Source organism: Salvia splendens, chromosome 9 (assembly GCF_004379255.2).
Source record: "Salvia splendens isolate huo1 chromosome 9, SspV2, whole genome shotgun sequence".
Lineage (NCBI taxonomy): Eukaryota > Viridiplantae > Streptophyta > Magnoliopsida > Lamiales > Lamiaceae > Salvia > Salvia splendens.
The window spans coordinates 29,413,488-29,485,576 of NC_056040.1; the positions used below are offsets into that span (position 1 = coordinate 29,413,488).

A 72,089-nucleotide genomic window follows, 5' to 3' on the forward strand; every position below is an offset into this window, starting at 1 on the left:
AGCTCGATTCGGCCTCCAGCTGGATAACGATCTTGATAGGGAATATTCGTTCATGCAGAGGATGAGCGACTCATTGATTGCTACGTGCTCTTTCTTCTAGAATAACGATGCTTTTGGATAACAAATTTCTGATCGGTTCGTCCTGGCGTCTTCACAAGCTGGCACGTGTCCCCTTCTAGAACGTCGTCCTGGGTAACAGAATGGTGCGCCGCATCCTTCTCATTTCCTCACATTTTCCTTCTAGAAACCAGCGGTCCCTACTTTAACTGCTTGACCTCGCCCCCTTGATCAACTCTCCTGATTTTTGGCCTTTTTCGCCTTTTGTACGTGCTTGATCAGTTCGGCCTTGCTGCCTTGGACAAGTAGCATTTCTGCACATTTTAACACTTGTTTGCGCGATAAACCGATCAAGTAGTATATTTTTTACCCCCAAAACCGATGCATGAAATGAGCCTTATCAACTCCCCCGCATGGAATCCCAGGAGGATTCACTACACGGGGGGCGTCCTCCGACGCGATTGTGGAGGAGGCTTATGCGGATCAGTTTGCGGAGGACATGGATTGTTGAGGGTGGGATTGTTATTATCATTATGCCAGGTGTTGATGATGGAGTTGTTACACATGATGTTGGGATTACTTTTCTTGGATGCAATTCTCATGGATATGGTCAAAGAGGTATGTTACATTGTTTTGAATTTCTTCTATTTTCTCGACTGTAGTTAGATCATAATTTGCTTGATTAGTTATTGGTGATTGGGAGAAGAATTGCGCGGATCAAGTTATATGGAAAAATAACCGACCGGGTGTATCAGTTTGCAAATGTCGCTGCGACTTGATCAAGGTGCTTCTCTCTCACAAAAATATTTATAACTCCCTAACATGAAACCTACTTTTAACGGTAAAGCAGCAAGTACGGGGTCGATCTCATAGAGAAACTGGTGCGTTGAATACGTGTTTAGTGAACAGGGTTTGGCTGCGGCCACGCTTTAAGTTGGGAGTTTTAATCTACTGGATTAAGCTAGGTGGAATGTAAACTAACTACTTGATAACCGATTGAGGATCGCTTTACAGCGCATCGGATATACGTGCCCTCTTTCTGTTTCGCAGTGGTTCCCCGGCTAACTGCTTGACCATCAACTTGATCAACCCATACTCTTTTTGGCCTTTTCTGCCTTCTGCGACAGCTTGATCAGTTTGGCCTTGCTGCCCTTGGTCAAGCGGCATCCCTGCACAATTAACACTCGCTTTCCGCGTGAAACTGATCAAGTAGCATACTTTTTACCCTTTAAACCGATGCATGAAATAGGCCTTATCAAACTGCTCACACTTTAAATATACTTGTCATCAAGTATAAAGGAAAAGAAAAGAAAAAGAGAATAAGACAGATTTCAGGCATGGTTTCTCGTTTCAAGAAAGTAAAAGAAGAAAAAGAAAGCACAAGACTCAAAACATAGACACATATTCACATAGATGCATAAACCGAATAAACTTCCAACAATCATACCGGAGGTCGAGGTCAATCCATTTGCCAGCCGCTTATGTTTCCACTCTTTCACGTTCACTTGATCAAGGTGTCAGTTTGTTAAGATAGCTCAAATTTAAACCAACTGTTTGATTCACTCAATCACTCATTTCTCACCAGAGATGTTAGGACTGTTCCCTCAGTAATTGCTGCACATTTAATACCTCAAATCAGACTACACAAGATAGTTCCTTAAGGTCTTTGTTTTGGATTGTTACGGGGCTTAGGGTTGTATTGTGTTTAGGCAAGGTCCTAGGGGTTCTAGGTTAAAATTTGAAAATATAAACTGGAAAAAGAAAAATAGAAAAGCACATGAGTCAAGAGACCAAGATCTGAACAACTTTACCGGATCAAGCGGGGTTTCCTTCTTGCCACTTGACAACTCCCTTGGTCAAGCTACGACCTTGCTTTTAACTTTCTGGCTTATCTTTAACTATTGAATTACTGGGTCAGGTTACAACTTTTTCTTGCCCTTTTTTCAACTTTTCTCAACTCTTTCTTTAACACATATTTTTTTTTGAACTGGGCTATTTCACTTGATCAACCTGGCTACCCATTATTTCGGCCCTTCATCACTATCCCCCTTTTCTTTTTGAAACAATCCATCTCTCGACCCCTTTTCCTCATGTGTTTATAAAATGTAAAAATTTGGGTTTATGGTTTCAAAAGACGGGTAAAAGTGTATACGCCTCAATTTGGTTTACTAAGGGGTGCCTTGTTTGATGAGGCGAGTATGTGAAACGAAAGAAAAAGGCTCAAATGGCTAAGTCCTAATGCCTTTAGTCCTTACTACTTGTGCAATTTTCATTTAAATATCAAAAAGCAGCATCTCATATATTTTTTGTAAAAATAGTAGAAAGTGTTCTACTTTGGTTTATAACTCACATTATAGAGAGACTTCACAGAAGGTTTTAAATTGAGCATTTCCATCATACTTACGTCATTCAATCTGATCAAGTTAAGGAATCATGTTTCCATATGTAAACATACTGAATCCTTTTTCTAACTCTTTCCCAAACATTCATATCTTTCATTTACCCAATTCCATGCATATTGTCCTAATTAAATAGACTAACCCTCCCCTCTCCCACTGCTTATTAGCTCGCCCTCGAGCGACATGATGAAGTAGAAAAAGTGTTAGGCAAATGCACAGGTATAACCAAAAACCAAGGAAACTTCTCACACTTAGACCAGACACTGGGCTAAGTGGGAGATAGTGCCAAAATAAAAAACATGTCGAAAACAAGGAAAAACAAGAATAAACCAAGAACATATAGTCAAGAACAAAAAAATCCATAAAATTCTGACACTTAGACCAGTTACCGGGCTAAGTGTGAAATGGATAAAATAAATAAAAAAACATATAATTATAGATCAAAACAAAAAAGAACAGAAATTGTTTGAAACTGAAACGAGTTAGGTAAGATGGTATACTATTTCATCCTGGAAGGCTGAGCAGGGTGGGTAGAGGTGTGCTTGGTCGGAGTAGTGGCATGCCTAGACTGAGGAGAACGTGTAAAGAGAGGTGGTGGGTGCCTTGCGCTTGGTTGTCGCGCCAAGGTGCTTGCTGGGTCACGAACTGCCTCCAGCAGCCTCTCCATCACAGTCCCAATCTGGTTCATCTGAACCAGATGGGCTTGAGAGTTCTCCACAAGCTGCGCCATCTTCTCTTCCATTCACAGCTTCCAATCAGTGTCGCGCTGGGCAGCCTCCTCTGTCTGCTCTACCCTCGGGGTGGCCACTAACGCCAGCTGGGGCCTTTGGTGCTTGCTTGGGCTGGCTGGGCGATCAGCTTGCCTCTGCATTCCTTCAAGTTGGCCCTTTGATTTCTCTCTCTGGCCATGAGTGTAGAAGTGAATCCTCCCCTGTCTGCCTTTCTCTAGCACCTGTATTCTGAAAAAGTAATCAAGGTCAAACGGTTCAGGGGGAAGGCAATGGAGGGGGCGTCTAACACTCTCCTGATTCTCCAGAATCCAGTTCCTCCTCAAGTAAACTCCCAAGAGATTGCACACGTTCAGGTGGCGAGCTGAGTGGGTAGCTATTTGGTTGGTTGAGTAGGCCAACCAGAATCTCAAGTGAACCTTCCTCTGCTCCCTCATACACCACATGAAGTAGAGCTCGACCAGAGTAATCATGGTTATGGTGTTGGCTTGACAGCCAAGGTAGACTTGAGAAGGGCGGAGGGCAAGGTCCGCAATATGGTTCCCCCTGGACTCCGAGGCCTTGAATGCTGGAGCTCGTTCGTGGCTGAGGGCTTTCCAGATTGCCTGTTGATTGAAATCGGCCTTTTTTTTCGGAAGGTCTATGTCTCGCCCGAAACTCGCCATTGACCACCTGGTTGTGTGTATAGAGTCCCATTCGGATAGAGAACTCATTAAGGCTCATTTGTTGTCCGCGGCCAAATACCCTGAACGTGATGCTCCTGGCCTCGAGGTCGGCCTCAATAGTAAACCGAAATGAGGTAAAGAACTCCTTGGCCAAAGCTTCGGGGACGGGAGTGGCATCAATCTCCAACAGCCACTCGAAACCTATTCCGGTGATGTATTCTGTGAACTTCTCCTCGACCCCTATCTTCTCTAGAGTGGGCTGGTGGAGCTTCTTTCCTGATTTCAGCCGCTTCTGCTTGGTGACCCTCTGGTTGACCTCCTCTTGCCACTTTGGATTATCAAATTCCAGCATCCTCTTGAGGAGGTCTGCAGTCAGGACCACAGACTTCTTAGAATAATTCACAGCAGGGGCTGTCTTAGGCCTCCCCATGCTTCTCCTGGACGTCCTGGTCCAGCGCAGCTCGCGCTCTCTGGTCTCACTGCCCTCATCATCATCTCACGGCAGTGGGGCAGCTGGTTGGTCAGCGTCCCGAATGACTATCCCTTGGCTAACAGGGCGTGTTCTCTTTGTGGTCGGCTGGGCAAGTTCCTTTCCTTTCCTCTTCTTCTCCCTCCTGGCATGGCTGTCCTCTATAGCCTCTTCTTCATTGATTAGGTGCCTCATACAGCACGACCTTCGAAATAGTTGCTCCTCCTCCCTCTCTAGGTATGGCTCATCATCGAGCTTCTGTAGGAAGTTCCAGTCGGCCCCCCTGCTTTGAAGTTATATGTCACTGGGGAGGGGCGGATGGACATCCATGTCGTCCTCAATCTCCACCACTTCAATCGGCTGTGGCTCTTGGACATGGGCGCCTCATACGGCACGACCTTCGAAGTAGTTGGAGCCTCCACCACTCGATGGTGACGGGATATTTAAGGCATGGGCGCCTTCTTCTTCCTGTCTGGGGCTAGCTCTACTGGTGTCCTCGACTGCCCGCTCGATGTCTGCCTCCTCCAGCCTCGAGGTAGGGATGGCAGTGACCTCGGCTGGGTGAGCCATAGGCTGCTCAACAACTTCCCCTTTCTCCATAGCATCAAGGTCTTCTGCCGGAACATTATCTTCACTGTAGTTGTCCACTAAATCCATTGGGTTAGATGTGGGCTTGTGGGATTTAGGGGAGGGAGGCGGACTTTGTGTTTTGGGGGGAGATGCTGGGATTTGGGCTTCGGGAGTAGGGACGGTAGGATTTCTAGATCTAGAAAATACTAGGTTTGCTCTGAGATGGGCGAAAGTCGTCGCAGTGTCCGTCCCGATGGGTAAACTGTCGAGGAGCCTCTCTGGTTGATCCGATAACCTTGGATCTACTGTAGGAATGGGGGAAAGCGGAGTAGCGGCACTAGGGTTTACTGGCGGCGCCGCTAGGGCTGGGACGGAGGTCCGCCGTCCGCTGCCGCTGGTTCCGACACCACCTTTCCTTGAGGATGTTACGTGGTCGCTGGCTCCGTTCTTTGTTATTTTGATGGTATTGTGCGCTTGTTCGTTGAAATCGGCGGCGATTTGGGGCTAGGGTTCCTGTGATTTGAGAAAAATTGAGATATAAACTTGGGTACGGTTAATGCGTGAGGAAAAAGTGAAGGACGTTTCAGAATAAACTCTCTTTTATTTGAAATAGAGTCGTTTTGCTTTCCCACGACGCTTCATATATTAGGCGTGCTTTTTCAACTATCATTATCCAAAAGGTGGCTTCCCCTCGACACTTCATCTCTCCTCGACACGTCGGCAGTTAAGCGCGACTCTTCAGTTCCCTGCCTTGATCAAGCCACTGCATTTAGACCAAAAAAATACACCCAGTACCCAACTGATCAAGTGGACAAGTCAATCTAGATGAATACTCAAATAATAATCACTCGACCAGTTTAACTTTCTTTATATTTTATATTTTATATTTTTTTGTTTGTTTAACTTGAATAAGGAAAGACATATTTACACTAAGTTACTAAGGAGTCGACTGAGTGCCCTTGGGATGTCACTGGATCAGTTTATAAATTTCAAAATCCTCTTTTAGCTCGATCAAGCTGACTACCCAAAGGTACCCCGTTACTCCTTTTACCTGCGATCACTGGAGAGTTTCGGGTATGAGTAGTGGAATCTCTTCCACCACGTACACCTCGTTCCCATCTCTATAAGGCTTCACCCGATGGCCATTCACCAAGAAGGAAGACGAGTCAGGGTCGCTTCCTTAGAGTTCGATTGCTCCATTTGCACGTATGACCACAATGGTATAGGGGCCTGCCCACCTTGACCTTAGCTTCCCTGGCATCAGTTTTAGTCTTGACTGGAATAGCACCACCTTCTATCTCACCTTGAGCTCCTTGTTTCGGAGGTTCTTGTCATGCCACATCTTCGTTCTTTCTTTGTACCACATGGCAGAGTCATACGCGTCAAGGCGGAGCTCTTCAAGCTCCTGTAGCTATAACTTCCTCTCTTCAGCGCAGGCCTCAGCATTCAGATTCATCTCCTTGACAACCCAGAAGGCTTGATGCTCAATTCCCACCGCTAAATGGCACATCTTCCCAAATACCAGATGGTAAGGGGACATTCCGATCAGCATTTTGAAGGCGGTCCTATATGCCCAAAGCGCGTCCTCTAGTCGGCGGCTCCAGTCCTTCTCTCGGTTGGACATTTCGGCTTGGCCATTCGTCTGGGGGTGGTAAGGTGTGGACAGTCGGTGGTGGACGCCGTATTTTCTCATCAGAGCTTCAATGGTCCGATTGACGAAATGAGTGCCTTGATCAGAGATGATGGCCCGCGGTACCCCGTACCGGGTAAAGATATTCGACTTTAAGAACTTGGCCACCTCCTTGGACTCACACGTCTTGGTTGCCTTGGCTTCAATCCACTTGGACACGTAGTCCACTGCCACCAGAATATATAAGTTCTCTTCAGATGATGGGAAGGGTCCCATGAAATCCATCCCCCATACGTCGAAGATTTCACATACTATCACGGGGACTTGCAGCATCTCCTTTCTCGCCAAAATCCCTCCAGTCAATTGGCATCGGGGGCTCAGGTAATTTGGCTAATATTGGCCCTGTTAGGCGGTTTTACTGAGGCAGGAATTTTACCCTCATTACCTCGCATGTCACTCAAGGAAGTAGCAATCTGTGACAGCTGTCTTGCTAACATATCCATTGTCGCCTTTTGTTCTTGCTGAGCATCCTGAAGCTTGTGGACTATGTCATTGTTCGACTGTAAGTTGTTCTGCATGTGCTGCTGAGAACTGATGAGTTCGTGCACCATTTCATCAAGATTCCTTGGTGGCTTAGAACTCGGCTGACAGGGGTCGGGTCCTGCATTTTGGTTTGCTCCACTTCCTTGGGTCGGGCGAATATTTCCTTGATCTGGGTAGGTGGTTTGGAAATTCCTTTGGTGCGGTGGCACATAAGAGTTTCCCTGATCGTTTTGATTCTTGTTTTCCCAGTTCGAATGATCTCACTGGTTCCGATTGTTCCAGTTGCCCTGCCCTTCTTGGTTTCTTCCTAACCAGTTACCTTGTCTCTCGGGCTGAGGTGCAAACTGCAAATTCTGTTGTGGTGCTGGCTGGTTCTGTTCGTTGTCAGTCCATCTGAAATTGGGATGGTTCCTCCAGGGTGCATCTCTCTGTCTCCCTGGGTTCCAGCTCCCATCGGGATTCCAACTTCCCATTGCATTGACTTGAGCCTGATAATCTCCTTCCTGGGTCCCGTAATATTGCTGAACTTGATTATCTCCTGGACCAGGAGATTTCTCCTTTCCTTGTGAAGCTAGTGGATTTGTCTTTTCAATAGCGTTCAAAAGAGCTTTCTCGAGCCTGTCGATCCTTGCTTCTACTTTATCATCTTCTTGTTCTCTCATAGCATTTACCGATCCTCTCCTTACTGCATTTCTGGGGTTATCATATGCCTTCTTAGCGTCGATCAACTTCCCCATAATCTCTCTTGCTTCACTACCTTTTTTCCTGGTGAAATTCCCCCCACTCGAGGAATTCATTAAGTCCTTAGACTCAGGGGTCGCCCTTTCGTAAAACAGAGAGTAGGTCTCTGCCTCTATCATTCGGTGATTCGGGCATACATCCAACAGTCCCTTGAATCTTGACCAATACTGACTCAAAGATTCGTCGTAATCCTGCTTACACTCTAATATTTCTTTTTTCAGCGCATTCGTCTTGTTGGACGGGAAGAAATAATCTAAGAATTCCAACTTGAAGTCCCTCCATGTGCGGATAGAATCCGGGGGCAACCTTAATAACCATGTGTTGGCTTCCCCCTTCAAGGCAAATGGAATCGCACGCAAGCGATAATCCTCCTCAGTCGCCTCATTCAGCCTTTTCTGTATGCCACACACTTTACTGAATTCATTCAAAAACTCATACGGACACTCATTCCTTCACCCAGAGAATGTGGGTAGGATGCCGAGCACGTTTGTCTTTATCTCAATGGACCTCTGTCGTGGATTCAACACTATAGCTTGAGCTGGCTCTCCATCTAGATGAGCAGTAAGCGAGCCGATCTCTGGATCTGGATCGATTATGTTCGCCATGTCCCCTGTTTCTTCCTCCTCTGTACTTGTTTCCGAAGATGATTTAGGTTCCTCCCTTTCTGACGAGTTCCAATCCTCTTCACTTTCCGAATCAAACGGAAATGGATCTCCCGTAGATAATCCCGATCTGGTGGTGACCGTAGATGCTATGTTCTTGACTTGCCCAATAAACTGATCGTTCCTCCACTCAGATGAGTTACCACAGTATCCCAGCCGTGAGCCCCTGCTCATAAACTAGAAATAAAAGAAAAGAAAAATTTAAGAACTATGTACGCCAAAATCCTCTAAACACAATCACAAATTACGCCATCCATCCCCGGTAACGGCGCCATTTGAAGGTAGGATTGTTTTATAATGTGGGTGTTCGTGTTGTGAACATGCGATGTGTTATGCTAGGTCGAGATACCAGGTCCTATGAATCCACTAGATCACTTGGTCTAGGAACTCAATGGAACACGGAATACTCTGTCGTTGTCCACACAAAACTCCCCTTCAAAGATCCCTCAACCCGAATACTATAGATTAGTATAGAGAAGCAGGGGTCGATCCCACGAAGATCGACACGTAAGAAAGCGTTTAGAGATTCTTGACAAAGGCGGCTGCTGCCACGCAAACTGGGTTGAGGTATAACTACTACTTGACCTAGACAAGAAATGTAAACACTAGACCTAGGAAACTGTAAACATGCTGAGATCAAACATCTTATAGACTACGGGATATTAAATTCCCTTCCTAGACCGTGCAACAGCTACCTAATAGAACCAGACAGGAGGCATATAACAGTGGGGACCATAATTCTAGGATTAGCAAGTACGGCCGAAGGCTGCAAATAACAAACTGAAACTCTAACTAACAACGACGTGCATTTTTTTAACTGAATCACAAACGAAAATGAAGAAAACAGAGCACGTACCTAGATTCGAACAGAATATAAAAGTTGGGTCGTCGGAAACTTGCAACAAACCGGAAATAACAATGATTTACATATACTAGACGGAATGAAATGAAAACACGAAGGCTAGGCATAAATTTAAACCAACTCTGCTCGGATTCACGTCGGATGCTTAATCCACTCCGGATCCAAGCGATCCGAACCAAACAACAACCTCAATCAACTCCATAACTTCCGATCTAACAGATCTAAACCGATCAACTCCGAATTTAAACGATTCCACTCAACTCACCTACAACACCAAATTCAAACCTCCGATTCAACCAGCAACAAACTCTGATCAACCCGATCTTGCCATTACTCCGCACAGATTCAGTGAACAATTGCGAAACGCATCTAACACAAGTAAACTAACTCAAACTCCAGATAATCAAAGAAATGAAATCAGAAATCAACATCAACGACATGACATAAAATTAAACTTGCATTAAACACAGAAATATTCAGTAAAAACAGAGGGCCGAGCTCCGAACGACGAAGCTCGGTGAAATCCACAAATACGAGAAAATAAAATGGAACTTGTTTCTTCGCCCTCGACAGGACGGTGTCACAACCCAACTGAAATGCGAGAAAGCGAAAAGTGAAAGCAAACCCTCAGAATTTCCCTCTAAAGAACCCAAGTGTGTAAAAGAAAAAATGAGCTTCGAGCCACAGACTGTTAATGAGGCCACCACCGAGAAGGTCCCTCCAGAATGCATGCTTCCTTCTTTATATAGGTGCGGACTTAATCTTCTAGAACCTTCGTAGAAATCTCCATTCTACCCTTCGGCAGTTTCCTCGGACATGTGACTGTCCTCTTCTTTTCCTTGGCCTGGCGAAATTCTTCTACACACCTGGCTTAAAACGTGTGTTAGACTCAGTAAATCCTCGAATTTATCCCCTAGACCTATGCATGAAATTAGCCTTATCAAACCTCCTCAGAGCGTTCCTCTTTCTATTAGATGCTTCGGTCTCAGGATCGATGGGCTCTAAAGGTGGTCCTTTAGAACGCGTTTGCATACAACCTAAACAAGATAACACAAGAATTAGAGAACCCAAAAATAAAAATAAAAATAAAAATAAAGCAAATGAAATCTAGACTAGTAATCTCAATTATTATCACGATATTAAGCTCTAATGACATAAAATTATCCCCGACAAAGACATGACTCGACTTATTTTAACACAAGTGATACCCGCAAGTGTACGAGGCTAGTGTAGCAATTAGCAAGCAAGAGTATCGTACCCACGGAGACAAATTTGTATCAACTTAACTACCACGAACAAATGTCAACTACTATCTAGACAATCTGAAAAAGTTTGGTTTGTTCTAACACTACTGAAAGCATATAAAAAGCAAGTAAACAAATGAAAATAAGTAAACACGAAGTGAAGAGATAATAATTGTAGAACTCAAGGATCCGATGCACAATTCCAAGCTCTTATCCAATCAATTTGCCTTACCTTTTGGTGTCGCTAGAGTTATTAAGTCGATCACAATTATAGATTAAACCCCCTCCCGAGGTGAGAAACCTGTAGATTAGGTGCTAGGATTGAAGTCTCCCTCTAATCCTAAACCCCTAACTCCCAAAAGCACGATAAGATCAAAGACCTCACTCAAAATCTCAACTCTCCCGAGTTTTATTGTATTAAGGTGTGATTTATTCGTATTTCTAGATTAATTATTTCATCTCCCGATTAATCTAATTAATCCTTCACAATCAAATGGTTATCAAGCAATTGAAAGGAATAAACCCAAGAATAATCAAATAAGTACAAGAGCAAGGTAAGAACAAAATCAATTGGATAAAAACTATGAAATCAATACATCATCACCAAGAATTCTACAAAAAGTGTTTAGCTACTCATGTACTTCATAAAAACCATGTTTGAAACAAAAGATTCTATGAAATACATGGAGAAAAGATTAAGATACTCCTATGAGAATGAATCTATGGAATGACAACTTCAATCTTCCTATTGGAAGTCTTCAATATTCAATTCCCTCTCTCAAAGGTGTTCTTTGGGGTGTGTGTGAGTGTTGGAGGCGGTAGGTGTAGAATAATTCTCGTCAACTGCAACCCTAGCCTTTTCTTCTGTTTTTTTTTTCAAAAATCGCGTTTTCTGCTAAAAGGCGCGTCAATTCGAAGTACCCGGCCGGGTGGAATATTTGTGCTTGAAATTCACTCGGCCGGGTGTCGTTTTTCGACCCTTCTCTGACTTTCCAATGTTATTTCCATCACACCCGGCCGGGTGGAATTAATGTGGGTGTAATTCACCCGGCCGGGTGAAGCTGTTTTCTTCACACTGCTTCGTTCAGTCGCATTTTTGCCTCCTTTTCCATTTATTTTTCCTAAAACACTCAACAAACACATAAAACTCCAAACGATAGAATAATTGGCTGGACAAAGACAAATTCGAGTGATAAACTCGGCATTTAGCACTTCAACATACCAATTAAACAGATAAAAACATGAGTTTGTCACATTGCATATCATAAAATTACTTATAAATTATAACTGTATCAAATAATCGAAAGTTTAATTTCAATTATATATGTCACATATTAATATTATAAGTAAGTAATTGGTATACTTAAGATATACTAATATATTCCCCTGATATATTATGTAAAGTATATAATTTTATTACATTACAAAAACAAGTAGTATATTATATAACTATCATTATTGCCAAAATAACAATCGTATGACATGATACAATTATATACCAATAACTAAACTTGATAACAATAATAATAACATAATAGTCAAATATTAACTTAAACAAATAACATGTAAACTTAAATGCAACACACAACTAAAGGTCATTGTACTAATAGGGTGAGTTTGGCCATAATCTGTTACCACGAATAACTATAAGATGATAGTATCATATTTAATATGATTGTTCAACTAATCAATAACTATGATTATGTTTTCAGGTATACGCTTTTGGATTTTGGAGATATGCACAGATGTTGTTGTCATTGTGAAAAGGAAGTTCTGATCTTAGAAATTTCTATTTCAATCGCTTGTAAAAAAGTTAGTATAACATAATTCATGATATTTTTATGTTAGATGTTTATATTTGTATAAAATAATATGTTATCAATAATTGCATCATAAATATAATATCATACGTATTTTAGAGTTGCAGAGAATTTTAATATCATAATATGATAGAGTATATGCAAAATACCTGGCTACTTTTAATACAATACTAAAATAACAGTCTATTAAAGTACATATTGTTTTGTTCCATAAAATATAGTATATCAAAATAGCTTACCTTGATCAAGGGGATTCTTCAAAATATTCCATGTTTTTCCTTGCCAAAATAGTATATTATTGCCAAAATATACTATATTCTTCAAGTAGTATATTATATAACTATCATTATTGCCAAAATAACAATCGTATGACATGATACAATTATATACCAATAACTAAACTTGATAACAATAATAATAACATAATAGTCAAATATTAACTTAAACAAATAACATGTAAACTTATATGCAACACACAACTAAAGGTCATTGTACTAATAGGGTGAGTTTGGCCATAATCTGTTACCACGAATAACTATAAGATGATAGTATCATATTTAATATGATTGTTCAACTAATCAATAACTATGATTATGTTTTCAGGTATACGCTTTTGGATTTTGGAGATATGCACAGATGTTGTTGTCATTGTGAAAAGGAAGTTCTGATCTTAGAAATTTCTATTTCAATCGCTTGTAAAAAAGTTAGTATAACATAATTCATGATATTTTTATGTTAGATGTTTATATTTGTATAAAATAATATGTTATCAATAATTGCATCATAAATATAATATCATACGTATTTTAGAGTTGCAGAGAATTTTAATATCATAATATGATAGAGTATATGCAAAATACCTGGCTACTTTTAATACAATACTAAAATAACAGTCTATTAAAGTACATATTGTTTTGTTCCATAAAATATAGTATATCAAAATAGCTTACCTTGATCAAGGGGATTCTTCAAAATATTCCATGTTTTTCCTTGTATCATTCACGGCAAAAGATACAGTGAAAGATTATTTTTTTATTTATCAATCAAAGAAATATTGTTGCATAGAGTTAAAATATTAAATTATGGACTAATTATGATTTTACCTCGGCCACAGTAACTTTTAGACTAGTGGTGCTGCTTATCAACTCAAACTGCAATTGCATTCCAACTTTCAATGAGCTTTCACTATAGAAATTAGAACTAGTGGTGCTGCTTATCAACTCAAACTGCAATTGCATTCCAACTTTCAATGAGCTTTCACTATAGAAATTAGACCATCCTGTGTAGATTGTAACTCTATCTTCATCTCCATCTTTTATTTTGAAATTCCTATACTGCTACTTCAAGATCTTTGTCACTCACATGTGCCCTCCAAAATTGGATTGGTATGTACTATAATGTTGATTACATTAATTTATCAATTTTGATTGTTCAATTTATAAATAAATTAACACAATCATTATCAAATAGATATATGAAGTAAAAATATAAATTCTTACAAATCTTCTTCAGTTTGATATTGTCATGGTTGATTTGAAAGATGGTGAAGCAATAGATTGTGAAGATGATGCGTTGTCGGTTTCTTGTCCAAATGAAACTATAAAGGAGTGACTAAAACATGGAGTATTAAAATTTTGATTGACAAAGTTGAATTTATTGTAATTACTTACTCGGTTGTTGTTGGAATACTTTAGCACATCCTGTATCATCAAACATTCCTGCTGGGGTTTGTATACTAAAAGATGCTTCGAGCGTACATGCCTTTGTACAGTCAGCTCATGCATATATACAAGAAATGCCACATCCACTTGTTTACCTAATTATGAGAATAAATAATATAGTATAATGGTTTATTATTGAAATATAATAAACAAGTCTAAGGCTTCTTATTAAGAAGGTTAAAGTAGGAGAATACGATGACTTTCATGTGTTCATCAGTAGGGGATTTGACCAGATCTAGTAAGAAGAAAAACGAGTTCACAACCTAGATAGGCCTTGGCTACCTATTGGTATGGTTGCAGTGTTTGTGATAATTCTCTCTTACCTAAGAAGAGATTAGTAACACTGGTGTGGTAAAGCATTGAAAGGATCTAATATGAAATGTATTCTTTATTACTATCTACTGAAAGAATATATTTCTGAAAGTTTAGTATTTTCTAGTCTATGATATTAATATCAATATTGTTTATTCAGTTAGACGTCACTTTGACTTACCAATATGGGAAAGTTTGTACGTAACTCAAACATTATATCTTGGGTGGTAGTAATTGAATAACATGAAGGTATTGGAATATTATTTCATAGAATTCGCGTGCCCAGTGTGGCATGATTAAATCCTCAAGATGTGTTTGAAAAAGGAATTTATTATTCGGAAATCTGCGCAGTTGAAATTTTATTCCACGAATAATAAATAAAGTTTCAAACTAGAAAACTCTTTAGAGAATTAATTTAATTCTAGTCTCGTAGTAGACAAAAGAATTAAATTGATGGATTAAGATAATCTTAAACGCCGAAAATATTGTAAAATAAAATGGACCCAAGTTATTTGTAATTTGGTGATTTAGATGGGAGTGCAATATTATTATATAGTGGAATAAAATAATATTCCATTGATAATATATTAAATCATGGGTCAATTAATTTAATTAGATATTTATCTAATGGGTGAGCCCAACATCTAAGTCATTCCATGGATCCTCATCCTAGCCCAACAAGATATACTACAACACACAACTATCTCCTAACCCTAACCCTAACCCTAACCCTAACCCTAACCCTAGCCACCTTAAATCGGTGCTTCTCTCTCTCCCTCTTGGTCTCGATGCGTGCCTTAGCACGTGGGAGATTAGGGTTTTGGTTTTTGTTCTTGTTCTATCCTAATTCATATGATTAGATCAAGACAATCTTGTGTTTGTGTTGATTTTCCCTAGATATCATATCACTTTTATTTGATTCTTCGAGATCCGCCCACACGGGTGAATAATCAAGGACATGGGAATAGCATGGAAGATTTGTGGTCGATAAATCATGGATCTCCGGGTGGATCAGCAAGCAACGTCAATCCTATGATAGATCAAGAGGTAACAATCGAATCTACATCAAATTTGCTTGTCTATGTGTTTATTTGATGTGTTCATCAATAGATCTAGCTTATTTGCATGAAATTGGAATTAAATGCATAATCACCTAAATAGATCCGTAAGGACCTATTTTTTTCGTGTTTTCCGCTGCGGTAGTTCTAACAATTGGTATTAGAGCCAATTTTAGGCTCTGATTATGTATTTGATTAATTGAATTTTTTGAAAATTATAGTGTATAAACTTGGAATTTTTGAAAATAATGCAATTGCATGTTATATGCTTGGAATATGTGTTGGATCTATGTTTTTTTTATTTTATTTTCGGATCTATGATATGATGTTCTAGATCGATGATTGAATATTGAGATTATTGGATTTAAATCCTAAGATCTATAAAATATTCTAGATCTATGATGAACACCATTAGATCTATATGTTCTAAGTAATATATCCTAGATTATATGTTTGAATGATTATATATATATATATATATATATATATATAGGTCCATGATCAATTGAGATTTTTTTTGCTAATTGAGAAATGAGATGCAACATCAGCCACTCATTTTAATTAAATGAGTGGTCCAGATTTTGCCACACAAAAAATACTTTTAAATTAATTTAATACGAAAGGGTATAATGGTCATTTCGCGGTTTAATTTAGGGTTCTTCAGCGTTATGTGAGATTAGTGTTTGGCGATTTGCGATTTCTCAGAGATCTCTCTGAGGCCATTGATTCCAACGTTTTCTGATTCAATTGAGTCGAAAATTAGAACACAGACGCTTTCAACGATTTCAACGATCTCTGCTTCGACGATTCCTCAGCATATCAATTTTCGACGATTTCTGCTTCGACGGTTTCAACGACCAATTCGACGCAGTTTGGTTGAATCTGAAGTTTTTAGGTTGATTTTATCGACTTTGATTCTGTTTTTATGCTTTATTTGTTGATGCCCAGTCGAATTTGTTCCTAATCATTTTTATTTTTATTTTTTTCATATGTAGCTTCGAGTTCAATTCGTAATCAAAAGGTAAGGTGTTATCTGATGGATTCTTCATCTTATTCCGAGTCGATGTCGACTAATGGTGAAGGTAATTTGGATTGGTTTTCATTAACATGCCTTTTTTGTAATTTGTTGGTGAATTATACTCTGTTGACATAAATCCGCAGTTATTGATATTTGAATTGACTTTCTGTTGACATAAATGCAAATCTACCTGTTAAATATTGTATGTAGATATACGCTTTGTTAACATGCACAATAGTTGTATGCAAAATGCACTCTCCCCTGGCTATAGAGCTTCTGCTGTGGTGTTTGTTGGTGGAGGAAGGTGTTATGGGTAGGGTTGACGGTTCATGATAGGATGTCTAAGATGTTGGTGTTGTTGTGTTAGTGCTGCATATTTTGAGATTTTGATTCTGTTGTGGGTCATTTAAGATATGATAGTTGACATTATGTTCTGATTTGAATTGAAGTTTTATTGATATAAATGCAAATATGTTGACATGATGTCTGTTACATGTTAAATATTTTATTTAGCTGTACTCGTTGTTAACATTTTTTTGACATACGAAAAACCCCTGCTGAAATGCAAAATGCAAAATGCACCCTCCCCTGTCTGAAGAACCCCTGCTGTGGTGTTTATTGTTGGAGGAAGGGGTTATGGCTATGGTTGATAGTCCATGATAGGATGACTGATATGTTGGTGCTGCTTATTTTGACATTTTGATTCTGGATTCAGGTGTTGGTCAGTTAAGATATCGTAGTTCACATTATCTGTTTTAGGTTGTTGACATATTTTCCCATCATGTAGTATGACCTGTTATTCCAATTTGCAAGGCTGAGTTGAGGCCTTATGAAGGTCAAAAATTTTCTTCACTTGAGGAGGGAATTTGCTTCTATGAAAAGTATGCTCAAGAGGCTTGTTTTGATTTTCGAAGATTTTGAAATAGGTCTAGTGGTGGTGTTATTACTTTTCAGTATGTTGTCTGCAACAGACAAGGTTTTCATACAGTTGATCCGTTGGATGTCGACGTAATTATATCTGACGATGTGAACGTATCAGATGACGATGAAGTTACTTCAAAGAAGAAACGCAGACGTGGCACAAAAAGGTGTGGATGTGGAGCAAGGATCAGTTTCAAGTTTTATTCTGATTGTGGTGTTAAATATTATCTTGTGCATCAATTCATTGAGGAACACAATCATGCTATGGTTGACAAAGATCATAAGCGATTTATGAAAGGAAATCGCAGTATGAATGATGTTCATCACAAGTTTATTGAAGATTGCACCAAAGCTAACATCGGTCCTACTTCAACTTTCAACTTATTAAAGGAGTTTTTTGGTGGTTATGATGTTGTTGGGTGTACGTTGAATGATGTTAGGAATTGTTCTCGTGATATTAAAGAGAAACTGAAAGAAGTGGATGTTCAAATGATCCTAAATCAGATGCAAGAGAAGAAGAGAATTTGTGAAGGCTTTTTTTACAAATATCAATTATCACCCGATGATAATAAGTTAGTGAGCTTATTTTGGTCTGATGCAGAGTCTCGAAAACACTACCACATGTTTGGAGATGTTGTAGCATTTGATACAACATATTCGACAAACAGGTAGTTTATTTATTATACTTGGTAATTATGAAAAAATTTGTTGACATTGGTTATTATGAAAATTTTGTTGATGTTTTGTGTTGATCTATTTGTTCAATAGGTATCGTATGGTGTTTGGTCCATTTACCGGGAAAGACAATCACGGGTGTCCTATTGCATTTGGAGCTGGTTTTGTATCCAGTGAGAATTGTGATGCATTCTCATGGCTTTTTACTGTGTTTGTTGAATGCATGGGTGTTGCTCCAAGGATCATAATCACAGACCAAGATTGGGGAATGAGGCTTGCAATTGAGAAGGTATTATCCGATACAAGGCATCGTTTGTGCATGTGGCATATTATGAGCAAGTTGTTCGAGAAAATACCTAAATCTATTTCTAACAGAGAACAGTTTAGTAAGGAGTTTAAGGCTTGTGTTTGGTCAGAATTGTTAGATCCAACATATTATGGACTGGTATTGTTGAAAAATATGGTATGGAAGATCATAAATGGTTTAAGGACATGTTTGCTGTTAGACATATGTGGATCCCAGCCTACTTTAGAGATGTTCCTATGGGTTCTTTAATGAGAACAACATCTTTTTCAGAATCTGAAAATAGTTTTTTTAAGAGGTACTCGAAACCGTTGTTTAATTTTGCTGACTTCACTCTTCAGTATAACAACGCCATTGATGCTCAAAGGAATCAAACTGAAAGGCTTGACTATTATGATTCTGTAATCTCTCCAAAATATGCCACTGATTTAGCATTTGAGAAGCAATTGGCATCTGTATACACGGATAGGATGTTTAGAGTGGTACAAGAATTGATTTCTGAGGCTGATAAGAGTTGTCGGATGATTAGCATGTCCACTTTGGAGAACATCGAGGTCTTTAAAGTTTCTGATGCTAGAAAGAAGACCTTCACAGTTACACATGAGAAAGAGACTGAGTCATTTGATTGTGAGTGTAAACTCTTTGAAAGGTATGGTTACCTATGCAGCCACCTTTTCTTCGTCCTCAGAAACAAAGATGTCAACAATATTCCAGAGAAGTATGTTGATAACCGGTGGCTGAAAAGTGATTTATTGAAGGCAGTTCATGGTCTCACGAGTGATGAAAGTGCGTTGGGCAAAGGTATGTGAACTGTTTCCTATAGATATTTCAGTTGATTTGTCATATGTTGCTCAAACAAGACGCCAACATTCTCTGTATCTAACAAAAAACACTCATGTTTAGAGTATTTCAATTTTGTGTTGACATAAACTGTATAGGCTGTTGACATATTACAGATTTAGTGTACATATAATTTATATAGGATATTGACATGTTATATGTTTGCAGGTTCTAACGAAGATGACAAGCTACAGATTGGGAACAGGTGTCATGGACGTTACTTTGGTCTATATCAACGCGCTTTTAAGAATAAAAATCATCTGATTGCATTGGATAATTTGCTTGCGGGTATTGCTCCTCAAATTTTTACTGATGACACTACTGGATCTTCATCAGTTGATAAAAATGATTCCATCATGAACATATATGGTATTGCTGTACCTGAAGACATAACTGCTCATGCTCCAGATGTGGTTAGTACAAAGGGAGGTGCAAGTGACAAGAAAAGCAGGATTAAGTCGAGCATAGAGAAAGCAATTGAAAAAGCAAGTAAACTTCATAGGCGTTGTGGAAAGTGTCATAAAGTGACTGATCATAATGCCAGGAGTTGTGGCAGAAAGTAGACATAATTGTTCTTTTTTAACAAACATAGTTGTTTTTGAGTTTTTAATATATGCTACAGGTTATTGACATTTTCTTATTAGTAGTTGATATTTAATTTTGGCTATTGATATGAGAATTATTTAGTTGTTGACATTTTATACAGTTTATTGACATTTTTTTATATGTTTTAACATGTGATTTGCTGTCTATTGTCATGTATTATATGACCATAATTCATGTACATGTGCCAAATAGGGGGTAAAATATTTGTTTTTTTTAATTATAAGATTTATTTTTAAGTTGATGACATTTTCTTATTTGTTTTTAACATTTGATTTGTTGTCTATTGAAATGTATTATATGACTACACGCACAAGCGACGTCAACTGTGTTACAAGCCATGTCAACTACATGCACTAGCCATGTCAACTACACGCACTAGCCATGTCAACTACACGCACTAGCTATGTCAACTACACGCACTAGCCATGTCAACTACACGCAAAGCAATGTCAACATTTAACATTAATATCACTTTTTGTTTACTTCTTTCTACAACTAAACAACTTCTTGTACTTGTTGTTTAGCTCAAGCAATTTCTCCATGTTTGCTTCCATCCAATCATGCGCCAGTTGTAACATCGGCGACCTTTGGTTATTGTAAATCGATGAAATCATTGTGTAGCAATACCTTCCTCTGAGTATCTTGGGAATCTTTACACTACGTGCAGAGAAGCCAATATCCCATTTACTGCCCTTTTTGCCAACATAGGTCTCCATGTGCCTCATCAAATAGACACCACAGTCCTTCTTGTTCGTGCTTGTGGCCCATTCTAAATGCAGAAAGTTGAGTGAAGACTTGTTTATATTTTCTGAAATATCTAACATTTTCTTCTCTATGAAGTATGCTTCAAACATATCTTTCTGCAAAATATATAAATAACTAAATCAAACTACACAAACAAAGCATTTTAACATGATGTGGAAATTATGTTAACCAAATGTAGAGAATATGTCAATAACATAGATAAAAGCATACCATTAAACCAATATCAATGTCATACTTCTCGAACGGATCCATATCTTTATGTGGCTTGCTGTTATCTATTATCTCAATGGTGTTTTTCTTCATCCAATATACTACAAGATAGTAATGGAAATTTGCACAAACTGGGAAGAAGACCTGTATGACATGAAAGATAAAATGCCATTAAAGATAAAATTATATCCAAAGAACACCTGTTCATATTCTTACGTAAATGTCATTGTGAGATGTTATTACCAAATCAATTTCTTTCCAGTTGAAATCTGGTCTTCTTTGAATCTCATTATCTATCTGAGAAATGAAATTCTTCCTTGCTTTCGAAGCATCCCAATTATCCGGCCGATTTGTTACATTGAAATTCTGCACTTAACATGTTTGGTTAAGGAGACGTCTGATTCAAACAGTTTAGCTATAATTTAAGATTACTTACACATGGAGATGTAGTCAGAAAAAAGCGTGAAAGTGATGTTGTGGGCCTTTCTTTTTCTCTGTTGTTCAGGTGTGAAGCCCATGCGTTAATTACACCAGCATTAATTTCTTCATGGGGCTTCAGTGACGAAAACAATTCCTTGGTTGCCCAAGCAAAATCATCCTCATAAACGCATGCATCTCTGAAATGAAGTTATACAAACGACACAAGAACAACATTCTTCAATCATGTTAACTGCACAGAAAACTAAAAATATTTTTTAGAGCAATGAAATAATTAAATGATGCATACTTGTCTACTCCTTCTGTTTCTAGTATGTAGTAGTAGACATCTCTTTCATTAGCTTCCAGGTATGTTTTTGTATGTACAGCTCTTATGTCAAGTGGATAGCCTATGAATGGGTCAGAGTGCGTCTCAGTATGAGACTTTTTCACTCTGACTTTTGACACTGGAATCTCCAATAATGGAACAACAATCTGTTATCAGTGCAATAAAATTCATGTTAGTTACAATTAAAATTATGCCAAATATGTATACTAGCCATGTCAGCAAGTAATATAATTATGTCAACTATGGTGCATCTCGTGTCAACATCACATACAAGTCATGTCAACTACATGTACAAGCCATGTCAACTATGTTACATACTATGTCAACAACACATACAACGATGTCAACTACAATTATAAGTCATGTTAAAAACAATTATAAGCCATGTCAACAACAATCAGAAGCCATGTCAACTACACACAGAAACCATGTCAACTACACACAGAAGCCATGTTAATAACAGTTAAAACCAAATGTCAACTTCACTTTCAAGTCATGTCAACTACACAAAAAACATGTCAACAACAATTAAAACCAAATATCAACTTCACTATCAAGCCATATAAAAAACAATTTAGTCATTTTAGTCATAGTTTAGTTATTTTACTTTAACAATATTCTCTTCTTTCTCTTTCCCTTTGTCCTGCTGCTTTTCTTTGTTCGTTTCAACATATGCGTCATCCGTTGGGCCTGCAGCTGGTGGTAAGATAGGAGAGGCTGATTCATTACTGTAATCAACCACTGTGTCCTCTTTTGTTCCTTCTCCTTCTGCTTCTTCAGCAGCCTATTCAATTAGTAATTTATAATTAATATCAATTTAATTTCAATTGATTCTAAATAACAAAAGATAGGATTTTGCTCACCCCTTTAGGATTAGAAACTAGCGAAGTAGGGTTATTTTCTCTATTTCCTTGCTCTGCATACTGCTTGTAAATTAGTTCTACAATGTAAGTATCTAAACTACAGGATTAATCTAATGTCATCTCAGAGAAACATATGTAAAGAAAATGATGTACTTACTTTATCCAAGAAACGTGGCGTTTTGAAAGTTGGAAATTCAGCCAAATCTTCAAGTGCTTCCTTTTCTTTTTGAGCAAGAAGCATTGATTCAAAGATTATTTTCCAATGATCAAAAGTTTCAGGCTTGTCTTCCTCAAACATCTTGGACAATAGTTGACACTTCTCATTCACAGCCTCAATTGTCGTTGTTTGGCTTCCAACTGAAGATCTAGCCATATCACACAACATTCCGAATAAATAGTTAGTTTTGATATGTGGAGGAGCTTCTTTAAGGGTCTTGACAAGATTGATTTTCCAGTGATTCATGTCAAGAATGCTTGTTACTACATTCTTTATGAATTTTTTTGGTATTTGTAGATTATGAGAAGACCCAACTCCACTGTCAGGAGTAATCTGTGGATGAGGTACATGTTCATCCTCCTCCTCTTCCTCCTCATGCTCCTCCTGCTCGTGCTCCTTCTCCTCTTGCTGCTCCTCCCCCTCCCCCTGCTGCTCCTCCTTGTCCAAAACATATCTCTTCTTTATACGTCCTAAACCAAAAACTCCTTCTCTGATCTCTTTATCTTCTCTAGCCTGAAGATGTTCACTTTTCCATCCTTTCATTAACGGAAGTGAGCGAGGAACAGGACGCTTGTCTTGTATAACTCTATCTAAGTAGCAAAGCTGCACATGTTTAAAAATGCATGTCAATTACTAGTGTAGAGTGTCAACTCAATATAGAAGCCACTTAAATAACTAATACAACTTATGTCAGCTATATTACAAGCTATATCAACTACACATATAAGTCATTTCAATAAGTAATGTAATGCAAAATGTAAAACATACCATGAGGAAGGGAAGTGGTCCTGCAAAGGCGTTCTTCTCTGTCTTCGACCAATTATCAATAGCAAACTTGAGCACAGAGATTGTATATGAGCACCAGTTGATATTTCTAACATTATTCAAATCATCAACTATCTCTCCAATCTTAGATTTTATCATTCCACATGTGGAAGGCTCAATCAATGCAGATTCTAATAGGACCAAGAACAATCTCTTGAACTGTGGTCCTCCTTCCTTATCTGCTAACATAAGTTGTTCAACAGCTTTATGGTTCACATTTCCTGGTTTTGTATCGCATTGTTCTGCTAACTCCCTCATGAAAGGTACATTACTTTTCCACTTCTCCCTGCAGTAAGTAATGTCACCTCTTGGAAATCCATACACAAGCTCCACATCCTCTTCCGTGATATGAATTTTTTTGCCATTACAAAGCTTTATCTTACAATTTTCTTCATCAAAGCTCTTCAACAAAGAAAATGCTAATCTACTAGGAATGTATTCAAGTTTGTAATGCAAGACACTCTCGAAACCCATATCCTTCACAGAATTAATTTGTGCCTCATTCAACTGGCTTATTGCATCAACAAAAAACAAAGGCTTCCTTTTCACTAGAAGCCTTTGAGATACCTTTTGAGCATTCTGATTCTGTTTTTCATTCTCTATAATTTTCTTTTGTTTTTTCTCAACATTCATGAACTCTTTCTGAGATACCGAGGTACTCATTTTTTGCTTTGATATTTTCCTTTTTTCTGGTTTAAAATGAAACACAATAAATTTATATCAATAATAAGTTTGGCCATTAAGTATACTCTGTTAATAAATCCAAAATGAAACACAACAAATCTATATCAATACCTCTTTTTGGTTCAATGTACTGCTATTCAAAAAAATCCTTAACTAGGTATTATAGCTATGTATATAGCTATGACAATAGGTATTGTATTAAATTATCCTTACCTATGTTAATATTAACCATATATATAACAATTACATGACAATAGCAAGTACACATATAAGTCAGCCATCGTAACAACCATATATATAACAATGGCAAGCATACCATGTTTTCTACACTATGTCAATAGCAAGTACCCTGTTTTCTACACTATGTCAATAGCATACCCTGTTAATATTAACCATATATATAACAATTACATGACAATAGCAAGTACACATATAAGTCAGCCATCGTAACAGCCATATATATAACAATGGCAAACATACCCTGTTTTCTACACTATGTCAATAGCTATTGAGATACTACTACAAAATGTCAACACCATTATGTCAACAGACATCCTTTAATGTCAATAATTATTGTAATTTAAATATATAGGAGGAGTACTTAACTTGAAGAAGATTTTTCCTCTGTTTCTTTATTTCCAGCTTCCGACCCTTCATCAATTTCCATAGCTAATCAACCCCCCCCCCCCAAAAAAAGCAGAATTCAAACTCATCAGATAACTAAATTATGAAAACCTAAACATAAAATTTTTGAATACTCAAACTTTGTTTTAAAAAAACTAAAATTAAAGCCATACAATTAAAAACGAATGTAATCTTTAACCTGAAAGAGTCGGTTCAGTCGTTTTGGTGTTGACCTCCAAATTGGAAGCCATTTTTCCGGCAACGGGCGACTGCTCAATCGATTCTCTTGTCATTGTTTTAGAAATTATTTTTTAGGCAGGAGATAAAAAGGGCTTATAAATCAAACTAGTTTGATATTGTAGATGAAGGTTTAGGAATTGAATGAATGTCGACTTTGGATTTCTATCGGCATGAAGATTTAAGAGAAGAGAAAGTGGTTGGGAGAGAAATTTTATATAAATCTTCTTTTGAGAGATGGGTTTTCAAGTGACATATGAGAGAAATGGTTTTTAAATTTGATTACAAATCCGTTTAACTCTGTTTTTGAGGAAGGAAGGAAAATGTTTTTTTAATTAAAAAATTTGTTTTTGAATTGTTGTCATTTTATATGATGCCTATTGAAAAGTTGTATACATTTTTGCTATAAATTATTGACATTTATATTCAAGCTTTTGACATGTATTGTATTATAATTATGGTATAACTTATGTCAAATTAAGAAAATAAGAAAAAATAGTTGTATACTTCTTGTTGACATTTAATAAGACAAAATAGTTGCTTACACTTTATTAAAAAATAGTTGTCATTTAATAAGAAAAAATATATGTTAACATTTAATTCAAGTTGTTGACATTTGATAACAAAAAATTGCTGTTGACATTTTAATTCTGGTTGTTGACATTTCATAAGAGAAAAATAGTTGTTGACATTTAATTCTAGTTGTTGACATTTGATATATTTCTGTATAGTGCATGGTTTAAAAATCAGTTTGAGATAATTGTTTAACATATCCATCTAAAAAACATAATAAGATCAAATATCCAAACCACTTTTTGTTCAAAATCAGAATAAAACAGTTGTTTACTTCTTGCTTCTACAGCTAAACCATTCCTTGAACTTTTTCTGTAACTCAGGCAATCTGTGCTTGTTTGCTGTCATCCAGTCGTCAGCGACACGTACCATATCCATACACTTCTTGTTGCTCCTTGATGTAAGCATCGCTTCACAATATCTTCCTCTGAGTATCTGTAAAATCTTTGTGCCACGTGGAGAAAAGCCAATATTCCATTCCCTTCCCTTTCTGCCAAAGTAAGTTTCCATGTGTCTCATCAAATATATACCACTGTCTTCTTTATTGGTGCTTGTGGCCCAATCTAAAGGAACAACTTTGTATGGAGACTTCTTTATATTTTCTGATAGCCCTGATATGTTCTTCTCTTTGAAGTATGCCTAAAACATATCTTTCTGCAAATATATAAACAAAACTAAACTACTTATACAAAGCATTTTGACAAGATGCATAAATTATGTCAACAAAATGTAAACATAATGTCAATTTTATTGAAAAAAGCATACCAGTATTCCAACTTCAATGCTATAGTTTTCCAATGGATCCTTGCCTTTTGGTGGTTTGACACTATCTATTATCTCAATTTTGTTGATCTTCATCCAAAATACAACAAGGTAGTAATAGCCACTTGTAAAAACTGGGAAGAAGACCTGTATAATATGAGAGAAAATATTAGATAAAAGAATTTGACAACACCTGTCCAAATTTATGTTGTTGACATTGTGAGATCTTTGTACAAAAATAAATTTTTTACCAAATCAATTTTTCTCCAATCAAAATCTTGTATTCTACTAGTCTCTTGATCAATTCGTGATATAAAGTTGTTCTTGGATTGTAATGGATTCCAATGAGGCTCCCGATTTGTTATATTCAAATACTGCATTCAACATTTTTTGTGAGTGAAATATGTCATTCAAATAGTTTTTGTATAAATTTAGATTACTCACACATGGGGATGTTGTTAGAAACTGCCGTGGAGGTGACGTTTCTGCCCTTTCATTTTCTCTGAAGTTCAGGTATGTTGCCCATACATCAATTACACCTATACTGATTTCTGTATGGGGTTTCAGAGATGAAAACACTCCTTTGCTTGCCCAAACAAAGCCATTAGTGTAAGCACATGTATCACTGAAATGAAATCATGCAGACAACATTTAAACATCATTCATAAATTATGTCAACTGCATAGAAATTTAGAAGTGATTCAAAGAATTAAATTACACATACTCATTTGTTCCTTCAGTTTCTACTATGTAGTAGTAGATATCTCTTTCATCCAGGTTCAGGGTTGGTTTCATATGCACAGCTCGTATTTCAAATGGTGATCGTAGCACTGGGCTGGGGCGCATTTCAGCATGAGTCCGTCTCTCTCTAGCTTCAGCCAGTGGAATCTCAGAGATAGGAACAGGGTTCTGTTGTCAGTGAATTTAATGTTATTTACCATCACAAATCATGTCAACTATATTATACTAACTATATCAATAACTAATATAATTATGTCAACTACAATAGATATCGTGTAAACTTCACATACAAGTTATGTCAACTACTCTACATGCTCTGTCAACTACATATACAAGTCATTTTTTAAAAAATAATAAGGTTAATTTTACTTATTTTACCTGGTAGACAGTCATTCTTCTCTCTGTGTTTTCAGGAGTTTTTTCTTTTTCCTCATGCATCTTCTCTATCCATTTATATCCTTGTTTTTGCACGTTCCATTCAGGAGGTGTGTCATCCATTGTTTCAAGACCCTCTTGCATCATATATTCAACAATTGAGCATGCAGCTGCATCCTCCCTATCTTCCTGAAACTCCATGCTATACCATGTTAATTACTCCCTCCGTTCCTTGTTAATAGAGGCATTTCTTTTCGGCACGGAGTTTAAGAATAGTGTGTTAAATGGATGGTGAAAAAAGTAAGAGAGAGTAAAGTAAGAGAGATGAAGAGAGAATAAAGTAAAAATAAGAATTACTTTTTGCTAAAAATAGAAATGACTCAATTAACTTGGAACTTCCCAAAATAGAAAAATGACTCTATTAACATGGAACGGAGGGAGTATGTATTTATCAATGTCAAATACGATATCCACAATGTCACTAACTTATATAAAATCTATAAAATTTATATACAAAGCTTCTAGAGTTTAAGATAATCATTATAAATTGTACCTGTTCATTTATGATATCAACAATGATGTTTGTGGCCTTGATTGCTTCTTCATTGTTTCTGATTTCATAGTCATCACATACTTTTGATAATATGTGCAAGGCATCTTGTGTTCTTAACTCTCTATCAGCTTCAACATCTTCTTGAATTTCCAACTCACTTCCCCTGTTCTCAGATCCTATTAGTGATGCCAGTGTGTTGTCATGCTCTGAAACATTGACTTCTTGTTGTTGGAGAGATGGGGATGATGTCCGTGGAGATCCTAGTATGGCTGTCAAGATAGGAGAGTTTGATTCGTTATGGTCATCACAAATCATGTTCTCCTTTCTTTGTTTGTCTTCTTCAACAGATGGTCTGGCCTCTTCAGGATCACCAACTGGTGAGGTCAACTCACTTCCCCTGTTCTCAGATCCTATTAGTGATGCGAGTGTGTTGTCATGCTCTGAAGCATTGACTTCTTGTTGTGGGAGAGATGGGGATGCTGTCCGTGGAGATCCTAGTATGGCTGTCAAGATAGGAGAGTTTGATTCGTTATGGTCATCACAAATCATGTTCTCCTTTCTTTGTTCGTCTTCTTCAACAGACGGTCTGACCTCTTCAGGATCACCAACTGTTGAGGTAGGTAAGTTATCTTTGTTTCTTTGTTCTACAGCCTGTTCAAAAATTAGTTCAACAATGTTACTTTCTAAACTGTAGGAATAATCCAATGTCAACTAAGAGAAACATATATCAACAAAATGATGTATTAATATCATTATAGGTTGTTTATGTACTTACTTTATCAAAGAAATCTTCCAATCTGAAAGTTGGAAATTCATTCAAGTCTTCAATTGTTTCGTTTGCTTTTTCAGCATTCCGTATTGAATCAAACATAGCTTTCCAGTTATCAACAGCGACATCGTTGTTTATATTATATGACTGCGACAAATGGAGAAAAGTGTCACTCACAGAGGCAACTGGAGATTTTTGGCTTCCAATTGCACTTCTAGCAATATCACAAATAAATTCGAATAAATCATTATTCTTGCTCTGTGATGAAGCTTCTTTGAGGACTCTCACAAGGTTGGTCCTGCCATCACTTATCTACTTGATGTATTTTACTAAATTGGCCACCATATGTGATGGGAGTATGTTCTGAGAAGAAGATCCAACTCCACTTTCATTTACATCAACATTTTTTTCTTCATTCCCTTGCTGCTGCTCCTCCTGTATGAAATCTTTTGGGAGTAGGTTCTGGGAAGACCCAACTGCACAGTCATCAGGAATCTGTTGTTGAGGCATCTGCTCGTCCACCTCAACCTCCTGCTTCTCTTCCTCGTGCGGCTCCAGAGTACGGACATATCTCTTCTTTATACGTCCTAAACCAAAAACTCCTTCACTTGTCTCTCTATCTTCTCTAGCCTGTAGATGCTCACTTTTCCATCCTTTCATTAATGGAAATGTGCGAGGAACAGGACGCGTGTCTTGTGTAACTCTGTCTAAGTAGTAGAGCTGCATGTGTTAAAAAATTCATGTCAATTACTGGTGTGTAGTGTCAACTGAATACACAAGCCGCTTAAATAACTAATGTCAACTATAGTACAAGCTATATCAACTACACATACAAGTCATTTCAATAAGTAATGTAATGCAAAATGTAAAACATACCATGAGGAAGGGAAGTGGTCCTGCAAAGGCGTTTTTCTCTGTCTTCGACCAATTATCAATAGCAAACTTGAGCACAGAGATTGTATATGAGCACCAGTTGATATTTCTAACATTATCCAAATCATCAACTATATCTCCAATCTTAGATTTTATCATTCCACATGTTGAAGGCTCAATCAATGCAGATTCTAATAGGACCAAGAACAATCTCTTGAACTGTGGTCCTCCTTCCTTATCTGCTAACATAAGTTGTTCAACAGCTTTATGGTTCACATTTCCTGGTTTTGTATCGCATTGTTCTGCTAACTCCCTCATGAAAGGTGCATTACTTTTCCACTTCTCTCTATAGTAAGTAATGTTACCTCTTGGAAATCCATACACAAGCTCCACATCCTCTTCCGTGATATGAATTTTTTTCCCATTATAAAGCTTTATCTTACACTTTTCTTCATCAAAGCTCTTCAACAAAGAAAATGCTAATCTACTAGGAATGTATTCAATTTTGTAATGCAAGACACTCTCAAAACCAATCTCCTTCACAGAATTAATCTGTGCCTCATTCAATTGGCTTATTGCTTCAACAAAAAACAAAGGCTTCATTTTCACTAGAAGCCTTTGAGATACATTTTCAGCATTCTCACTCTGTTTTTCATTCTCTATGCTTTTCTTTTGTTTTTTCTCAATATTCATTAACTCTTTCTGTGATACCGAGGTACGCCTTTTGCGCTTTGATATTTTTCTGTTTTCTGGTTTAAAATGAATCACAATTAATCTATATCAATAATAAGTTCAAACATTAAGTATACTCTGTTAATGAATCTATGTCAATACCTATGTCAATAGCCATGTTAAACAAATCATACTCTGTTCAAATAAGCATATACTCTGTTTTATAGCTATGTCAATAGCTATTGTATGAAATGAAACACAATAAATCTATATCAATAACTCTTTCTAGTTTACTCTACAGTCATCCTAACAGCTATTTAAACAAGCATATACTGTTATTATAGCTATGTCAGTAGTTATTGTATGAAATGTCAATAATCTTAAGAATTTAACCAAATTCCTAACTGGTAGGAGGTGATGCTTCCAAAAAAATCAGCACAAATCAAATTCATAAGAAAACAAATCCAGATTTAATTTAATAAACTAAAATCGAAGCAATATATTTCAAATTTGAATCAATTGGTAAACCTGAAGAAGTCGGAACCACCGCGGAAGAAGACGGAACCACCGCGGAAAAAGGCGGAACCACCACTGATGTGGAACACCGATTTCCTTCAATTGGCGCTTCAATCGATTCAGCTACGGTCGGCGCTTCAACCGATTCAGCTACAATCGGCGCTTCAACCGATTTTCTTCGAATTTCATCTTCAATCGTCATTGTAGAAATGTATGTTTGAAGGAAGTTCAGCAAATTTGTGTTTGCACAGAGAAACCGAGTGTTTTAGAGAGTTTTGGAAAATGATTTGAAATAGAATTTTTTTGCACCATTTGATTACTGAAATGACAGTTATACCCCCGTGTTGACATAATGTAATAGCTGTTGACATTTAGTTAATCTTGTGGATTAGTGGCTGATATTGCATCTCATTTCTCAATTTAGGTAAATAATCTCAACCTAACAGGACCCTATATATATATATATATATATATATATATATAGGGGTGCGTTATAATGATACCGTAATAACCCTAAAACTAAATCTGGACCACACATTTTTAAAATCACGTGGTTTAGATTCAAACTTAGATTTACTTCATAAAAAAAAAGCGCGGGGGTAAATATGTCATTTCGCTCATGATAAAATTTACGTATCCAAATTTCGCTCATTTAATTTCTGAATTTCGCTCATTTTATCAGTCAGTCAAAAGTATCATTTTATCAACTCAGAGTATCATTCTATCCGGCAAAACTATCATTCTATGCAATAAACCTAACATATATCAATTTATCATTTTATCATTTTATCAGTCAGTCAAAAGTATCATTTTATCAACTCAGAGTATCATTCTATCCGGCAAAACTATCATTCTATGCAATAAACCTAACATATATCATTTTAACATTTTACGTGATATTTGGCGAAATTCAGAAATTAAATGAGGGAAATGACATATTTACCCCCTCGCTTTTTTTTTATGAAGTAAATCTAAGTTTGAATCTCAACCACAAGATTAGAAAATATGTGTGGTTCAGATTTGGTTATAGGGTTATTACGTGATTTAGGGGTTATCATATGATCACAACTCTCTCTCTCTCTCTCTATATATATATATATATATATATATAGATATATATAGGGATGTGATCATATGATAACCCATATTTATGGTGATAACCTAATAACCTATCGTTTTATGGGTCAAAAATATCCTTTTTACTAAAAATGATATTTATACACTATAAAATGATATTTTTTCAGCATGCATAGAATGATACTTTTAATCCATAAAATGATATTCTATTTTATAAAATGATATATTTCGTCCATAGAATGATAGATTATTAGGTTATCACCATAAATATGGGTTATCATATGATCACATCCCTATATATATCTATATCTATATATATATATATAGAGAGAGAGAGAGTTGTGATCATATGATAACCCCTAAATCACGTAATAACCCTATAACCAAATCTGAACCACACATATTTTCTAATCTTGTGGTTGAGATTCAAACTTAGATTTACTTCATAAAAAAAGCGCGAGGGTAAATATGTCATTTCCCTCATTTAATTTCTAAATTTCGCCAAATATCACGTAAAATGATAAAATGATATATGTTAGGTTTATTGCATAGAATGATAGTTTTGCCGGATAGAATGATACTCTGAGTTAATAAAATGATACTTTTGACTGACTGATAAAATGATATATGTTAGGTTTATTGCATAGAATGATAGTTTTGCCGGATAGAATGATACTCTGAGTTGATAAAATGATATTTTTGACTGACTGATAAAATGATAAAATGATATATGTTAGGTTTATTGCATAGAATGATTGTTTTGCCGGATAGAATGATACTCTTAGTTGATAAAATGATACTTTTGACTGACTGATAAAATGATATATGTTAGGTTTATTGCATAGAATGATAGTTTTGCCGGATAGAATGATACTCTGAGTTGATAAAATGATACTTTTGACTAACTGATAAAATGATAAGATGATATATGTTAGGTTTATTGCATAGAATGATAGTTTTGCCGGATAGAATGATACTCTGAGTTGATAAAATGATACTTTTGACTAACTGATAAAATGATAAGATGATATATGTTAGGTTTATTGCATAGAATGATAGTTTTGCCGGATAGAATGATACTCTGAGTTGATAAAATGATACTTTTGACTAACTGATAAAATGATATATGTTAGGTTTATTGCATAGAATGATAGTTTTGCCGGATAGAATGATACTCTGAGCTGATAAAATGATAATTTTGACTGACTGTGATAAAATGATAAAATGATATATGTTAGGTTTATTGCATAGAATGATAGTTTTATGAAGGAAAACTAAGTTTGAATCTAGACCACGTGATTTTAAAAATGTGTGGTCCAGATTTAGTTATAGGGTTATTACGGAAATTGGGGTTATCATTATAATGCACCCCTATATATATAATGCACCCCTATATATATATATATATATAAACTACACATTTTTTGTACTTTTAGTAAAACAAATTAAAATTGTATATTAATTTCACCTGATTAGAGTTTATATTTAAACTAGAGTCTCTCACCCCCTTAAAAAGTCTTGTAATGAGGGAGGGTTATCCACTCTTATTTAAATGAGATGAGATTATTACCAAGTCAATGTGAGACAAGATATAAGATATTTAACACGCCCTCGCATGTATGAGCTGGAATGACATATCAGACTTTCATCACGTGGATAGGCAAGACAAAAGATAAAGAGATAAAATCCATCATCGACTTAGTCTCGCTCTGATATCATATAAGAGGGGGGGATTATCCACTCTAATATAGACGAGATAGGATTATCACCAAATCGAGTGGGACTAATATTTAACTAAACCTAAACCTAAACCTAAACTAGGTTAAATGTATAGGTTTTCATTTTAACCAAAACTAAACTAGCTTAAGTTAGTATACATTTCCACAGGAGTGCTGGTAGAATGGTATGTTTATTAAATTAGTGCCCATCAATTAAATAATTATATTATATATTCCTTGTACATATTCATTGAGCTCTTCCTATAATTGACAATCAAGATAGCTTTTGTCAGGAAATGTCCCTTTATTTATTATTCTTTAGGAAAAGAGTCAGCAAATTTTCTGAGACACTACTATGTTTTATGCTTTACTAATCCAAAGATCCGATTCCTTTGTATAGATTATATTCCCTTTTCGATAAACGATGAAATTACTGAACTCGACTACAACTTTAGAAATTTGATGTTAAAAGGGCTTATATACATCAGACAGAAAACATGAATTTAAGTTACTAATAGTGATTATTTTAACCTATGACTAAGCACTTATTAAAAATGCTACTCCACAATTCTATGTCTAAACTAGTAAACGTCACTCAGTTAGTGAAAATCCCTATATCTAAAAAGGGAAATTGTTGACTCTGCGCTATTAGGTAAAATCCTTGTTTATATGTCGATGGGATTTATAGTCACATTTCCAACTTATAATATATACCAAAAATGTATTCTCTGTCCCATTAAAAATAGAACGTTTTCTTTTTTATGTTTTCTCATTAGAAATGAAACATTTCCTAAAATGAAAACAACATCATGTCTACTTTTTTAATTCTCTTACTTTACTCTCTATTCATTAACTCATAAAACCATACTACATAAAATCTCATGCCGAAAACCAAATATTTCATATTTATTGGGACGGACGGAGTACTGTTTTATGATCTATATATTGAGCTATATAAGTAATATACACGAAGTCACATTTCAAAGTGCCATATTGAATTATCATAAGATCTTTCAATCTTAAAGAAAACGATAGGATGATTATTCCCATCATTACTCTATCTTCATGATTGTATTACTTTGAAAAAAATACTCCATTACATTAAATTGATTGAAGTCCCAATTATGTAAAAAACCACTCGTTTATCGTACTTAATTTAACCACCATGAATCTTACCTTTACCAACCTTGGCATAGCATGGTACGTAGTGTTAAGGCAAAAATATTTTAAAGTCCAGAGCCTTTGCCCTAGCGACAAAGAGCTTAGACATTATTGCATGAGGTGCCGAATTCGAGCTCCTCTTAATATCAGTTGTAATTTCCTCCTATCTATAGTATAGGGGTTAATTTAAAAAAAGCAAAAATATTTTAAAAGTAATAAAAAAAAATTTAACTGTTGTTAATTAAAAATTTTAAGAAATTCTTTTTTCATGAATAGCTTAAGTTTTTTAATGAATTAATTTTTTTCAGTTCCAAGATGAGTTTTTTTTTTATTATTTGGTTAAATTGAATTTTATAAAATACTTCTGTCCGAACTTATAAAATATTTTACTTGTCTTCTCATATACACCTTTTAATATTTCAATTATTATATATTTTATTTAGCAGAATAAGATGGATGGAGTAATTTTTAACAGGGTCAAGAAATTAGCTAGCATCAATTAATCCCTGAATTGCAAATTTGGCTATTTTATAATCTTAGTATTTTTCTCCACATATATGGTTTTTAAATTGGGAGTTCATTGATCGGAAATGTCAAATGTAACCAAAATTTATTCGCTAACTTTTTATACATTAAAATAAACTTGCGTTGGAGAATTTTAAAATAACAACAATTTAGGACATACTGTGAAAGAAAGTATTCTTAAATTAAAGATAAATTAACTTAATCTTTTGCTTTTTATGACGTTTTTTTCAATTGCGTCCTCTAATTTTAGTTAAAACACCAACAATAAAAATATTTTTTTAAATGTTAGAAACACAAATTAGTGTCCTTAATTGCATGAAAAATGTCTTTAAGGTTTTTTTTATAGTGATTTACCAATCATGTCCAATTTATTTTAATTTGTTTACTCTTATTGATTGAATTATACTCCTAGATCTTCAACTTATATATGCCTCTAATATTAGTAATATACTCCTTGAGACGTGTCCTTTTTTCAATTACTTGCACGTAATTAATACATTTTTCATTTCATCTAATAGTTTTAAACTAAAAATGATAACAATCGGTTTAATTAGTTTAGGGCAATCTAAAGTATTTGAACAATGCTATTACTGTGCTATGCTATCTAACAGAGTTTACATTGTAAAGAAAATAAAATTTCCTTGAAATCACATCTCAATTGTACTAAAAGTCTTAAACCAAATATAGTTAATTATGTCCATATTTATGTGAAAAAGAAATCCATTCTCACTATTATACTCACTTATACTATTAATTCACCAATGCTACAGTTTATTAACTGTAATTATTAAAGTTGAGTAACCTCCCTAATGTGCTTAAAGTTGATTAGATAAAACTTTCACTTTTAGCATACAAAATTTTAATATAGGTCTGATTTATAATCGAAATGACGAAATATGAGGAGAAAATTGATTGGGGAACTGTAAAATAAAACTGACTTTTTCGGTAAATGCATGCCCTTTACCGACTTTGAAAAAATTAAATAATAGGTAAACAAAAAAGCTTGATCAAAGCAACTTCACAATTGCCAAAAAGCAAAAGAAAAAATGAGGAAAACAAAATTAAAAAAAGGAACATCCAAAAAAGGGGGGCAATAAGACAGCGGTCATAGTCATCTTTGTTGGAACCCTACTTATACATTAGAGTTTTATGGTTTTGTGCTACTGAAAGTGACTTCCACCAATCCAAATATAATATTTAAATAATCTTGAGTAGCCATCATGTAGGGCTCAATTCATAGTATCATTCTTGCTCAGATTTGCCTACTTAATCCCACAAGCTCTCAACCACATTTATAGGAAAAACAAGGGTTCTTAAGTTGCACATCTACATATTAATTTGTGATTCCTTCTATTAAAATCTTAGCTTATCTCACACTAAATTTGGGAATGCATTCACCAGAAAAGGAGGGAGCCAAGTTGAACGATATGGGTGCGGAGAAGGAGATGAGGAAGAGTTCATCCTTAACCATCATTTTCAGATATGCTGACTGGCTAGACATTTGGCTCATGTTGTTGGGCACATTTGGGGCTGTTGGAGATGGAATGTCGACAAACTGCTTGCTCGTGTACGTTAGCCGCCTTTTCAATAGTTTGGGCTATGGCAAATCGTCTCAGAATAATATCAATTTCTTGGATGAGATTGAAAAGGTTTGCATTCATCTCTAACTAACACTTACTAATAAGTTTTCTTGCATATATATAGTATGCTTTATATATGTATTGATTACTTTTGTCTTTCATATATTACTACTTTTGTAATCACATGTCTTCATTGAATTCTTCTTATTACAGCGCAGCTTATACTTTGTCTACTTGGGGATGGCAGTTATGGTAGTAGCATTTATGGGTAATTTCCTCTAATATCCATGTCTTTTGCATTCATTTTAATTTTTTGATAAGATGTGTACTTCATAGACAAGCTCTTTTTCTTGTCCATATTAATAACCCCCCTATATCCAAGTCATGAGATTATGAACTAATTAAAGCAGACACACACACACAACAAAAAAGAAACCGGTGTGCGTGCGTTGACCTGACCTAGTAGTAGAGTGGTTAATACCTGAAGCCAGTGGCGGATCCAGGAATCAAAAATCGTGGGGTCGAACCGATCAAGATTATAAATATAATATTTTAATAAATATCTCTAAACAAAAATACGTAAAAATATAAATACCACAATCTTATGCTATGCGAGAAAGTTGGCTTCTTCAAGTATCCATTTTCTGAAAACGACTCAAAATCCTTTCATTGGGAATAGTTGCAAACACCTCCTTCTCGCTATATACCGTCAAACTGTCGTTCAACCAGTCATCTCCCATCCTATTTCTCAGCTCTGACTTCACAAATTTCATTGCAGAAAACACTCTTTCAACGGATGTTGTAGCTACTGGTAAAAGTAAGACCAATTTTATCAATCGATAAACCAATTGAAAAATCTTATCTTTCATCGTTTCAACCATCTTCTTTGAAAGAGTTCCCAAATCTTCAACATCTGAAAAACGTGTATCTCTTCTTACATCACTCACGAAACTTTGAAGTTGTTTAGTTAACAAGTTAAGCTCCATGGACGAAAAGTCTTCCGGATAAAGGGTGGCAAGATGAACAAGTTTATCGACATTGAAATTGGAGAAATGATTTCTTGGATCAAGACATGCCATACACTCGAGTAGGTCTGTCCTGGACTCAGAAAAACGATTCCTCATTTCTTGACTAATTAAATCAACAACCTGATTGTGAAAAAAAATTATGTTAGGAGTTAATATCAAAGTTTAAATAAACAAGAATATTAGTTATCAAAAATACCTGATAAAAAATTTCAACACGATAATAATGATAGTTTGTAATACTTTGTCCATCATTCTTCATACGAATTCTTCTTGGAACAATTTTATCCATGTTAGGAACATCAATTTCATTTGCCCGGCAAAATGCTTCCACTTCTTGCAAGAAATCATCCCATCCAGATTCTAGAAATGCTTGCAAGTCCTCTTTCACAGTCACTATCAAATTTATTGCATTCAAAATATTTTGATCTCTGTATTGCAGCGCACAAGATAGTGGATCAATCATACCCAACAAATCTTTCATTAACATCATGAGAAACACAAAATCAAAGCTATCCATCTTTTGAAGCAACCCTTTAGATTTGCCACTTGTTTCTTGATCAACCCCATCTTCGAATACAGTTTCAAGTACTATGACTATCGAGGGCCACATAGATGCAAGACGAGTTAAAGTAAGATAATGAGATCCCCATCGAGTGTCACCCGGTCTAAGCAAAGAAGTTTCTTGATTTAGACTTTTACCTGAAGTGATTTCCCCTTTCTCAATCCTTTCAACCATTCTTTCATATTCAATTTGTCGGAGTTTATCTGCCCTTTTGCAAGAAGATCCACATACTGTAACAATCGGGCTAACATATCCGAAAAAATCAGAAACATGTCGATTTGCCTTACATACCGCCACACATACCAATTGAAGCTGATGGGCAAAACAATGGACATACCATGCCGATGGATTTTCTTTTAAAATAAGTGCTTTAAGTCCATTAAATTCACCCCTCATATTTGAAGCCCCATCATATCCCTGACCCCTCAATCTTGACAAAGATAATTCCATCTTAGAAAATACAAAATCAATTGCCATTTTCAAGCATCTTGATGAAGTCTCTTTAACATGAACTAAGGCTAAAAATCTTTCTATTATCTCTCCATTTTTATTCACGTATCTAATAACAATAGCCATTTGCTCCTTCACCGAGCAATCTCGAGACTCATCAACCATTATGGAAAATAATCCATCACCAAGTTCCTTCATTATTTCAAGTGTAGTTTCAACTGCACACGCATTAACGATATCTTTTTGAACTGATGGAGCAATCATTTGATTATTTCCGGGAGCATTCTTCAATATAACTTGACCAAATTCATCATTCCTTAAACTATACCAATATAATAACTCCAGAAAGTTGCCCCTATTTGAAGAAGTTGATGTCTCATCATGTCCTCTAAAAGCCAAACCTTGATTCAAAAGGAATCGAATAACATCAAGAGTTACAGTCAAACGAATCCTATATTCCTTCTCTTGTTTTGAACTAACTCTACTAACGATATAAGGCACACTCTACTTTTGATTTACAAAATTTTCATATTCAATTCTAGCTTTGTGGTGTGCACTACCCGTTGATCCAACATGAGCTCTAAATCTTTCATTAGCCTTCTTCCAATTAGAGAAACCACCACTAACAAATGCTTCATCTCCTGGAGCTAAATAACCACGCTTGAAAAGAAAACACCAAAAACAATACGCAACATCTGTTGTCGTACTATATTCAAGCAAAATATAATCTTTATACCAAACATCCCTAAAACCTCTCTTATCTTTCCCATATGTTTTTTTTTGGAAAGTCATGGCCTTTTGGTTGGCAAGGACCTTTGGCAACATAATCTCTACGAATTCGATCACGAATATTCACATCAAAACTATCTATAGGGTCTCGTAATCCGGGGTTGGCTTTGATTTTCTCTTTATCAATTTCAATCTCGTCCGGATTATTTTCAACTACCACATGATTTTCCAATTGTTGTGGTTCTTGCTCAACATTAGCACTTGAAGAACCGATAGAAACTCGAGGTCTTTTCTTTAGAAATTTATCCATTAACCTAAAAACAATGTAACACAAATTTAAAATTTATATTTAATCAATTATCATATACTATGAAACTTTCTAATCTAATCTCGGACAAGGTAAACAAAATCAATGAATAATTATTGATCAATTTTATAGCACTATAATGTGAATTGTAAAAACAGAACAAAAAACAAATAATAGTACCAACTTAAACTTGAATGATAATTTTAAATACCTCAATAATAGTACCAATTGCTAAGGATTTCCTTCGAAATTCTTTCGTAGCACAAGCCCTAAAGTCTCTCTTCTATATAAATTTTGCGCAGAGAATGAAAAGGTATTCTTTTCTCTATTATAAAATTCGCCAGTCTGTACCGAAAATCAGCAGTCCTTTCGCATTCTCTTTATTTAAATAGGTTTATTGGAAATTAGGTTTATTTAATTAGAGTATTGATTATACCAAGTCCAGCCCATTTGTAAAGCCCAATTACTAAAAGATTGGAAATTTGGAACAACATCTTCTTCTCCACAGGCGGCGGCGACTGGTTTGCTGCAGGGGCAGAACTTCGCGCGGCGTGGGGTCGGCTGCTGGGAAAGGGTATTATCCGGCTATTCTCCGGGAACAGCGGTGGGGTCGCCCGACCCCCCCCCCCCCCGACCCCACCTAGATCCGCCGATGCCTGAAGCTAACGGTCTCAGGTTCGAGTTCACCGTGACGCGAACTTTAAATTTCTATTCATATATCAATCAACAAAATCGGAAACATATACTGAAGGCCGGGCTAAAATCATATATAGAACTTAGTTGCAAAACCCTAAGTAATTTCATTGGAATCCAGAAGGGTACTGCTGGAGCAAGACAAGTAAGAGGCAAGTTTTGAAGACCAGGTACAAGTATTTGGAGGCAGTGCTGAGACAAGAAGTCTCTTCGACACACAAGAAGCAACCACCTCCGAGATCATAAACAGCATCTCCAAAGACACCTCTCTCATTCAAGAGGTCCTAAGCGAGAAGGTATTTCTTTAATAAGCTTGAATTTTAAACTCGCTAGCAACAATTAACACATTTATATAGCGATATGATCCGTTGATAACTATCTTAAATTGATAACTGATAACTATGTCAACAACCTACGTAATTGACATACTATGTTTTCGTATTGACATTTATAAAGTAGGTTATTGACATAGTTGTCAGTTATCAATTTAAGATAATTATCATCCTAACAGTACCCCATATATATATATATATATAGGGTCCTGTTAGGTTGAGATTATTTAGCTAAATTGAGAAATGAGATGCAATATCAGCCACTAATCCACAAGATTAACTAAATGTCAACAGCTATCACATTATGTCAACACGGGGGTATAAGTGTCATTTCATTTCAATAGCCAGAATATCAAATGTCAACAGCTCGTAATAAAATGTCAACAACTAAAAAATAACACTTACAATTCACATATCAATAGCGAGAATATCAAATGTCAACAACTCGTATTAAAATGTCAACAACTAAAAAACAACACTTATAATTCACATATCAATAGCGAGAATATCAAATGTCAACAACTCGTATTAAAATGTCAACAACTAAAAATAACACTAATAATTCACGTATCAATAGCTGATTCCGCTACACTTATTTAATTTACTAAGGCCCAAACCAAACAATTAAAGTTGTCCAATAATAGAAAAGAAGGCATCCCCTCATTTTAATGCCTTCTTCATCGTGAATTTCCTCCCCAAAGTCTCTTCCACTCCGTAATTGAAGAACAATAGCAAGTTCTCTCGGCTCTCTCTCTCCCTCTCGCCCCTCAAATTCCTCTCCGGCGAGTTCGCCATCTTTCCGGCGTCGCCGGAGCTCGCCCCTTTTTTTCTTCTCCTCCTCCATTTCTCCTCTTATCACTTCATATTCTTTCCAATTTCCCAAATTAGGAACCCTAGCTTGAAGAGAATACAATGGCGTTTCCTCCGCTGCCTCACCATCGCTATCCGGTTTTGCCGGAGATCTACCGGCGTTTCCTCTCTCTATCTCACACATCCTTTCCCCATTTTTCCTAATACCTCCAAATCCATACTCGAATCAACAATTAAGCTTCCGGCGAAGCGACGACGTGAGAAGCGAAGGCTGTTCGGAGCTTCGTGCAGCAGGAGCGGCGAAGCGCGGTGAACAGCGGCGACGTTAAACCGCGAGAGAGAGAGAGGGCGTGTCTGGAGGCGCCGTCGTCTCTGGCTTGATTGATGATCGACGAAGACGATTGATGGTGGCGATAGGCTGCACGGTCAGTAGCACCGGCGAGCGCTACAAATTGGAGCTGGAGAGAGATGGCAGCAGCCGAGAGGAAATTGAGAGAGAAATAGAGTGGGAGACGGAGAGAGGGGTTGGGAGGATGACTGTTTATAATTAATTAAGAATTGAAATTACCATTCAGCCCTTCTATAATTAGTTAATCTAAAAATATTTTTCATGTGGCAAATTCTGGACCACTCATTTAATAAAAATGAGTGGCTGAGATTGCATCTCATTTCTTAATTAGCTTAAAAAATCTCAATTGATCATGAACCTATATATAGGTGCCGATATTTGTGATGAACATGTCGGTATTTGTGTCGGGGCTGGGCTTCTCCGTCTACTTCTCGTGGAGGCTGGCGCTGGTTGCCTTCCCCACCGTCGTTCTCTTGATCATACCGGGCCTCATCTACGGGAAATACCTTGTGTATTTGTCTAAGGAGGGCTTCAAAGAGCACGGGAAGGTGAACTCGGTGGTGGGGCTGGCGCTGAGCTCTATTAAAACTGTCTACTCTTTCGCGGCGGAGAGGAGCATCATTGAAAAGTATGGTTCCATTTTGGACAGAGCAAACATGTTCGGATTTAGACAGGGAATCGCGAAAGGCCTCGCTATTGGAAGCACTGGGCTTTCTTTCGCGATATGGGCACTGCTCGCGTGGTATGGCAGCCGTCTCATCATGTATAGAGGGGAGAGTGGTGGCAGGATTTACGCCGCCGGACTTTCCTTTGTTTTGGGTGGACTGTAAGCTCTCTACTTCTCATTCACCATTTGTTTCACTCGGGTTTGGATCCCCTGCCTGTGCCTGTGGAGGGAGAGAAGCACATCATGGATGCTGTCTGACACTTCATTATTTTATAAAAAAAGAAATTAATATTAAAATAATAGTACGTGAGAGACAGCAGAGGTCATCTGCTGTACTTTTCTCCACAGCAGTCTTTCTTTAAATTAGATATGTTTATTCTGGTATTTAATTCTACATCGGATTCCAGTTCGCTGGGATCTGCACTGCCTGAAGTGAAATACTTGACGGAAGCATCAGTGGCAGCGTCTAGAATCTTCGAGAGGATCGACCGGGTCCCAGATATCGACGGCGAAGACAGCAAGGGCGTGGTGCTGGACAAGATACGAGGAGAGATCGAATTCGAGCACGTGAGAACAGTAGCGCTCGTTGGAGCAAGCGGAAGCGGGAAATCCACTGCCATTGCGTTATTGCAGCGCTTCTACGACGCCAATGGGGGAACCGTACGTGTCGATGGGGTCGACATCACAACTCTACGCTAAGACAGAAAATGGGGCTGGTCAGCCAAGAACACGCACTGTTTGGAACATCAATGAAGGAAAACATCATGTTTGGGAAACTGGATGCAACCATGGATGATGTTATTGCCGCAGCCATGGCTGCCAATGCGCATAATTTCATCAGCCAGCTTCCCCAAGGATACGAGACTAAGGTCAGTATATGCTTATTTACTACTTGTCACATTATATTTGATGGATGGTCTTATCTACGTTATTACTATCATTTTTTTCAAAACGAGTACAAAGAAAATATGACTCAATTAACAAGGAAGATAATAAGTATAATTTATTGACATAATTGGATGTACATAACAGATTGGGGAGAGAGGAGCACTGCTATCAGGTGGACAGAAGCAAAGGATTGCGATTGCTAGAGCCATCATCAGAAACCCCATCATGCTTCTTCTAGACGAAGCCACCAGCGCACTCGACTCTGAATCCAAGAAGCTCGTGCAGAACGCCCTCGATCAAGCCTCAATGGGCAGAACAACACTAGTAAGTAATACTATATCTTTTTTTATTGTGATTGCATTCCTTGTACTGGTGCATACATTTATATAGGAGTATTAATTTTTGTTTATGTAAAAATGCACAATTTAGGTGGTGGCACATAAGCTCTCCACGATAAAGAATGCAGATTTGATTGCAGTAGTGGTTAATGGTAGTATAGCTGAGACTGGCACACACAACGAGCTCATCGACGCCAACGGCCACTACGCAAGATTAGCCAAACTTCAACGGCAGATGAGCGTCTTAGACCAAGAGAAAAATCTCGAGGCGTCCTCCGCTGCCAGGAGCAGCACCGGAAGAAAGAGCACAATAGGATCAAGCCTTGCTTCACCTCTACCAATCATTTCCTTTCCACCACCACCACCAACTTCCCCTCCGCCCTCATTTCGCCGCCTACTTTCACTAAACTCCCCGGAATGGAAACAAGGCCTAATCGGCAGCATCTCAGCTGTGTTATTCGGCACCGTGCAGCCCATCTACGCACTAACAATAGGCGGCATGATCTCAGCCTTCTTCGCGCCAAGCCACGCAGATGTGCAAACACGCATCGAGAGATACGCCCTCATATTCAGCTCGCTCTGCCTCGCCTCCATCACCCTGAACCTCTGCCAGCACTACAACTTCGCCTACATGGGCGAGTGCCTCACGAGGCGGATCCGCCTCAAGATGCTCGAGAAGATCCTCACATTCGAGGCCGCCTGGTTCGACGAGGACCGCAACTCCAGCGCAGCTCTATGCTCCAGACTCTCCAACGAGGCATACATGGTCAAATCCCTAGTCGCGGACAGATTGTCCTTATTGATCCAGACGGCGTCAGCCGTCACCACGGCGATGGTGATGTGGCTAATCATAGCATGGAAGCTGGCGCTGGTGATGATCGCAGTGCAGCCTCTCACCATCTTCTGCTTCTACATAAGAAAAATCATACTCTCCACCATCACGGCCAATTTCGTCAAGGTGCAGAATCAGAGCACCCAAATCGCCGCGGAGGCTGTTTACAATCACAGAATCGTGACCTCGTTCGGGAGCATAGGGAAAGTGCTTGAGATATTCGACCAGGCTCAAGACGCGCCGAGGAAGGAGGCGAGGAAGAAGTCGTGGCTGGCGGGAGTGGGGATCGGGTCGGCTCAAGGCCTCACTTTCATCTGCTGGGCTCTCGATTTCTGGTACGGCGGCACGCTGGTTAACAGAGGAGAGATATCGGCCGGAGACGTGTTCCGGACTTTTTTCATTTTGGTGAGCACCGGAAAAGTTGTGGCGGAAGCCGGCAGCATGACTTCCGATCTCGTCAAAGGATCCGCGGCGTTAGATTCCATTTTCGCAATCTTAGATCGACAATCACCAATCTCAGGATCCTATAATGTAATCGTAACTAACTAATTTGTTTTTTTTTTATATATGTATTTAGTATTCAATTGATTGATTACTTTTTGGATTTGGTATTGGAAATTGGAACAGGGCGGAGACGGAAAAGGAGGGAAGATGAGCGGCGACATCGAGGTGAAGAGGGTGGATTTCACGTATCCAGCGCGGCCAGAGGCGCAGGTGCTGCGGGATTTCAGCTTGGAAGTAAAGGCGGGGACGAGCGTTGGGCTCGTAGGGAAGAGTGGATGTGGGAAGTCGACCGTTATAGCCCTTATCCAGAGATTCTACGACGTCGATAGTGGCTCGGTTAAGGTGGACTGCGTTGATATAAGGCTGTTCGACGTGGAGTGGTACCGGAAACACATGGCCCTCGTCAGCCAGGAGCCGGTCATATATTCCGGTAGCATCCGCGACAACATAACGTTCGGGAAGCCCGACGCGTCCGAGAACGAGGTGGTGGTGGCCGCGATAGAGGCCAATGCACATGAATTCATCTGGTATGAAAGTGTGTAATATTACTCCCTGCGTCCCAGAGTAATCGGGGCATTTCATTTGGGCACGAGATTTAAGAAATTAACGTGTTAAAAGTTAAAGTGGGGACAGTAAAGTATGAGAAGGGATAAAGTTTATTTTGTTAAAAAATGAAATGACTCAACTAAATTGGGGTATGACACAGAATGTGGAGAAAGAGGGGTGCAGCTATCGGGAGGGCAGAAGCAGAGGATCGCCATAGCCAGAGCTATCGTCCGTGACCCAACGGTGCTGCTGCTGGACGAGGCGACCAGCGCGCTGGACGTGCAGTCGGAGCAGCTGGTGCAGGAGGCGCTGGACAGGGTGATGGTAGGGAGGACAACGGTGGTGGTGGCGCACCGCCTCAACACAATCAAGAACTTGGATTCTATCGCTTATGTTTCGGAGGGGAAAGTGGTGGAGCGAGGGACGTATAGCCAACTTAAGAGCAAGAAGGGTGCCTTCTACGATCTTGGTAGCCTTCAAGGTGTCTCGGCTCATCATCTATGAATCTTGCATTGGATATTAGTATGAAATAGACAAGGAATAATGATACGAGCCTCCTTCGTCTAGTTTAGATTTGTTCCTTCTTCATTTAATTAGTTTAGATTTATTAGGGTTTTGCATATCTTTACATATATTTGTTTCTTGTTCGATAAGTTAGGACTTAGTATTATAAATAGGGAGGAATGTGATCAATTCATGGAATCAATAAAAAGAATATTATTTTGCTCTACTTACGTGACCCCTTATCAAATCCTAGTTATCGCGTTGCCCGACGGGAAGATCCCGCGCACAACTCGTAACTATTCTATCAAGAAACTCTAGCAAGCGTGCTGCCCGACGAGAGCTCTCGCGCACAGCAGCTTCTGGATTCCTCCGACCCCGTGTTGAGGGCGCCGGACGAGTGTTAGATCGACGACAAGGTTCGTCAACGGAGCGAACTTCTGGTCAAGTTGCGGCATAATTTGAAGAAAGCTCAGCAACGTATGCGCGAGGCAGCAAACAAACATCGTCGACACGTGGAGTTTGAGATAGGGGACTCGGTGCTGTTGAAACTTCGCCCATATAGGCAGCATTCGGTGGCTCGCCCCCAGTCGGCAAAATTGGCTAGGCGATACTACGGGCCTTTTGAGGTGATAGAACGCGTGGGTCCGGTCGCTTACAGACTACGCTTGCCAGAAGGGAGTCGAATACATAATGTGTTCCATGTTAGCCTTCTTCGGCCGTTTGTGTCAGGTGACGCAGAGGGAAGAGACGGATCGACGCTTTGATAATCTGGACCCATATCTGTCGCGTGAGACAGAGCCTCCGCTGGGGATCGACGATGATGATGAGGAGTATGATGTCGGTAGGAGGAGAAAATTGGGGTATCGAGGCAGCGGTATCCCTACTTGGGGTTCTCGCGATGCGGCGTTCGACGATAGGGATCGTCGCGGCGCGAGGGGTAGGAATAACTCGGGATGGGACCCGCCGGGGAATCGCTACGAGCGCGAGCAGTTTGGAGACTTTCAGCAAGGATTCACGCCTCGTACGTCGTGCTGGAACCCCTCCCATCGTTACCATGCTGCGGCGACGGGGTTTGACAAGAATCAAGTGTCAACGAAGCCGCCGCGCTTCGATGGCAGTGATGCAACCAATTGGGTATCCATGGTTCATTACTATTTTGATCACTTGATGATACCGGAGGTACAACGAATACACTATGCGGTGATGTTATTTGACCCCCCGGCTTCGGAGTGGGTGTTTAATTATTGTGCAAATATTGAATTCGTCACGTGGCAAGAATTTTTGGGAGATGTGCTCCACCGTTTTGATAGGAAGAGTTTCGCGAATGCAACAATGGCTCACACATTGGAATTTGCTGACCCTCAAGCAAGCAGGGCTCCTCAACCCCAGCCGATCGCTGATCCTCGTCGACCGTGGCAGAGCAGGGAAAACCGTGGCACGACGGTGACCTACAGCAGACACCCTCCGACTCGGTCTACACCTGGTACGGGGCCGTCACAGGAGAGTTCAGGACGGGCTCCGGAGCAGCAGCGCCGCCCTTTAATTCGGGTTTCTCGGGCGAAAAAGGCGGAGCGTTCCCGTTTGGGATTGTGTTGGAATTGCCCCGAAAAAGGGGTAATGGGGCACGTGTGTAACCATCGTCTCCTATGTTATGCGGACGAAGATGATGTGTTTGAGGAGAATATTGATGACGATAATCTAGCTGAGGATGTGGAGGACGTCGATTTGGAGAAGGATATGACGGAGGATTTGGCAGACATGGAGGTAGCACACGTACCGCCACGAAATCCCCTAGAAATGGATCGTTTGAAGCTTTTCGACAGCAACGACATTTCTTCAGACGACGACCTGTCCAAAATTGAAATCAACCAGGAACATGCCAAAAACAAGAAGCAATTGATTAAGGCGGGTCCAGAGCTAAGTAATGAAGATGATGAGAAGATTGGTGAAGAAGAGGAGACATGGTTAGAAGATAAGGAGGAGACATGGTTAGAAGGTAAGGAGGAGAGTGGTTGTATTGGTAAAGGAATCAAGCCGGGTTTGGGTACTTACAGCTCGAGTTTAGATGGTGCTTGCAGATATAACAATGGAGAGGTGATTGAGAATGTTTTATCTTCTATGGCACAGACGGGGCTTATCTTGAAAGGTCATGCTTCGAATTATGATTTGATCAACAAGAAGCTTTGTGGTGTGGGGGAAACGTTCGCAATGGATCTCTCCCTCATGAGGGCTTGCATTGATAACGCAGAACTAGAGCATGCTACGTATGAGTGTATGTTTATGGCGCTGCTGTGTGAGGGAAGACATTCAACTGTTCGATATGTGTTTGATCCCGGAGGATACGCATCGCCAAAGCCTTCAACTATCATCGTTGCTTCGTGGTTTCCACCTTGAGGACAAGGTGGATTTTAACCGGGGGAGAGTTGATACGAGCCTCCTTCGTCTAGTTTAGATTTGTTCCTTCTTCATTTAATTAGTTTAGATTTATTAGGGTTTTGCATATCTTTACATATATTTGTTTCTTGTTCGATAAGTTAGGACTTAGTATTATAAATAGGGAGGAATGTGATCAATTCATGGAATCAATAAAAAGAATATTATTTTGCTCTACTTACGTGACCCCTTATCAAATCCTAGTTATCGCGTTGCCCGACGGGAAGATCCCGCGCACAACTCGTAACTATTCTATCAAGAAACTCTAGCAAGCGTGCTGCCCGACGAGAGCTCTCGCGCACAGCAGCTTCTGGATTCCTCCGACCCCGTGTTGAGGGCGCCGGACGAGTGTTAGATCGACGACAAGGTTCGTCGAATTGTGGTTAAGGGAAAGACCTCTTAACAAATAACCTACCAGGTTAAGAATCCTTCTATCTAGTTGTAATAGTTATTGTAACAAGCAGGTGTTAGTAATAATGGTAAGAAATAAATGGTCTACATCTATGGAATGTGAAATGTCACGCGTTGATTAAATTTCCAATCGAAAACGTTAGTAATTGTATAGTTAATTTTTGCCATTTTTAGAGCTTGCAATCAATGATACTCCATCCTCTCAGTCATTTTTATTCATCACACCTTCACATATTTTTAAAAATTGTTTTATTCTGTGAAAAAATATAAAATGAAAATATAAGTGAAAAATGAGACCAATTTTTATATTAGTTTTATAGTGGAGTCTAAGTGCACATGCTATATTTTTTCACTTTATAATACTTCCTTTGTCCCAACTAATATGACACATTTTCCTTTTGATTTTGTCCTAGCCAAGAAGACATAGTTCTATTTTTGGTAAATTTCTTTCTCCAATTAATACATTCAACCAATTTTTTTCTATCCAATTAAATATTCAACTCTTTTTCTCTCTTCATTTAATATTTATACTCACTCTTTATCTCTCCAATAACTACATTAACCAACAATTCCTAAAATCTCGTGTCGATTAAGAAATATGTCATCTTAGCCAGGACAAATGATGTATATTCTTATCAAGTCTTACCTCACCATGTTCAAAGTGAATAAAATGCAAAGGTCTTGTTCAAAATCAAAGGTGATCTAGTGTAGTTAATATTTGAAACCAAAGGTTTTCAACTCGAGTCTACTATAACACATTCTTTTAACTTTTATTCATTAGCCTAAAAAATGAAACGTTAAGTGCAACATGGTGATTAGAAAAAATCATGACACTAAATTACATAATTAACATATTTAGCGTAGAGCTGGACTCTCATAATTTTAATATCCGCACAATCTTCAATAACTTCCTCCGTCCCTGAAAAATATGAACTATTTGCTTTTTAACTCGTCTCTGAAAAGTACGAACTTTATAATTTTGGAATAGTTAAATAACAACACATTAAATATCATTTTTTATAACTTATATCAGTAAACTACACTATCAATGATGTAGAGCTCACTATCCACTACTACATATTTTTCTCTCTTACTTTACCAAGTATACAATATAACATTCGTTAAACTAAATGTTCATATTTTTCTAAGACGGAGGGAAGTATGTATTAAAAATGTATATACATTTCCTGTCAAAAATGACTTAAGATGACATTCTTGTAAATTTTGGAAAACTATCCTTTTATATAAGTATAGATTTGAGATTTAAAAAATTTGAGAAACCTTAGGCACCCCTTTCTTGTTGCTACTCGTTAGCTCACAACATGCATCACCGCGGTCCTCTCATTGCCCGTCGCGGCGACGACCATGTGGCCAGACAAACATCTCCTGCCAGTCATAATGAAGCGGGCATCACAACACGCCCTAATCCCATCTACCGCGTACGCTCTAATTAAGCAGAGAAGAATATCAGTGTACAAAATTTACTGTAAGTATTAGCTATTTTTAAAAATCTTTTCTTACTCTCTCACAACTGTCATGTATCTTAGTCTTATGTGGGGGTGTTCGGTTTGTAAGATTGTATCCCGGGATAAATATGTAGTGTGTTTGGTTCATGAGATTCAATCCCACAACTCAATCCTAGATGAATAATCATGTGATAATTAGTCATAGCTAATCCCCTATGACTAAAATAATCTCACTATTCAATCCTTGTTTATATCTTGGTATTTTTATCTAAGAAACTGAACACCACCTCTGAATATTGATTGACGATTGCGCACTTTGGAATTATTTAAATTATTTATAAAAATAACCTAAATTATATTAGATGAAGTAACATGTAATGCCCAAAACCCACCTTAGACGGAAAAGTGAATTTCGGTGCTATAAATCGCTAGAATTAGGATTTTCGGAGAATAATTAGAAATAATTAACAAAATAAATTTTGACAATTTGATAAATTAGGGAATAATGAAATACCAGTCTTAAATAAGTGTAAGAAAAGATATGCGAGCAAAGAATTGAGTTTTAAAGAATTTTAGTATGTTCTTGAGAAAAGTCTTCGATTAGAGATTTTCGATGATATAACGGTACGAATATTTGTAAATTTAAATTAGTTAAATGCTATAGATGTCTAGAATTAAATTAGCAGTATTACTGTTTGGAAATTAGTGTGCCGAGATAGTAGGAAATTTTAAGGTTTCGAAAATGTGTTTATATTAATTTTTAGAATACATTATCTAAGTTGTAAGTATAGGATTTTTATTGAAATAAAGTGGGTAAGTGATACGCTCGGATTTTGCACTGTTTTAAGGCTTATTTTTGGTCCGTTTTTAATGTCATGATCACAATTCATGTCCATTTTTTCCATATTTTCTCTATTTTGGTATTTTTACGTGTTTTGTGAGATTTGTGCATATTTGAGCCTAAAAAGATAGCAAAAAGTCGAAGTTGGAAATCTGGAGCTTTCAAGAAGCCCAGCGGTCCGCTGCAACACGCACAACGACCACTGGGCCCAACGACCGTTGTGCCAGTAGCGGTCCGCTCCGGAGAAAGTAGTGTTGAAAAGAAGAACACGCCCAGCGACTGCTGGGGAGTGCGCAACGACCGCTCCAAGAGTTTCCGAAGCTACGAGATTATTCACAGCGACCGCTGCAACATAGTGTAGCGACCGCTACCCAAGAGGCAGAGGTTACGGATCAATGTGCAGCGACCGCTGGCCAAGGTGCAGCGGCCCGCTGCGAAAATGCGGCGCGCGAATTTGACCTATTTTCTTCCCAAGATTTACCAAACTTAACCATCCTTTACCTTATTTCATACTGCTTGATTTTTCGCCTATAAATATCCCCTAAAACCCCTTTATTAGTATCCTCTTTTTGCCTTATAATTCTAGAGCATAAAATTGAGAGAGTTCTTCCTTGTGCAAGAGGTTGAAGAATGAATCAATAGAAGATCAAGGCTATAAGGATTCAACCTTTGGGTTTTATTGCTTTCGTTCTTATGTTCACTTTGTTTTCCATTCATTCTATGTTTTTAGCTTATTCAATTATGTGTAACTAAATTCATAGGATTTTAGGGATATGTTAGTAACGACTTTGGTTATACAATTTCGCTTTGCTATTTAATATCCGTTTTATTTTTACTTCGTTTCTTCCCTAAGTTATTCCATAATACTTCACGTTCGAGTGACACATTCGGTGATGATTTAATATAACTTGCTACATGATCGTGAGAGGAGGTTGGCGAGTTAGATTCACTTAGTAGACACTACAATTAGTTTCCCTTAAAACGGCACTGTTAATTGAGAGTGATGACTTTTCAAGGGTCTTAGGAGCTTTTAGGAGTTACGGATCTAGGATTGACAACCCTAGTGTTAGTAATCTACGCTTGTAGCGCATGGGCAAAACTTATGTGACTCGTTCTATCGAAGTATAAACTGTGCTAGGGTATTATAATTGGAATTTGTATAACCATAACGGTGAACGCACATCCCTGGAATTCTCTTATCTCTCATATTTTACCTCTTCAATTATATGCAATTAGTTGTTTATTTGCTTTAAAATTGTTTTTAGTTTTCAAAAACTCCAAAACTTTCGGTTTTCCAAATAATGAACGAAGCTTAGTAGAAGGTAGACAGTCTGTGATTGTTTTCCTCGTGATCGATATTCGGTATTGACCTTTAGCTATATTTATCCTACTCTGTATACTTGCAGGTATTTATAGTGCTAATAAAAGTGCATCAGTTAGAAAATGAAATAAAGATTAATAAAAAAAAGAATTTGAGAGAATAAGGCCATCCGCTACGCTGTCTCTTATCTATCTCTTAATCGTCTCATCTCTTCACTATTCATGAGCCCCACTGTACTTTTTATCCCATCTCTTAACTAAGAGACATCACCTGCAACCCTCTATCTCTTAACCATCTTATCCCTTAACTATTCATTCAATTTCATTTTTTATTTTTATTTCTAACAAATTCAATTAATAAAAACACACTTCATTAAATAAAATAAAATTACAATTTAGAATTAAAAAAAACAAAAAAAAAACACATAATTAAAATCCTAAAAAAACTAAAAATTACATAATTTAAAATACAATTTTATAGAAATTATAAAAACTACTCCGCTGGTGAATCAATCCCCGAAGGCGGTGGCGGTGCACTCAAGCTACCTGGAGGCGGAATACCAATTTGTCTTGCCATATACTCAATTCCGGCAAGATGGTCTTGATATTGGGGAGGCGCCATGCGGGAAGTGTCAGCCATCGTGGCGGTCAAGTACATGGACAATAGGGGGTTCGAGCTCGAGACCGAGCCCACCTGGCTTGATTCGCCCCGGCCCCTCCTCCCTCAAGCCGCCTTCGCCACCTTGGTCCCTTGCGGCCGATGATGCCCACAAGAGGAGCCCCCTGCATTGGTGGCCGTGCCCTCAACCTCTTGTGAGGCGTTGCTTGACCTGCCCTCACAAGACAAGTATTGGCCACCCGCCATGTGCTTTATGCGTTTCGAGCTCGAGCTCGTGCTGGACTGGACACCACTGGCCCATCTTTCAACGTCTTTGACGTCCTCCCAAACATCGACATGTTTGAATTCTTTGTCGTTGTCATAAAAAAGACTCGCATAGCCGCTCTTATAATGTCGGCTCTACTGGCTCCGCTTTGGTATTGAGCCACTTTATTCTTGTAGATGCCGCAAAATTTTTTGACATCTCTGTCGACTCGGTCAAAATGACTGCGGAGCATTTTCATGGTGCGGCGGCGGGACCGAGATGGCTTGTTCTCGTTGTAGGCGTCGGTGACCTTTTTCCAAAAACACTTGCGGGTTTGTTGATTCCCGATGATGGGATCGTACGAGACGCTGACCCAAGCGTTGAACAGAGTCATTGTGTCCTTGCGGCTGTATGGATGACGACCTATATCCTCCTCATCCTCTTCCTCCACGACGTCGAATGCGCGACCCCTAGATCTTCCACCGCCTCGTCCTCCTTCCGGATTGGGTTCATCCGGAAAATCCTCCATAATTTGGGATAATCCCTGCGATTGCCCATACCTCGGGGCGGAGGGACGAGAGTATGCATCCACATCAAAATAGGGTGGTTGGTACGCCGTCGACGTCGACGAACAGGAACCGGCAGCACCCAAGACATTGTACATGCCCCCCAGTCGCCAAACGTGTTCAAGTCATATCCGCCGGAGCCGCCCTCGTTTCCGTCGCCGGACATTTTGAGATGAAAATTGGATAGATGAGATGAAAATTGGAGAGAAAAGAGAGATGGTTTGAGAAGATTAGATGTGTGTTTGTGTGTATAATGAGGATGAAATAGGAGTATTTATAGAGTAAAAAATACCGTTGAAAACGGTAAAAAAACGGTAACATTACTGTTTAAATTTTTTATTTTTTAATTAAAATTGAATTTAAAAATAATGATTTATTGCGTCAGCCCGCGAGTGGGCGTCACGCCTACTGCCAGCGCGTGCCACATGGCGCTGGCGCGTGGCGAGGTATCGCGCCAGCAGTCCCTCCGGGACGAGACACCCGCCGAGACGAGACCGAGACGAATCCCTGCAACGCTGTCTCGCTGCAGTTTCGTCTCTCCGAGACGAGATAGAGACAACAATGAGACGCGTTGCGGATGCCCTAAGAATCTCACATCTGGAACTCTCGGGAAGGGGATCACTTCTACACAACTTATACTCATATTTTTTTGGAACTCGCACACTTCCTTACGGAGGAGGATGGAGAGACACGTACTCACACTTTGCTCACACATACTCACACACAGCCATCTCTCTCCGGCGACCGCCGCACAGGCACCCCTATCGCGTCTCCCTATCTGTCTCCTTGACTCTATATAAAACCCACACGCTTACATACACATTCAATCTCTTTTCCTGTCTGTACAACATCTGTTCGGACGATTATGTCGCTGCCCTCGCCGGACTCCGGCAACTATTGGATAGTCTTGTCTATCATCTATGTAAGTAACCTTCCCACAACTCTAATTCATCCAATTTCATATTGAATTTTAAAGTTAGGGTTGATGCTCAAGTTTTTCCCAAATTTGAATTCAGTAAATCTAATTTGTTTAATGACTAATTAGTTTTCTAATCATAAGTGGGGAGGTGAATTGGGAGAAAAATATGATCTAGTTATGCAATTTTAGTTTTAGCTTAGAATGCATTCAATATAGTTTGGGGGATTTGTGTTGCCAACTGGTTTTAGCTTGGGAATTCACTTGCGTAATATACATTTGGATCGTGAGAAAAATGCATTTTTGGTATAGGATGTTTTGGGAATTAATTATAATGAATTGATCTTGGAATTCTAATAAAATTAATGGGATGATTGGAGCATATAGTTGGATTATCTTAGATAGTAGGAATTTGGAGTTTACAAGTAGAAATTATGTTGTGGTGAAAGAAACAAAGGAGACAGCTTTTATGTCATGTTCTGATAGAATTTTCCAACTTCAGTTTAACCAAGTAAACGATCTCCTTTTCTTACCAATTTTTAACTGAACAAACTTTCATTTGTCTTCTGCTATGTGGCCAATATTCAGCTTCAACCGAGTCAAAATGAATTTATAATGATTTTTGTAAGAGGAGTGCGTTGTTCTGCTAGGTTTGGGTAAAATAGACATTTATGGCTTTTATTTTCATCTTGATTACGTTGAATTTTGACTTCTTGGTTGTCCGGATTAGTACTTGTTCCGTAAAAATCTTAAGACATGACCAAAGTCGAAATGCTTATGTTTTAACCTTATTCTTTTGGACAAGTGTATGAAGATGTGATTGCTAATATGAAATTTGGAAGTAGAGTAGTTTTGACTAGTCTAATGTCTTGTGGGATATATGCATAAATATTATGAAATTAAGTTAGAAGATAATGGTTAGTAGATAAACACTAATAGCATAGATTAAGTATATAAAATAGATTTATTTGATAACAATATGAATTTGATAATTTTATATGAATGTGAAATATACATTGGAAGGTAGTAGGAGATAACAAGGACATGGAGAAGGAGCAACAATAAAGTGATTCGTAAGTCAAAGGTGTATGTCAAAGGTGTCTGAGATTTTTGAGGTAGTATACTCTTCATTAGATTTTAAGTTATGATTTAAGTCTACGTAATTGCATGTATAATAGTGTGGGTTAATCAGTGATGCAATATATTTGATCTGAATATGTTGCTTATGGTATGAATTAGGTGAGTTCTAGATATGTGAATCTATGATGGTATTGAGATAATTGGAATGTAATCTGTTAATTTGATATGATATGGTGAGAAAAGAAGTAGTTGATTTGTTATGTTAAAGATTATTGGAATTAAGAATTTTCATGAAAATGAGTGTACTTGACTGTGTTTATGCCCGTGCTTGAGTGTCAACTGTGGGTTGATGCACTTTTTATTAGCACTAAATAAACCTGCAAGTATACAGAGTATATATATTATAGCTAAAGGTCAGTACCAGTTATCAAACATAGGGAAAACAATCACAAATTGGCTACCTCCTACTAAGCTTCTTTCAGTACTTGGAAAACCGCGAGAATTTTGGAATTTTGAAAATTAAAGACTTAAAAAACAAGTAAACAATTAATTGCAATTAAAACACAAACATAAAATATGAGAGATAAGGGAATTCCAGGGATGTGCGTTCACAGTTATGGTTATACATATTCGTACTACAATACCCTATCACAGTTATTACATCGATAGAACGAGTCACATAAGTTTGCCCATGCGGCACAAGCGTAGATTACTAACATTAGGATTGTCAATCATAAATCCGTAACTCCCAAAAGCTCCTAAGACCCTTGAAAAGTCCACACTCTCAATTAACAGTGTCGTTTTAAGGGAAGCTAATTGTAGTGTCTACTAAGTGGTCCTAACTCGCCAACCTCCTCTCACGATTATGTAGCCAGTTATATTAATTCATCACAGAATGTGTCACTCAAATGTGAAGCATTATCTAACAACTTAGGGAAGAAACGAAGTAAGAACAAAATAGATATTAAATTGAAAACGGAATTGTATAACCAAAGTCGTTACTAACGCATCCCTAGAATCCTATGTGTTTAGTTACACATGATTGAATAAGCTAAAAACATAGATTGTAGGGAAAACAAAATGAACATAAGTGCTAAAGCAAATAAAACCCAAAGGTTGAATCCTTGTAACTCTTGATGATCTATTGATTCCTTCTTCAACCCCTTGCACTATGAACAACTTTCAAATTTATACTCTGGAAGTAATTGGCAAAAAGAGGATCTTTAATGAAGAGGTTTGAGGGGGGTATTTATAGGGGAAATTTCGAGCATCAGCAAATAAGGTAAAAAGTGGCTAAGTTTGGTAAATATTGGGAAAAAAGTAGGTCAATTCTGTGCGCCGGGTTTTCCCAGTAGGCCGCTGCACCTCGGCCAGCGGTCACTGCGGGTTGATCCGTAGTCTCTGCCTCTCGAACAACGGTCGCTACATTTCATCCCAGCGGTCGCTGGAAATCATCCCGTAGCTTCTGGATCTTTTGGAGCGGTCGCTGCGCACACCCCAGCAGTCGCAGTGCATTTTCTTCGATTCAACACATTTTTCTCCGGAGCGGACCGCTACTGGCTCAATAGTCGTTGGGTGATAAGGCTCGTTTCATGCATTGGTTTTGGGTGATATTACATGCTTTTTGGGGAGATAATGCGCAAATTTAAGAGTAAGTGTGCAGGTATCTGCTGGGTCAAGTAGATGCTGCAAACTGATCGAGTAGATCCAAAATGAGCAGAAAATGAGTAAAAATGTCAAAAATCCGCTAGGTAAAGAAGAATTATCAGGAGAGCATGTGCGTAAGAAATTCGCCAGACCCAGGAGATTGTGCTAATTGACCTGGCGGATACAATCGAGCAGATTTTGAAGTGAAATAGCTGAAGCCGTCCAACGGACCTAGGAGAATCAAATAGGTAGTGGCAGAAGCAGAAGTGGGAGCAAAAGAGCAAGATTCGTAGACACCCTTATTTTAAGGGTACAAACGTCAAATCATGAAGAGCATACCCTAGAGATTTGAGCTTGAAGCATCTCTATATAAAGGGACCAACATGAATGAAGAAGGCAGCGCTTAACGCTATCGTAGTTTAGGTAGGAAGCTCTCATAGGCGCTTAACGCCACTGCTCTCTTAGCTTAGTTTAGATAGTTAAGTGCTTTCTTAGCTTAGTTCAATGGTTTCGAGGGAGGAATTGACGACTCATGGGATCCTTGCTTTCTTTACCGCTTTTGAGACATTGTAGTTAGATCTTGAGTTTCATCGGAGGAATTGACGACTCCGCCTTTGGATCTCGACTTATTTCCAGTTTTATGAAGGTTTGGTGTTTATTTTCATGTTGATGATGCTATTTACTCGTGTTTCTTGGATGCTTTTCACAATTGGTGGCTTAGATGTTTAGATCCATACTGTTTACATGATTTCCTGTAGTTTAGAGGTTGAGATCTAGTTGTTCACGTGCTCGATTTCTGAGATCTGTTAGTTTAGGTGATGCATGCAAGGTTAATTTGTGTTTATTCTGCTTCCTGCTTGACCCAGGAGAGTAGATCTGGTAGTTCTAGCTTGAATTTCGTGTTTACGTCTCATTTTGACGTATGCTCTGTTTTATTTTGTCAATGGTGTTGAAGCTCTGTTCCATGCTCTGTTTTTACTTAGTTGTTTGGAGAAGATGAAGTAGAGGTTAGTTAGAAAATCAGATCTGCTTTTTGCTTTTGCTTTTTGCTTTACACAACTTTTCTGCCAGCCCCAGCCAGTTTAGGAAAAATGGTCCCCACTTGCTTTTCAGCTTTGTTTGCCTATTTTAGGAAAGTCTTTAGCTTGGTTAGCAAGTTTCAATTGTTTTCTTGAGTTGTTTTCATGTTTTATTAAAATGATCAAAAATATGATCAAAAATATTTTCATGTTTTATTTTCCTCCGTACTTCTTCAGTCTCCTAGGTCAGTTAGATAGAGTCCAGTTTAATTCCCCAGGTCAAGTAGATTAGAGTCTTGACCCACTCAATGAATGCGTGACAGCAGCCGACCCATTTTCCAATTGTGTCGCAGAAACAATCTCTAGTAGGTCCCTAGTCCCTGTGGTTCGACCCCGCTCTTGCCGCTTATACTTCGTAAGATTTGTTGCATTAGTGGGAAAATTATAAATCTTGTTGAAAGGAGGGACACGTGCACACGATACACGTGCAAAACCCCTATCTTCATTGGGCCCCAGCGGTTGCTGGCTGTATTGCAGTGGACCGCTGGGCGTCTCGAATGCTCCAGATTTCCAACTTTGACTTTTGGCTATATTTTTAGGCTTAAATATGCACATTTCTCACAAAATACGTTAAAATACCAAAATAGATAAAATATGCAAAATATGGACATGAATTGTGATTTTGACATTAAAAACGGACCAAATAAAGGCCTTAAAATAGTGCAAAATCCGAGCATATTAACTCCCCCAAACTTACATTTTTATTTGTCCACGAACAAAACAATAAAGACACAAAAATAGACGCACGAAATGCACAAGGACTAGACTTCTTTGTTGCCTCAAAGTATGGAAAAGATAGGCTAGGCATAGATTAACGCAATTAATTCAAGCAAGGGTTATTAGTGCACTTTCATTAATAACTCGTGGAACACCTTGAAATCATACACTCACATGTGGCAAACTTCCAAAGATGGGAAATGATTTATCTCTCACTCTCAAAGTGTATAAGGTTAATGTGTATAAGCACTCAAATCATGCATCATGCAAAGTTTACCATAGGCTTGCTCAAAGTCTAATCCCTCCTCTACTAGATGTGATTAAGCATCAAAAGTCCAAAAGGTCCTTATTTTTTGTTATAGTGTAGGCTCTTTGGTAGGTGATGAATATTTGGCTAAAAAGTGACTTAAAAATAAAAACATCCCAAGTAGAGTAAAAATGGCTTCACTATTTCACAATTCGTATTTTTCTATGTTTAAGCACACTACTTTTTCTTACAACTTTCAGGCTCAAAAGTTGGCTCCAAAGGGAAAAATATGAAATTTGAGAGGGCCGAAAATTTGGGAATAAAAGTAGCTAAGAAAAGATGGCATAACATCCTCCTTCATCAACTTAAACACTGGCAGACTAGGAGCAAGTTCTAGAAACATATTCATGCATATATATAAATCACACAACAAAAAATTAAGGTTCAAATCTCACAAGGTATAAGCATCATTCAAGGCGAACAAGCAATTCACTAATTATGCACCTTTTTACCAAACCATCAAATCAAGACGTCAAGCCATACTTAATCAAAGATGAAAAGAACTTAATATCATTGTCAACTCGGTCTAATGTGTCCCTAAACATGCGTGTTTTTAAGTTCTTTATGTTATGTTCTTGACATGGATTCACCTTCAGGTTTTTAAAACAAAAACTTAAACTAAAAACCTAAAAACTAAAGCAAAAACCTAAACTCACGGTCCACCACTTGAACCCCCCAAACTTATTTACAACAAACTGTAAAATAAGTTTGTAGAGTCGGTAGGGACGTGACTGAACTACTAAAAAGAAAACATACTTTGAAATTTTCGTGTAGTGGCTGGACGAGTCAAAAATTTGAAAAATTTAAAAAATTGCGGCTGGAAAACTGTAATTGGGTAGCGGTCGCAGGCGACGAGTCAGAATGTTTCCAGTGAGGGCCCAGCGGGCCGCTACGCGCGCTGCAGCGGTCACTTAGGAGAGTCTAGAACTTGCAAAAAATTCAATCAACACAAAAACGAAAATTAAACACAAAACTACTTAAAACTTAAGCAAAAATTGTCAAAACACAAAAATAAATTGTCTTCAAAATAAAAACAAATATAATACAAGTGCTCATTTAAAGTCATGAGCTTGACTTCTTCAAACTTCATTGTGGAGGAGGAGGGAAGCGAGTGTTGAGGCCGTCAAAGGCACCAATAAGCGTCAATGGCGATGCTTTTGGAAAATTAATTTTTTTTTTGGTAATTTTTTTACTTTTGGAAAAGCAATTAAACTATTTACACTTTCAATTGAGTAATCTCGAGATCCCTTGGTTCAGTGTATAGATTCAAAATGCATTCTCATTTACCTGACCCAGGAATTCGTCGAGAGCACGTACTCACTAGACCGATTAGGCGATAATAGAGAGTGCGCGTAGTGGCACTTCCTCCACCACACACAACTCCGAATTATCCCTAAAAACCTTCACTCGATGACCATTAACAAGGAAAAGAATAGAGTTTGAGGTACTTCCCTGGATTTCCACAGCTCCATTCGCTCGAAGGTCAACAATTGTGTACGGCCCAATCCACTTGGACTTCAGCTTACCTGGCATCAGCTTGAGCCTAGATTGAAAAAGGAGGACCTTCTGACCCACTTGTAGTTCCTTGACCCGGAGGTTTTTGTCATGCCAAAGCTTCGTCTTCTCCTTATACCACATCGCGGACTCATACGACTCAAGCCTCAACTCCTCCAGCTCCTGAAGCCACAGTTTCCTCTCTTCCTCACAAGATTGGGGTTTCATATTGATTCCTTGACCGCCCAATACGCTCTATGCTCCACACCCACGGGCAAATGGCACATCTTGCCAAACACTAGTCTGTAAGGTGACATCCCAATAGGAGTTTTGTATGCTATCCTATAAGCCCATAATGCATTGCCAAGCTTCTTGCTCCAATCCTTCCTTGACGGATTCACCGTCTTCTCCAATGTCGCCTTGATCTCCCTGTTAGATGGAACCGGAGTAGGATGGTGTCGAAGTAGTGAACAGCGCAGAGTATGAAGAAGTGAAGAAAGAAATGAGATTGATGCGACAAGAGCTTGGTGGTGTCAGGGACGAGATAAAGACCCTCAGGGGGGCATTACCGAGCTTGTGGGGAGGTCATCCGCGTAGAATGAGCGTATGATGGAAACCGTCAAATTGATGATGATGATGACCCAGTGGCTGAAGGAGAAGTTTCCCGAGCCCCAGAGGAAATTGCCCTCTGGACCCAGCAGCGTGTCCCAGCAGCTAGGGCAGGGAAGCTCATCCATCCAGCAACCCCCACCAGCGTCAAAGCCGTTGTTAGCCCCGTCTGCATCGAAGCCCGTGTCTGTGAAGAAGAATGTATCGAGACAGAGTGAGAAGGAAGAGGAGAAGCCGGCGTCGCCGACAAGGAAGAAAGTGAAGGTGACCCGCCCCTATGTTCCACCCCAGTTTGGCTCCCGCGCGGGCCAAACCTCAAATTGAGACCCCCAATGACCAAGTAACTGTTACCTTTCAGTTTTTCTTTTCGTTTTTTTATGTTTGTATATGTTTGTTGTTTTGAGTTTATGCTTTTGTGTTTGTTTTTCCTGCATGCCTAGTAGGGTATATATGTGTCTACCTTTATATGTGTCTTCTCCCACGTAGCCCAATCTTTGGTCTAAGTGTGAGAAGTTTGTGTTTCTTTTAGGCATGTTTTGGCTTTTGTTCTGTAGTAATTTCTCCCACTTAGCCCGTTGCTCGACCTAAGTGTGAGAACTTTGTTTTACTTGTGCTTGTTTGTTGTTTTGTGTTGAGTTTTTGTTAATGTGAATAGGAGTCTTTAGGTCTAGGTCTTTGTGTGTCGCATGAGCTAGTGAATACAATACGGCAATATTCCCTTAGTAAAAGCAATTGAAGATAGGATGCATGTAAACTTTAAGGCCTTTTTCCTTAATAAGCTGAATTCGGTTTGAATGAAGTAAGGACGATAGAGGATGCCTTAGATAACCTAGTTGTGAAGCCCTACTATAAATGTGAGTTATAAGCCTATACACTTAGAGCTAACTTGTATAAAAAGGGACCACCACTTGATTGCTTAGGGAGAAGAGTCTGAAGAAAGAAAAAATAATAGAGGGTTTATGGAGGTATAAGCTGGACGAAGTCCAGGGAAAGGAGGTATAAGATGGACGAAGTCCAGGGGGAATGAAAAATATATAAAGGGAAATTCGGAGGTACAAGCTGGACGAAGTCCAGGGGAAAAAATATATATATAAGGGGAATAGAAGGAAAAAAATCTAAGGGCAGCAGACAATAGTAACCTGACCCAAGAAAAAAGGGGGACTGTAGGAAATAGAAACTCTCATAACCCGAAGCATCAGTGGTGTGTCATTGACTTAAGAGTGAATCGATCCTAACATCCCTGGTGAGGAATGAGCAATCGAGTGAATCCAATAATTGGGAAGTCATGGGCTATCTTGACGAACTGACAGACCGATTAAGTAAAAGAAGGGAAGAGGAGGATTTGGAGATCGTAGACGAATTTGATAGACCTTAAGCTTGTGGGGACGGCTGCCTAAAAGTTGAAACTAGTTCATACTTTTGTGTTTTTCTTTAAGTGTTTATTCTCTTTTTGTGAGTCTGTTAGTGTGTCTAGGTCTAGGAGTTTGTATCTTGTTTGTGTCTGTAGAGTCGGACATAGGCTAACCATGCATTGAAATTCGCCTTATTTCTTTTTCTTGTTTTTATACTTGAGGACAAGTATGGTTTAAGTGTGAGTAGTTTGATAAGGCTAATTTCATGCATTTGTTAAATGGTGGAATTCATGCATTTACGGGGTCTAACGCATTTTTTAAGCCAGGTGTGTAGAAGGTTTTGCCAGGTCCAGGAAGAAAAGAGGACAATTGCATGGTGGAGTTTCAACACACACCTCAAAAGGATTCAAAGTACTCATGGCTAGGGAATCAGATACAACGAAAGAGCCGTTCGGTGGTGGGGGTAGACCCGGCTCTCTGGCTCCAAATTATTCAACTGTTTCAAAAAACACAAATACGGTGGTCATTCGGGGATTTCGGCTACCTACAAGCGTCTCTCATCGTTTTTTCGTTGGTTTAATATGAAGAAGCAAATTCGCCTTTACATAAAGGAATGTGACGCTTGTCAAAGATTCAAATATGACAATAGTGCATCGTCGGGACTCTTACAGCCTCTCCCGATTCCCGACGAAGCTTGGTCCTAAGTTGGTTTGGATTTCATTGAAGGATTGCCATTATCAGGATTGCCATTGTCCGAGGGGAAGTCTATTATCTTGGTGATGGTTGATCATCTCACGAAGTACGCTCACTTTCTGAGCCTTTCGCACCGTTACACGGCCTTGACCGTGGCACAAACATTCCTGGATTATGTGTTTAAGCTGCATGGGTTGCCGACCATCCTTATCAGTGATCGTACCAAGGTTTTCTTGAGCAATTTTGGGCAGATTTCTTCAAATTGCAGGGTGTTGAACTACACATGTCGACAGCCTATCACCCGCAATCCGACGGCCAAACGGAGGTTGTGAATAGGTGTTTGGAGACCTACTTGAGATGTATGTGTGGAGACCTGCCTACGACTTGGCATAAGTGGTTGAACCTTAAGGAATTTTTGTACAACACGTCGTTCCATGCGGCAATTCAAACGACCCCGTTTGAAGCTCTATACGGTTATCCACTGCCAATCCACAATCCATATTTCAGGGGAGACCCTTCATTCCATGAGGTTAATGAGGGGCTGAAGGCTAGAGAGGCGATGCTGGAGGTCCTCAAACAATCCACCTTGGTCGTGCTCAAATGCGCATGAAGAAGAAATATGATCGCCACCATTCGGAGAGGCAGTTTGCTATAGGGGATTGGGTCAATTTGAAACTACAGCCTTATCGGCAGAACACCCTCCGCGATCGCCAATTTCAGAAACTAGTCCCCGTTACTTAGGTCCCTTCAAAGTGGTCGATAAATTTGGGCCGGTTGCGTATAAGCTGCTGCTACCATCTAGTTGCAAAATCCACCCGGTCTTCCATGTGTCACAACTTAAGCGGATAATGGGACATTTGGATCAACTACACGGTACTCTTCCATCTGTGGGAAATTCTACCTTCTTGGAGCCAGTGAAGATCTTGGACCGACGTTTGGTGAACAGGTGCAACAATCCGGTTACGAAGGTCTTAGTCCATTGGGCCAACTCTTTTCCAGAGGATGCCACGTGGGAATTTTTGCAGGATTTACAGGAACGCTTTCCACAGTTCAAACCTTGAGGACAAGGTTTATTTGGAGGAGGGAGATTTTGTACGTGAAGGAACATTTAATAAGCGTCGGAGGTGGCTAGACCGAATAACCGAGTACATGGATGCATGCACACATGGATCACCAAATATTATATCACACGAGACGCGCTAGGTGGAGAATGAAAAGTTAATTAGATGATGAGAGTTTGTTAGATAGTACGCATGCTCCTCTATAAGAGCTACGATTTCTCTTTATTTGTAATCTCAGTTATGAATTAATGCAATTTCCTCTTCCCTCATCTTCTGCAAGTACTTCCTTTCGTGTTGGTGCTATTCTGTTGCCGTTCCGATCATCGGCGACCCCAATACTGTACCAGTAGGTAATGATGGAGGCGGAAGAATTTACAGATAGAGAGAAGGGATGGAGTAGTGATAATAGACTTCAGCCGCCTTTCGTGTTGGTGCTATTCTGTTTGCAAGGGGAAGGGAGGGAGTAGTGATAATAAAGTTGGGGCGTTAGGAGTTAAACAAAAAGGGGAGAAGGATAGTGAGTTGTTAGATAAGAGTTTTGGGCTCGGTTTGAATAAAGAGAAATAGAAAGAGAAAGAAAAGGACGAGCTACTACGACAAATTTTAAGGTTGGATGATGGTTAGCGCGAATGGCCGGCCGAAGTTTCCTGCAACACCTCAGGCGGCAGCGAAAATCTAAAGGCAGCTGAAGTCTATGATCTAAAGTCACGAAAAATTTCAGCATCTCCTAAGAGGGATCGAAGGGTGATTTCTGCAACCTATTTTAAAGCCAGAATGAAAAGTAGAGTTGTGGAAGTAAGCTATCGAGATGGGCTATTTTATCCCATGTATATATGTAGAATTTATTATCTAAATCTTTTATTTACAAAGATATGAGTGTGGTATATGGGTGGTTTAAATGTTATGTTATGTCGTATTCTTCTGTTTTTGAATTGCCTATCTAATTTTCTACTGGGATAAAAGCCTAACTAGAGAAATGGTTTAGTGATTTTCGACATTTTTAAAGTAAAACTCTAGATTCACTCAACAATGGCCTGACATGACTTTATTTATGAAAATATTTTCGGCATAATTTCACTAAGTCCTACAAGGACTCAGCTCTTCATGTGTTTTCCCTCTGTGTAGGTTGATATTAAGTATGATGGTAAAGAAGATATCAAATAAATGTTCCAAATATTAGATCTTCATGCCAAAAGTAATTGGATGTTTTGTTTTAAGTCTAAAGGGGAAATGACTCAACTTTGTTGGGACATCCCAAAAAGGAATACGACTCAACTTAGTTGGGACGAAGGGAGTACCTTTTATCTTTACTTTATTCATTTTCTCTTACTTTACTCTTTCCACTCAACACACAAAATAAAGCTACATAAAATCTCGTGCCGCCCAACGACCGGGTAATCTTCCTTGGGACGGAGGGAGTATTATCCCTCTCTCAAATGTTTCTGATGATCATTGTTTAGTTCATCTTTCATGGTCGTTGAACATCGTTTTCTTTCTACTGTTGAACTACTATGACTTGTCACTCTGATAGGATGTTTTATGCTCCACTTTTTATTCACGATTCAAGTTCAAATGATTGTTTTCCCTATTTATTACTCCCTACGTCCCAACTAAGTTGAATAAAAACTTTTGGACACAGAGATTAAGAGACTGTGCAGAAAAGTATAAGAGAAGAATAAAGTACTCCATCTATTCCATAGTAGTTGAGTCATTTTGCTATTTTGCTATTTTGATATGTTTCATAGTAGTGGAGTCATTTCCCTTTTTAGTAAAGTTAGCACATTTCTTCTTATTTACTTTACTCTCTCTTACTTTATTCTCTATTCACCTCTCTATCTTTTTCATTTCCTACTTTATTATTCCTTTACTTAACTCAATTGCTTGCTGAAAAGAAACGCATACACTACTGTGGAACGGAGGGAGTAGGAAAAATAAAGAGAGTAACGTAAGTGATTGAATAAAGTAAGAAATAGCTGATGTTTTGTAGTTTTGTCAAAATTGGAAATGACTCAGCTTAGACGGGACATCCTAAATAAGAATACGACTAAACTTAGTTCGGTTGGAGAGAGCATCATTTTTTTGGATGACACGATAATCTGCACAACTCAGAAGAATTTGACGATTTCTGGTCGGGTTGGGTTTGACCTTATTAGGTAGGGTAGATAACGGGTTGACCTAATTATGCACTTTTTATTAGCACTAAAAACTACCAGCAAGTATACAGGTTTGATCTAGTATAGCTAAAGGTCAGTACCGAATATCAAACACAAGGAAAACAATCACAGATTGGCTACATTCTACTAAGAGTCTTTCACTATTTGGAAAACTGAGAGAATTTTGAATTTTTGAAAATAAAACTTAAAAAGCGCAATAAACTACTTGAGAAAATAAAACCCAGTGATAAAATTATATGAGATAAGGGAATTCCAGGGATATGCATTCACAGTTATGGTTATACAAATTCCAACTACAATACCTAACACAGTTCTTACTTCAGTAGGACGAGTCGCCTAATTTATGCCCATGCGGTACAAACGTAGATTACTAACACTAGGGTTGTCAATCCTAGATCCGTAACTCCTAAAATCTCCTAAGACCCTTGAAAAGTCCTCACTCTCAATTAACAGTACCGTTTCAAGGGAAGCTAATTGTAATGTCTACTAAGAAGATCTAACTTGCCAACCTCCTCTCACGAAGTTATATTAGATCATCATAGTTTATGTAGCAAGTTATATTAGATCATCATAGAAGCAATTATCCAACACTTAGGGAAGAAACGAAGTAAGAATAAAACGAATATTAAATAGCAAAATGAAATTGTATAACCAAAGTCGTTACTAACACATCCCTAGAATCCTATGAGTTTAGTTACACATGATAGAATAAGCTAAAAACATAGATTGTAGGAAAACAAAAAGAACATAAGAACTAAAGCAATAAAACCCAAAGGTTGAATCCTTGTAGCCTTGATCTTCTGTTGATTCCTTCTTCAAACCCTTGCAGAAAGAAAAACTCTCAAAGTTTATGCTCTGGAATTATTTTGCAGAAGATGCTCTCTTGTTGAAGAGGTTTGAGGGGGTATTTATAGCTGAATTTTCGATCATCATTAGTTAAGGAAAAAGGTGGCTGAGTATGGTAAATCTTGAAAAGAAAGTAGGTCAAAACCGTACGCCGTGTTTCCCAGCGGGCCACTGTACCTTGGCCAGCGGTCGTTGTGGGTTGATCCGTAGCCTCTGCCTCTTGAACAACGGTCGCTACACTTTGTTTCAGCAGTCGCTGGCATTCGTCCCGTAGTTTCTGGATAGTTCAGAGCGGTCGATGGGCGTGTTTCTCTTTTCATGCACAAATTTCCCGGAGCGGACCGCTACTGGCTCAGCGATCGGTGGCCGCCAGCAGTCGCTGGCTGAGTTGCAGCGGACCGCTGGACGTCTCAAAAGCTCCAAATTTCCAACTTTGACTTTTAGCTATCTTTTTAGGCCCGAATATGCACATTTCTCATAAAACACATCAAAATACAAAAATAGATAAAATATGCAATTAATGGACGTGTAATGGAACTTTGACACTCAAAATAGACCAAATAATGGGCTTAAAACAGTACAAAATCCGAGCGTATCAACTCCCCCAAACTTACATTTTTGTTTGTCCTCAAACAAAACAATAAAGAAACAAAATTAGACGCACGGAATGCATAAGGACTTCCAAAGTATGGAAAAGATAGACTAAGCATAAATTAACGCAATCAAATCAAGCAAGGCTTATTAGTGAACTTTCATTACTAGCTCGTGGAACACCTTGAAATCATGCACTTACATGTGTCAAACTTCCAAAGATGGAAAGTGATTAATATCTCACTCTCAAACTGTATAAAGGTAATGTTGTATAAGCACTCAAATCATGCATCATGCAATATTTACCATAGGCTTGCTCAAAGTCTAATCCTTCCTCTACTTGATATGATTAAGCATCAAAATTCCGAAAGGTTTTTATTTTTTGTTGTAATGTAGGCTCTTTGGTAGGTTATGAATATTTGGCTAAAAAGTGACTCAAAAATAAAAATATCTCAAGTAGAGTAAAAATGACTCCACTTTTCTAATAACCCAAGACACTTTTAACACTTATTTCTTCTTCAACTCACTTTCCCAATCCTTTTGATTTTCTTTCTTTTCTTTTCACAACCTTTCTTCCTTTTACTTTTTTTTTTCTTTTCCTTTCTTTTTCATAACCATTCTTTATAGATTAAGCACACATTTGTGCATATTTTTCTATTTCACAACTTGTACTTTTCTACAATTAAGCACACTACTTTTTACAACTTTCCTCCTTATCTCTCCAATTTCTTTACAAAAGATAATAATAACTGTACTAACCCAAGGAATTGTCCTCATTTATTTGGCTTCCAAAGAATAGACTTAAAGGCTCAAAATTGGCTCCAAAAGGAAAATTTTGAGAGGGTCGAAAATTTGGGAATAAAAGTAGCTAAGAAAAGATGGCCTAACATCCTCCTTCATCAACTTAAACACTATGTAGACTTAGGAAGACTAGGAGCAAGTTCTAGAAACATATACATGCATGCAGATAGATCACACAAGAAAGAATTAAGGCTCAAATCTCACAAGGTATAAGCATGACTCAAGGCAAACAAGCAATTCACTAATTATGCACCTTTTCATCAAACCATCATATCAAAATGTTAAGCCATACTTAATCAAAGATGAAAAGAACTTTATATCATTGCCAACTCGGTCTAATGTGTCCCTAAACATACGTGGTTCTAAGTTCTTCATGCTATGTTAATGACATGGATTCACCTTTGGGTTTTTTAAAGCAAAAACAAAACAAAATCTAAACTATAAACTCAAAAACAAAAACCTAAACTCACGGTCCACCACTTATTTACAACAAAGTGTAAAATAAATTTGTAGAGTCGGTAAGGACGTAAGTAAACTAAAAGAATTTGCGGCTGGGAACTATATTTGGGCAGTGGTCGCTGGGTGCACTCCAGCAGTCACTGGCGACGAGTCAGAACGTTTCAGTGAGTACCCAGCGGGCCACTGTGGGCACCCACAGCGGTCTCTGGGAGGAGTCCAGAACCTGCAAAAAATTTCAATCAACACAAAAATGAAAATTAAAAACAAAAACTTAAAGGAAAAAAATAGTTTAAACATAAAAATAAAAATTGTCTTCAAAATAAAAACAAATATGATACAAGTGCTCATTTAAAGTCATGAGCTTGACTTCTTCAAAGATCATTCTTGAGGAAGAGGGAAGCAAGTGTTGAGGTCGTCGAAGGCACCAATGGGATATGCAATATCGTTGCTCATTGTTGGGCACTTCTCTTGAGTCTCGGCGGCCATCCTTTGGAGCTCGGCAATTTGTTGAAATTGTTGAACATATGCGAGCCTTTGCGCCACCCAAAAATCTTGCCCTGACATCCGCCAATCACCTTGATCCGCCCAACCATGACGGTTGAAAGCATTTTCTTGTTGTTGCTCCACCCAATGGTTGTCCCAAGTGTTGGACATATTTTGCATGTAGGAGAACATCTCTCCTAAGCGGGCGGATGTGTCGGCTTGGAATTCCTCATTGGCGTTCGGACTTCCACGACGGCGGTTGGCTCGATTGCGGCGACGGTGGTCCTCAACCTCTTCCTCTTCATCTTCTTCTTCTTGGTGTGGTACCCCAATTCCTTGAGCATGTGAATGCTCTCCTCCTTCATGATAGTTCTCGATGGCGTCAAAGGCGGAGTCCTCCTCGGAATGAAAGGTGGGGATGCGCATCGGAATGTTCCTCTTCTTAAACTCCCCTTGAATGAGGTTTGCTTCAATGGCTCTTCAGTGGGTGGGGGTGTCGAGCTTCCACATGGCTTGGTTGTCCCATGTGTCGACCTTGGTCAAGTATAGAATAGAAACGGGAAAATGATCACGCTCCACTTGTAGGAAGAATGCTTGACCACTAGAATCGGTTTTCAAGAGCCCAACTGAAAAGAGGATTTCATAGGTGATAAACATTTCCCCATATCCACGGTGAAGTCCGTGGTCGGGATCTGATGTCTTCAGCAATTGTCGTGATCAATCCCCCGCAACATATCATGCTTCATTCCTGCTTCGAGATGCGGTCGACGTAGGTAGTGAAGAGGATCCCAAAGTTGATCCTCCTCTTGGTGAGAAGACACCAAATCACATCGAGCTCATTGGGACACTCCTCCACCGTCAATCCGAGCAAACATCAATTGGGTCATGGCTCGGGGAGGTACCTCAATGATGGGGTTGTGGGTGGACGAAGACTTGGCGTAGGTCGGGATATCGGAGTAGTCATACTCCACTTCTTCGCCGGGAGTAAGGTTGAAGCCATGGAAAATGATAAGTCTAATTTCATGCATTGGTTAGGGGTTAATTTCATGCATTTACGGGGTCTAACGCATCTTTTTAAGCAAGGTGTGTAATAGATATCTCCAAGCCAAGGAAGAAAGGAAGACAATTGCCTGGCGAAGAAAATTTGGAAATAAAGTGAGCATTATGAAGGAAAAATAGCCAGACGGAGGAGATCGCTAAGCTGAAGGACAGAACAGAGATTTCAAGTGAAAGCTTCTAGAAGATCACCTCCGCATCTATATAAGAGAGACCATGCACTTTACAGAAAAGGATTTTTTGGGCTCTCAGCTCACTCGCACACACTTTTACACACTTGGGTTTCGGAAATTGAGAAGGATTCGAGTTTCACTTTCGGTTAAGCTGTTGTGTACCACCATCCTCACGTAGGAC

At 38.4% G+C, this 72,089-nt stretch overlaps 2 protein-coding genes and 1 pseudogene across 2 annotated transcripts; 2 read left to right on the forward strand and 1 right to left on the reverse strand.

Annotated features, from left to right (window-relative positions):
• The first annotated feature begins 16,544 nt into the window (after positions 1–16,544).
• Positions 16,545–19,869, forward strand: LOC121749392 (protein FAR-RED IMPAIRED RESPONSE 1-like). Its single transcript, XM_042143964.1, has 7 exons — positions 16,545–16,563; positions 16,710–16,803; positions 17,426–18,088; positions 18,189–18,384; positions 18,741–19,200; positions 19,408–19,728; positions 19,862–19,869. Exons 1-7 carry the CDS (start codon positions 16,545–16,547, stop codon positions 19,867–19,869), a joined length of 1,761 nt encoding a protein of 586 aa, XP_041999898.1.
• Positions 19,870–25,774: 5,905 nt separating this feature from the next.
• Positions 25,775–29,319, reverse strand: LOC121749393. Its single transcript, XM_042143966.1, has 9 exons — positions 29,126–29,319; positions 28,816–29,023; positions 28,041–28,691; positions 27,491–27,676; positions 27,096–27,280; positions 26,816–26,996; positions 26,623–26,745; positions 26,375–26,518; positions 25,775–26,263 (listed from the first exon to the last, which is right to left on the reverse strand). Exons 1-9 carry the CDS (start codon positions 29,317–29,319, stop codon positions 26,249–26,251), a joined length of 1,887 nt encoding a protein of 628 aa, XP_041999900.1. The 3' UTR covers positions 25,775–26,248.
• A 7,314-nt stretch (positions 29,320–36,633) lies between these two features.
• Positions 36,634–46,612, forward strand: LOC121747864 (annotated as a pseudogene).
• The last annotated feature ends 25,477 nt before the right edge of the window (positions 46,613–72,089 follow it).

Coding starts and splice junctions, on each gene's coding strand:
- LOC121749392 (XM_042143964.1), top strand. Junction 16,804..17,425: donor GTGTTTGTTGGTGGAGGAAG/GTGTTATGGGTA, acceptor ATTTTGAAATAG/GTCTAGTGGTGGTGTTATTA. Junction 18,089..18,188: donor ACAACATATTCGACAAACAG/GTAGTTTATTTA, acceptor TTTGTTCAATAG/GTATCGTATGGTGTTTGGTC.
- LOC121749393 (XM_042143966.1), bottom strand. CDS start 29,319: ATGCCTCAACAACAGATTCCTGATGACTGTGCAGTTGGGTCTTCCCAG. Junction 28,692..28,815: donor TGGAAGATTTCTTTGATAAA/GTAAGTACATAA, acceptor ATTTTTGAACAG/GCTGTAGAACAAAGAAACAA. Junction 26,746..26,815: donor TTCTAACAACATCCCCATGT/GTGAGTAATCTA, acceptor TGTTGAATGCAG/TATTTGAATATAACAAATCG.